At 43.9% G+C, this 72,089-nt stretch overlaps 3 protein-coding genes across 4 annotated transcripts; 1 reads left to right on the top strand and 2 right to left on the bottom strand.

The window, feature by feature from the left end:
* Positions 1–38,210: 38,210 nt before the first annotated feature.
* On the bottom strand, positions 38,211–43,370 carry LOC125536759 (peptide chain release factor PrfB1, chloroplastic). 2 transcript variants are annotated; one of them, XM_048700014.1, is made up of 7 exons: positions 43,014–43,370; positions 42,649–42,726; positions 42,317–42,537; positions 41,835–42,038; positions 39,607–39,822; positions 39,302–39,488; positions 38,211–38,902 (listed from the first exon to the last, which is right to left on the bottom strand). In XM_048700014.1, the coding sequence occupies exons 1-7, from the start codon at positions 43,147–43,149 to the stop codon at positions 38,598–38,600; spliced, it is 1,347 nt and encodes a 448-aa protein (XP_048555971.1). In that variant the 5' UTR covers positions 43,150–43,370; the 3' UTR covers positions 38,211–38,597. The 2 variants fall into 2 exon arrangements, with proteins under 2 accessions (XP_048555971.1, XP_048555970.1); XM_048700013.1 differs by having other exon boundaries at positions 42,649–42,742; positions 43,014–43,294.
* Positions 43,371–46,538: 3,168 nt separating this feature from the next.
* Positions 46,539–48,023, bottom strand: LOC125536757 (60S ribosomal protein L38). The gene is made up of 3 exons (XM_048700012.1): positions 47,884–48,023; positions 47,589–47,772; positions 46,539–46,774 (listed from the first exon to the last, which is right to left on the bottom strand). The coding sequence occupies exons 1-3, from the start codon at positions 47,884–47,886 to the stop codon at positions 46,752–46,754; spliced, it is 210 nt and encodes a 69-aa protein (XP_048555969.1). The 5' UTR covers positions 47,887–48,023; the 3' UTR covers positions 46,539–46,751.
* Positions 48,024–48,173: 150 nt separating this feature from the next.
* Positions 48,174–53,398, top strand: LOC125536756. Its single transcript, XM_048700011.1, has 3 exons — positions 48,174–48,485; positions 50,335–51,716; positions 53,016–53,398. The coding sequence occupies exons 1-2, from the start codon at positions 48,395–48,397 to the stop codon at positions 51,693–51,695; spliced, it is 1,452 nt and encodes a 483-aa protein (XP_048555968.1). The 5' UTR covers positions 48,174–48,394; the 3' UTR covers positions 51,696–51,716; positions 53,016–53,398.
* The last annotated feature ends 18,691 nt before the right edge of the window (positions 53,399–72,089 follow it).

Genomic DNA, 72,089 nt, shown 5'->3' with positions numbered 1-72,089 from the left:
CTCGTCAGCTCGCACCTGCCGCGGCCCGCACCGCTGCAGCCTCCCCTGCTGCCTCCGCCGCCCGCCGGCGCCCGCGGACAGCCGCACCCGGCCAACCCCGCGGTGCCCCGCCCGCGCGTGCTCGTCCTCTTGCAGCCTGCCGCTGCCTGTGCCCTGCCTCTGCCTCTGGCCCCGCGGGCCATCGACGCGCCGGCGGCCAACTACGGCGCCCACCCCGGGCTCTCCCCTTCCCGCTCACCGCTGGCGTTGTCGCGCCGCGCCCACCGCGCCTTGGTGGCCTCGCCTCGCCTCGCCTCCCCGGTCGGGTTCGGCCCCGCATGGGTGCGCCCGTAACCGCGCCACTGGCGGCCCGCACACCGCAATGGCCCTGGGCCACTGAACCGAATGGGCCCCGCCCCAAAATGATTTTTTTTAAGGATTAAGAAGATTAATTAAATAATTAACGAATTAATTAAATTAACTTAATTAATTTAACTTAATTAACCAGTGTTAGAATAATCTAATTAGCTAACTAATCTAACTAATCTGTTAGTTAGATAGGCAGTCAATGACGAACGGGTCCCACCTGCCAAGTTTGACCCAGTGAACCTTTGGTCCTGCTGACATCATGCTGATGTCACGCTGACATCATAATTGCAATTTCTAAATTAATTTAATTATGCTAATTTCTAGAAAATGATTTAAAATCTTTAAAAATTAATATAAAATAAACCGTAGCTCGGATGGAAAAACTTTGTACATGAAAGTTGCTCAGAACGACGAGACGAATTTGAATACGCGGCCCGTTTATCCGCCACGCATCCCTAGCATAGCGAACACGCAACTTTCCCCCTCCGGTTCGTCTGTCCGAAAACGCGAAACGCCGGGGATAATTTCCCGGATGTTTTCCCCCTTCACCGGTACCACCTCGTACCGCGTTAGGGCACACCTAGCATCACGCTTTATAATGTCATGCATCGTCATGCAATTGTTTGCATTATATTTATTGTTTCTTCCCCCTCTTCTCTCGCTAGACACCGAGACCGACGCCGCTGCTACCCAGTACGACTACATCGACGACCCCTCTCTCTTGCCAGAGCAACCAGGCAAGCCCCCCCTTTGATCACCAGATATCGCCTACTCTTCTCTATACTGCTTGCATTAGAGTAGTGTAGCATGTTACTGCTTTCCGTTATTCCTATCCTGATGCATAGCCTGTCCTTGCTACTACTGTTGTTACCATTACCTGCTATCCTACTGCTTAGTATAGGATGCTAGTGTTCCATCAGTGGCCCTACACTCTTGTCCGTCTGCCATGCTATACTACTGGGCCGTGATCACTTCGGGAGGTGATCACGGGCATATACAATATACTTTACACAGTTACTTACCTGTGATACTGTTCGGAGATGGGGGCTGAAGGGGCAGGTGGCTCCATCCCGGTAGAGGTGGGCCTGGGTTCCCGACGGCCCCCGACTGTTACTTTGAGGCGGAGCGACAGGGCAGGTTGAGACCACCTAGGAGAGAGGTGGGCCTGGCCCTGGTCGGCGTTCGCAGGATACTTAACACGTTTAACGAGATCTTGGTATTTGATCTGAGTCTGGCTACTGGCCTATACGCACTAACCATCTACGCGGGGACAGTTATGGGCACTCGACGTCGTGGTATCAGCCGAAGCCTTCGTGACGTCAGCAACGGAGCGCGCGCGCGCTGGATTGGACTGGAACGCCACTAGGCTAGGTCTGCTTCCGGCCGCCCACGCAACGTGCAGGTGTGCTAAGGGCGATGGGCCCAGACCCCTGGGCGCTTAGGTTTAGACCGGCGTGCTGACCTCTCTGTTGGTCTAGGTGGGGCTGCGACGTGTTGATCTTCCGAGGCCGGGCATGACCCAGAAAGTGTGTCCGGCCAAATGGGATCGAGCGTGTTGGGTTATGTGGTGCACCCCTGCAGGGAAGTTAATCTATTCGAATAGCCGTGATCTTCGGTAACAGGACGACTTGGAGTTGTACCTTGACCTTATGACAACTAGAACCGGATACTTAATAAAACACACCCTTCCAAGTGCCAGATACAACCGGTGATCGCTCTCTCACAGGGCGACGAGGGGAGGATCATCGGTTAGGATTATGCTACGATGATACTTGGAGGACTTCAGTCTACTCTCTTCTACATGCTGCAAGACGGAGGCTGCCAGAAGCGTAGTCTTCGAAAGGACTAGCTATCCCCCTCTTATTCCGGCATTCTGCAGTTTCAGACCACATATGATAGCCTTATTCCAGTTGATACCAATGCATACATATGTAGTGTAGCTCCTTGCTTGCGAGTACTTTGGATGAGTACTCACGGTTGCTTTCTCCCTCTTTTTCCCCCTATCCCTTCTACCTGGTTGTCGCAACCAGATATTGGAGCCCAGGAGCCAGACGCCACCTTCGACGACGACTCCTACTACACCGGAGGTGCCTACTACTACGTGATGCCCGCTGACGACGACCAGGAGTAGTTTAGGAGGATCCCAGGCAGGAGGCCTGCGCCTCTTTCGATCTGTATCCCAGTTTGTGCTAGCCATCTTATGGCAATGTGTTTAACTTATGTCTGTACTCAGATATTGTTGCTTCCGCTGACTCGTCTATGATCGAGCTCTTGTATTCGAGCCCTCGAGGCCCCTGGCTTGTAATATGATGCTTGTATGACTTATTTTATTTGTAGAGTTGTGTTGTGATATCTTCCCGTGAGTCCCTGATCTTGATCGTACACGTTTGCGTGTATGATTAGTGTACGATTAAATCGGGGGCGTCACACATCTAGAGTATTAAGTTCATAAGAACAGAGTAACACCTTAAGCAAGATGACATGATGTAGAGGGATAGACTCATGCAATATGATGTAAACCCCATCTTTTTATCCTCGATGGCAACAATACAATACGTGTCGTTTCCCTTTCTGTCACTGGGACCGAGCACCGCAAAATTGAACCCAAAGCTAAGCACTTCTCCCATTGCAAGCAAGATCAATCTAGTAGGCCAAACCAAACTGATAATTCGAAGAGACTTGCAAAGATAAACCAATCATACATAAAATAATTCATAGAAGATTCAAATATTGTTCATAGATAAACTTGATCATAAACCCACAATTCATCGGATCTCGACAAACACACTACAAAAGAAGAGTTGCATCAAATAGATCTCCAAGAGAATCGAGGAGAACTTTGTATTGAGATCCAAAGAGAGAGAAGAAGCCATCTAGCTACTAGCTATGGACCCGTAGGTCTGAAGTAAACTACTCACACATCATCGGAGAGGCCATGGAGGTGGGAAATCTCTTTCATACATCCATGGTGTTGATAACTAGGATATTAGTGTTTTGAACTAGGTCCTGATATCAGGAAAATCCTCCAATCTCAATCCTAGAATGGATGATGTAGAGGCCCTCCATGATCAATGCCCCCTCCGGTGGAGCTCTGGAAAAGGCCCCAAGATGGGATCTCTTGGGTATAGAAGGTTGTGGTGGTGGAAATAGGGTTTCATGGTGCTCCTGGATGTTTGCGGGGTATATGGATATATATGGGAGGAAGAAGTAGGTCGGTGGAGCAACGAGGGGCGCACGAGGGGGGAGGGCGCGCCCAGGGGGGTTGGCGCGCCCCCTGCCTCGTGGCCGCCTTGTTGATTGCTTGACGTCCACTCCAAGTCCCTTGGATTACGTTTGTTCCAAAAATCACGTTCCCGAAGGTTTCATTCCGTTTGCACTCCGTTTGATATTCCTTTTCTACGAAACACTGAAATAGGCAAAAAAAACAGCAATTTGGGCTAGGCCTCCGGTTAATAGGTTAGTCCCAAAAATAATATAAAAGTGTAAAATAAAGCCCATTAACATCCAAAATAGATAAGATAATAGCATGGAACAATAAAAAAATATAGATACGTTGGAGACGTATCAAGCATCCCCAAGCTTAATTCCTGCTCGTCCTCGAGTAGGTAAATGATAAAAACAGAATTTTTGATGTGGAATGCTTCCTAACATATTTCTCAATGTAATTTTTCTTTATTGTGGCATGAATGTTCAGATCCGAAAGATTCAAGATAAAAGTTTAATATTGACATAAAAATAATAATACTTCAAGCATACTAACTAAGCAATCATGTCTTCTCAAAATAACATGGCCAAAGAAAGTTCATCCCTACAAAATCATATAGTTTGGTCATGCTCCATTTTCGTCACACAAGAATGCTCTCATCGTGCACAACCTCGATGACAAGCCAAGCAATTGTTTCACACATTAGTAATCTAAAAAAAAATCAACTTTCACGCAATACATGAGCGTGATCCATGGATATAGCACTATGCGTGGAATAGAATATAATGAAGGGGGTTATGTGGAGAAGACAAAAAATGAGAAAGTCTCACATCGACATGGCTAATCAATGGGCTAGGGAGATGCCCATCAATTGATGTCAATGTAAGGAGTAGGGATTGCCATGCAACGGATGCACTAGAACTATAAATGTATGAAAGCTCAACAAAAGAAACTAAGTGGGTGTGCATCCAACTTGCTTGCTCACGAAGACCTAGGGCACATGAGGAGGCCCATTGTTGGAATATACAAGCCAAGTTATATAATGAAAAGTTCCCACTAGTATATGAAAATGACAAAACAAAAGACTCTCTATCATAAAGGTCATGGTGCTACTTTGAAGCACAAGTGTAGAAAAAGGATAGTAGCATTGTCCCTTCTTATTTTCTCTTCTTTTTGGGGGGCCTTTATTATTATTTTTTGGCACTTCTCTTTTTTATTTGGGACAATGATCTATTAATGATGATCATCACACTTCTATTTATTTACAACTCAATGATTACAACTCGATACTAGAACAAGATACGACTCTATATGAATGCCTCTGGCGGTGTACCGGGATGTGCAATGACTCATGAGTGACATGTATGGAAGAATTATGAACAGTGGCTTTGCCACAAATACGATGTCAACTACATGATCATGCAAGGCAATATGATAATGATAATGCGTGTCATAATAAACGGAACGGTGGAAAGTTGCATGGCAATATATCTCGGAATGGCTATGGAAATGCCATAATAGGTAGGTATGGTGGATGTTTTGAGAAAGATATAAGGAGGTTTATGTGTGATAGAGCGTATCGTATCACAGGGTTTGGATGCACCGGCGAAGTTTGCACCAACTCTCAATGTGAGAAAGTGCAATGCACGGTACCGAAGAGGCTAGCAATGATGGAAGGGTGAGAGTGTGTATAATCCATGGACTCAACATTAGTCATAAAGAACTCACATACTTATTGCAAAAGTCTACAAGTCATCAAAAAACCAAGTATTACACGCATGCTCCTAGGGGGATAGATTGGTAGGAAAGACCATCGCTCGTCCCCGACCGCCACTCATAAGGAAGGCAATCAAATAACACCTCATGTTTCAAATTTGTTACACACCGTTTACCATACGTGCATGCTACGGGACTTTCAAACTTCAACACAAGTATTTCTCAAATTCACAACTACTCAACTAGCACAACTTTGATATCACTATCTCCATATTTCAAAACAATCATCAAGTATCAAACTTCTCTTAGTATCCAATGCACTTATATGAAAGTTTTTATCATGCCTAAAAGAAAATTGCCATGCTGTTCTAAAGGACTCTCAAAATAATATAAGTGAAGCATGAGAGATCAATTATTTCTATAAAATAAAACCACCGTCGTCCTCTAAAAGATATAAGTGAAGCACTAGAGCAAAAACTATATAGCTCAAAAGATATAAGTGAAGCACATAGAGTATTCTAATAAATTCCAATTCATGTGTGTATCTCTAAAAAGGTGTGTACAGCAAGGATGATTGTGGTAAACTAAAAAGCAAAGACTCAAATCATACAAGACGCTCCAAGCAAAACACATATCATATGGAGAATAAAAATATAGCTCCAAGTAAAGTTACCGATGAACAAAGACGAAAGAGGGGATGCCTTCCGGGGCATCCCCAAGCTTAAGCTTTTTGGTGTCCTTGTATTTTACCTTGGGATGCCATGGGAATCCACAAGCTTAGGCTCTTTCCACTCCTTGTTCCATAATCCATCAAATCTTTACCCAAAACTTGAAAACTTCACAACACAAAACTTAAAAGAAAATCTTCGTGAGCTCCGTTAGTAAAAGAAAACAAACCACCACTTTAAGGTACTGTAATGAACTCATTCTTGATTTATATTGGTGTTAAACCTAATTTATTCCAACTTCTATATGGTTTATAAACTCTTTTACTAGCCATAGATTCATCAAAATAAGCAAACAACACACGAAAAACAGAATCTGTCAAAAACAGAACAGTCTGTAGTAATCTGTAGGTTTCAAATACTTATGGAACCCCAAAAATTCTAAACTAGATTGCTGGACGTGAGGAATTTATATATTAATCATATTAAAAAATAATTAACTAAATATCACTCTCCTGTAAAAAATGGCAGCAATTCTCGCGAGCGCTAAAGTTTCTGTTTTTTACAGCAAGATCAAAAAGACTTTCCCCAAGTCTTCCTAATGGTTCTACTTGGCACAAACACTAACTAAACACATAAAACCACATCTAAACAGAGGCTAGATAAATTATTTATTACTAAACAGGAGCAAAAATCAAGTAATAAAAATAAAATTGGGTTGCCTCCCAACAAGCGCTATCGTTTAACGCCCCTAGCTAGGCATAAAAGCGAAGATAGATCTAGGTATTGTCATCTTTGGTATGCAATCCATAAGTGGCTCTCATAATAGATTCATATGGTAATTTAATTTTCTTTCTAGGAAAGTTCTCCATGCCCTTCCTTAACAGAAATTGGAATCTAATATTCCCTTCCTTCATATCAATAATTGCACCAATCGTTAGGAAAGGTCTACCAAGAATAATAGGACATGAAGAATTGCAATCTATATTAAAAACAATGAAATCTATGGGCACATAGTTCCTATTTGCAAAAATAATAACATCATTAATATTTCCCATAGGTTTCTTAATGGTGGAATCCGCAAGGTGCAAGTTTAGAGAACAATCATCAAATTCACGGAAACCTAGCAAATCACACAAAGTTTTTGGAATCATGGAAACACTAGCACCCAAATCACACAAAGCATAGCATTCATGATCTTTAATTTTAATTTTAATTGTATGTTCCCACTCATCATAAAGTTTTCTAGGGATAGAAACTTCCAACTCAAGTTTTTCTTCACAAGATTGCATCAAAGCATCAACGATATGTTTGGTAAAAGCTTTATTTTGACTATAAGCATGAGGAGAATTTAGCACGGATTGCAACAAGCAAATACAATCTATCAAAGAGCAATTATCATAATTAAATTCCTTGAAATCCAAGATAGTGAGTTCGTTGCTATTTAAAGTTTTAACTTGTTCAATCCCACTTTTAACAATTTTTGCATCAAGATCTAAAAACTCCGAATTTTTGGGACGCATTCTAACTAAAGTTGACTCATCTACAGTCCCATCATTGTCAAGATTCATATTGCAAAAGAAAGATTTAATAGGGGACACATCAATCACTTCTAGATCTTCATCCTTATTATCATGAAAACTAGAAAAACACGCTTTCACAAAGCAATCTCTTTTTGCACGCATCTTAGCGGTTCTTTCTTTGCACTCACCAATGGAAATTCTCATGGCTTTGAGAGACTCATTGATATCATGCTTAGGTGGAATTGATCTAAGTTTCAAAGAATCAACATCAAGAGAAATTCTACCCACGTTCCTAGCCAACTAATCAATCTTAAGCATCTTCAATCAAGGCATTGAAACTCTTTTGCGAAGTTATAAATTCTTTAATACTTGATTCAAAATTATAGGACATCTTATTATAATTTCCAAAAGAATTGTTGTAGGAATTACCATAATTATTAGAGGAATTACTAGGAAATGGCCTAGGATTAAAATTACCTCTATACGCGTTGTTACCAAAATCGTTCCTACCAACAAAATTCACATCCATAGATTCATTATTATTCTCAATCAAAGTAGACAAAGGAATATCATTAGGATCAGTAGGAGAACTCTTATTAGCAAACAATTTCATAAGTTCATCCATCTTTCCACTCAAAACATTAATCTCTTCAATTGCATGAACTTTTTTACTAGTAGATCTTTCAGTGTGCCATTGAGAATAATTAACCATAATATTATCTAGGAGTTTGGTAGCTTCTCCTAAAGTGATTTCCATAAAAGTGCCTCCCACGGCCGAATCTAAAAGATTTCTAGAAGAAAAATTCAATCCAGCATAAATTTTTTGTATAATCATCCATAAATTCAATCCATGTCTAGGGAAATTAGGTATCATTAATTTCATCCTCTCCCAAGCTTGTGCAACATGTTCATGATCAAGTTGCTTAAAATTCATAATATCGTTTCTAAGACAGATGATCTTAGCGGGAGGAAAATACTTAGAGATAAAAGCATCTTTGCAGTTATTCCATGAATCAATACTATTTTTAGGCAAAGATGAAAACCAAGCTTTAGCACGATCTCTAAGCGAAAACGGAAATAGCTTCAGTTTAACAATATCATTGTCCACATCTTTCTTCTTTTGCATATCACACAAATCAACAAAGATGTTCAGATGGGTAGCGGCATCTTCACTAAGAAGGCCAGAAAATGGATCTCTCATGACAAGATTCAGCAAAGCAGTATTAATTTCACAAGATTCAGCATTGGTAAGAGGAGCAATCGGAGTGCTAATAAAATCATTATTGTTGGTATTGGCAAAGTCACACAATTTAGTATTATCTTGAGCCATCGTGACAAGCAAGCAATCCAACACACAAGCAAACAAGAAACAGGCAAAAAAGGCAAATAGAAAAGGAGAAGGGGAACAGAAAAGGAGGGCAAATGGAAAAGAGGGCGAATAAAATGGCAAGGGTGAAGTGGGGGAGAGGAAAACAAGAGGCAAATGGCAAATAATGTAATGCAAAGGATAAGAGTTGTGATGGGTACTTGGTATGTCTTGACTTGGCGTAGATCTCCCCGGCAACGGCGCCAGAAATGGCTAGTTGCTGGGAGATCAAATCTTGACTTGACTTGGTGTAAGACTCCCCGGCAACGGCGCCAGAAATCCTTCTTGCTACCTCTTGAGCATTGCATTGGTTTTCCCTTGAAGAGGAAAGGGTGATGCAGTAAAGCAGCGTAAGTATTTCCCTCGGTTTTTGAGAACCAAGGTATCAATCCAGTAGGAGACCACGCGCGAGTCACCTCGTACCTACACAAACAAATAAGAACCTCGCAACCAACGTGATAAAAGGGGTTGTTAATCCCTTCACAGCCACTTGCAAGAGTGAGATCTGATAGAGATGATAATAATAATAAGATAAGTATATTTGGTATTTTTATGATATAGATTGAAAGTAAAGATTGCAAAATAAAATAGATTGGAAACTTGTATGATGGAAAATAGACCCGGGGCCATAGGTTTCACTAGTGGCTTCTCTCAAGATAGCATAAGTATTATGGTGGGTCAACAAATTACTGTCGAGCAATTGATAGAAAAGTGAATAATTATGAGAATATCTAGGTATGATCATGTATATAGGCATCACGTCCGTGGCAAGTAGACCGACTCGTGCCTGCATCTACTACTGTTACTCCACACATCGACCGCTATCCAGCATGCATCTAGAGTATTAAGTTCATAAGAACATAGTAACGCCTTAAGCAAGATGACATGATGTAGAGGGATAGACTCATGCAGTATGATGTAAAGCCCATCTTTTTATCCTCGATGGCAACAATACAATATGTTTCATTTCCCTTTCTGTCACTGGGATCGAGCACCGCAAAATTGAACCCAAAGCTAAGCACTTCTCCCATTGCAAGAAAGATCAATCTAGTAGGCCAAACCAAACTGATAATTCAAAGAGACTTGCAAAGATAAACCAATCATACATAAAAGAATTCAGATAAGATTCAAATATTGTTCATAGATAAACTTGATCATAAACCCACAATTCATCGGATCTCGACAAACACGCCGCAAAAGAAGAGTTACATCGAATAGATCTCCAAGAGAATCGAGGAGAACTTTGTATTGAGATCCAAAGAGAGAGAAGAAGCCATCTAGCTACTAGCTATGGCCCCGTAGATCCGAAGTAAACTACTCACACATCATCGGAGAGGCCATGGAGTTGATGTAGAGGCCCTCCGTGATCAATGCCCCCTCCAGTAGAGCTCCAGAAAAGGCCCCAAGATGGGATCTCTTGGGTACAAAAGGTTGCGGCGGTGGAAATAGGGTTTCGTGGTGCTCCTGGATGTTTGCGGTGTATATGGATATATATATATATGAGGAAGAAGTAGGTCGGTGGAGCCACGAGGGGCCCACGAGAGGGGAGGGCGCGCTCAGGGGGTAGGCGTGCCCCCCTGCCTCATGGCTGCCTCGTTGATTGCTTGATGTCCACTCCAAGTCCTCTGGATCACATTTGTTCCAAAAATCACGTTCCCGAAGGTTTCATTCCGTTTGATATTCCGTTTCTATGAAACACTGAAATAGGCACAAAAACAACAATTTGGGTTGGGCCTCTGGTTAATAGGTTAGTCCCAAAAATAATATTAAAGTGTAAAATAAAGCCCATTAACATCCAAAACAGATAATATAATAGCATGGAACAATCAAAAATTATAGATACGTTGGAGACGTATCAACATCCTCAAGCTTAATTCCTGGTCGTCCTCGAGTAGGTAAATGATAAAAACAATTTTTTTGATGTGGAATGCTTTCTAGAATATTCTTCAATGTATTTTTCTCTATTGTGGCATGAATGTTCAGATCCGAAAGATTCTAGATAAAAGTTTATTGTTGACATAAAAATAGTAATACTCCAAGTATGCTAATCAAGTAATTATGTCTTATCAAAATACCATAGCCAAAGAAAACTTATCCCTATGAAGTCATATAGTTTGGCCATGCTTCATTTTTGTCACACAAAATGCTCTCATCATGCACAACCCCGATGACAAGCCAAGCAATTGTTTCATACTTAGCCTTTTCAAACTCTTTCAACTTTTACGCAATATATGAGCGCGTGCCATGGACATAGCACCATGGGTGGAATAGAATATGATGACTGAGGTTGTGTGATAAGACAAAAAGGGAGAAAGTCTCACATTGATGTGGCTAATCAATGGGCTATGGAGATGCCCACTGATTGATGTCAATGCAAGGAGTAGGGATTGCCATGCAACGGATGCACTAGAGCTATAAATATATGAAAGCTCATCAATGAAACTAAGTGGGTGTGCATCCAACTCGCTTGCTCACGAAGACCTAGGGCATTTGAGGAAGCCCATCATTGGAATATACAAGCCAAGTTCTACAATGAAAAATTCCCACTAGTATATTAAAGTGACAAAATAAGAGACTCTCTATCATGAAGATCATGGTGCTACTTTGAAGCACAAGTGTGGAAAAAGGATAGTAACATTGTCCCTTCTCTCTTTTCTCTCATTTATTTATTATTTTTCTCACTTTTTTTATTTGGGCCTTCTTTCTCTTTTTTCGTTTGGCCTCTTTTTTTCTTTTTTTTCTTCTCTTTTTTTCGTCCGGAGTCTCATCCCGACTTGTGGGGGAATCGTAGTCTCCATCATACTTTCCTCACATGGGACAATGCTCTAATGATGATCATCACACTATTAATTTCTTACAACTCAAGAATTACAACTCGATACTTAGAACAAAATATGACTCTATGTGAATGCCTCCGGCGGTGTACCGGGATTGCGATGAATCAAGAGTGACATGTATGAAAAAATTATGAACGATGGCTTTGCCACAAATACGATGTCAACTACATGATCATGCAAAGCAATATGACAATGATGATGTGTGTCATAATAAATGGAACGGTGGAAAGTTGCATGGCAATATATCTCGGAATGGCTATGGAAATGCCATAATAGGTAGGTATGGTGGCTGTTTTGAGGAACATATAAGGAGACTTATGTGTGATAGAGCGTATCATATCACGGGGTTTGGATGCACCAACGAAGTTTGCACCAACTCTCAAGGTGAGAAAGGGAAATGCACGGTACCGAAGAGGCTAGCAATGGTGGAAGGGTGAGAGTGCGTATAATCCATGAACTCAACATTAGTCATAAAGAACTCACATACTTATTGCCAAAATCTATAAGTCATCAAAACCAAGTGTTGGGGAACGTAGCAGAAATTCAAAATTTTCTACGCATCACCAAGATCAATCTATGGAGTAATCTAGCAACGAGGGGAAGGAGAGTGCATCTACATACCCTTGTAGATCGCTAAGCGGAAGCGTTCAAGTGAACGGGGTTAATGGAGTCGTACTCGACGTGATCCAAATCACCGATGATCCTAGTGCCGAACGGACGGCACCTCCGCGTTCAACACACGTACAGCCCGGTGACGTCTCCTACGCCTTGATCCAGCAAGGGGAGAAGGAGAGGTTGCGAAGACTCCATCCAGCAGCAGCACGACGGCGTGGTGGTGGTGGAGGAGCGCGGGACTCTAGCAGGGCTTCGCTAAGCACTACGAGAGACGAGGAGGGAGAGGGGTAGGGCTGCACCAACAGGGGAAGAATTCGTGTGTTGGGCTGCCCCTTTGCCTCCACTATGTATAGGGGGGGAGGGAGGGCTGCGCCCCCACCTAGGGTTTCCACCCTAGGGGTGGCGGCAGCCCCAATCCCATCTGGGGTGGCGGCCAAGTGGGGGGGAGAGGGAGGCGCACCAGGCATGGGCCTTAGGGCCCATCTGCCCTTAGGGTTTGCCCCCCTCTTCTCTCTAGGCGCATGGGCCTTGGTGGGGAGGCGCCCCAGCCCACCTAGGGGCTGGTCCCTTCTCACACTTGGCCCATGTATGCCTCCGGGGCCCGTGGCCCCTCCCGGTGGACCCCCGGACCCCTCCGGTGGTCCCGGTACACTACCGGTGATGCCCGGAACACTTCCGGTGGCCAAAACCATACTTCCTATATATCAATCTTTACCTTCGGACCATTCCGGAACTCCTCGTGACGTCCGGGATCTCATCCGGGACTCCGAACAACATTCGGTAACCGCGTACATACTTTCCCTATAACCCTAGCGTCATCGAACCTTAAGTGTGTAGACCCTACGGGCTCGGGAGTCATGCAGACATGGCCGAGACAATTCTCCGGTCAATAACCAACAGCGGGATATGGATACCCATGTTGGCTCCCACATGCTCCACGATGATCTCGTCGGATGAACCACGATGTCAAGGATTCAATCAATCCCGTATACAATTCCCTTTGTCTATCGGTACGATACTTGCCCGAGATTCGATCGTCGGTATCCCGATACCTTGTTCAATCTCGTTACCGGTAAGTCTCTTTACTCGTTCCGTAACACATCATCCCGTGATTCACTCCTTGATCACATTGTGCACATTATGATGATGTCCTACCGAGTGGGCCCAGAGATACCTCTCCGTTTACACGGAGTGACAAATCCCAGTCTCGATTCGTGCCAACCCAACAGACACTTTCGGAGATACCTGTAGTGAACCTTTATAGCCACCCAGTTATGTTGTGACGTTTGGTACACCCAAAGCATTCCTACGGTATCCGGGAGTTGCACAATCTCATGGTCTAAGGAAATGATACTTGACATTAGAAAAGCTTTAGCATACGAACTACACGATCTTTGTTCTAGGCTTAGGATTGGGCCTTGTCCATCACATCATTCTCCTAATGATGTGATCCCGTTATCAACGACATCCAATGCCCATGGTCAGGAAACCGTAACCATCTATTGATCAACGAGCTAGTCAACTAGAGGCTTACTAGGGACATGGTGTTGTCTATGTATCCACACATGTATCTGAGTTTCCTATCAATACAATTCTAGCATGGATAATAAACGATTATCATGAACAAGGAAATATAATAATAACCAATTTATTATTGCCTCTAGGGCATATTTCCAACAGTCTCCCACTTGCACTAGAGTTAATAATCTAGTTCACATCGCCATGTGATTAACACTCACAGGTCACATTGCCATGTGACCAACATCCAAGAGTATACTAGACTCAATGATCTAGTTCACATCACTATGTGATAAACACTCAAAGAGTTCTGGGTTTGATCATGTTATGCTTGTGAGAGAGGTTGTAGTCAACGGGTCTTGCCATATTCAGATCCCTATGTATTTCGCAAAACTTTATATCGTAGATGCTGCTACCACGTTCCACTTGGAGCTATTCCAAATTATTGCTTCATTATACGTATCCAGTATCTCTACTCAGAGCTATCCGGATAGGTGTTAAGCTTGCACGACGCAACTCTTTATGTCGAACTCTTTATCACCTCCATAACCGAGAAACATTTCCTTATTCCTCTAAGGATAATTTTGACCGCTATCTGGTGATCCACTCCTAGATCACCTTTGTACCCTCTTGCCACACATGTGGCAAGGCACACATCAAGTGCGGTACTCAGCATGGCATACCGTATAGAGCCTATGATAAAAGCATAAGGGGACGGCCTTCGTCCTTCCTCTTTCTTCTGCCGTGGTCAAGCTTTGAGTCTTACTCATCTTCACACCTTACAACTCAGGCAAGAACCCCTTCTTTGACTGATCTATTTTGAACTCCTTCAAAAACACGTCAAGGTGTGCGTTCTTTGAAAGTGTCATCAGGCGTCTTAATATATCTCTATAGATCTTGATGCCCAATATGTAAGCAGCTTTATCCAGGTCTTCCTTTGAAAAACACTCTTCAAACAACCGTTTATGCTTTCCAGAAATTCTACATTATTTCGGATCTACAATATGTCATCCACATATACTTATCAGAAATGTTGTAGTGCTCCCACTCACTTTCTTGTAAATAAAAGTTTCTAGCAAACATTGTATAAACCTAAAAGCTTTGATCACCCCATCAAAACATATATTCCGACTCCGAGATGCTTGCTCTAGTCCATAGAAGGATCGCTGGAGCCAGCATACCTTTTAGCACCCTTAGGATTGACAAAACTTTGATTGTATCACATACAACTCTTTCTTACGAAAACTGGTAAGAAAACTTGTTTTTGACATCCATCTGTCAGATTTCATAAACGAAAAATACAGCTAATGCTAACATGATTCCGATGGACTTAAGCATCACTACGGGTGAGAAATTCTCATCGTAGTCAACTCCTTGAACTTGTGAAAAACTCTTTTCCACAAGTCGAGCTTCATAGACGGTAACAATACCGCCCACGTCCATCTTCTTCTTAAAGATCCATTTGTCTCAATGGCTTGCCGATCAACGGGCAAGTCCACCAAAGTCCACACTTTGTTCTGATACATGGATCCTATCTCGGATTTCATGGCTTCTAACCATTTGTCGGAATACGGGCCCACCATCGCTTCTCCATAGCTCGTAGGTTCATTGTTGTCCAACAACATGATATCTGAGACAGGATTATCGTACCACTCAGGAGTAGTACATATCCTTGTCGACCCACGAGGTTCGATAGCAACTTGATCCGAAGCTTCATGATCACTATCATTAACTTCCTATTCAACAGATGTGGGCGCCACAGAAAACATCTTTCTGTGTCGCATCACTCTCTGGTTGAAGTAAAGGTTCGACAACCTCATCAAGTTCTATCTTCCTCCCACTCAATTCTTTCGAGAGAAACTCCTTCTCGAGAAAGGACCTGTTCTTAGTGACAAACAATTTGCCCTCGGATCTGAGATAGAAGGTATACCCTACTGTCACCTTTGGGTATCCTATGAAGATGTGTTTGTCCGCTTTGGGTTCGAGCTTCTTCGGCTGAAGCCTTAAGCATCGCAGCCCCAAACATTAAGAAACGACAACTTTGGTTTCTTGCCAAACCAATGTTCATACGACGTCGTCTCAATGGACTTAGATGGTGTCCTATCTAAAGTGAATGCAGCTTTCTCTAACGCATAACCTCAAAATGAAAACGGTAGATCGGTAAGAGACATCATAGATCGCACCATATCTAAGGTTCGATTACAACGTCCGGACACACCATAACCCAGTGGTGTTCCAGGTGGCTTCAACTGTGAAACAATTCCACAATGTCTTAAGTGTTTGCCAAACTCATAACTCAGATATTCTCATTGATCAGATCGTAGGAATTTGATCTTCTTGTTATGATGATTCTTAACTTCACTCTCAAATCGTTTGAACTTTTCAAACGTTTCAGACTTGTGCTTCATTAAGTAAATATACCTATATCTACTCAAATCGTCAGTGAAGATGAGAAAATAGCGATATCCACCGCATGCTTCAATTCTCATTGGATCACATGCATCAGCATGTATGATTTCCAACAAGTCACATGCCCGTTTCATTGTACCTGAAAGCGGGGTCTTAGTCATCCTGTCCATGAGGCATGGCTCACATGTGTCAAGCGATTCAAAATCAAGTGACTCTAAACATCCATCGACATGGAGTTTCTTCATGCATCTTACGCCAATATGACCTAAGCGGCAGTGCCACAAGAAAGTGGTACTATCATTAATAACTCTACATCTTTTGGCGTGAACATGTGTATTACCACGACCGAGATTCAATGAACCATTTACATAGGGTGCATGACCATCAAAGGTATTATTCATGTAAACAGAATAACCATTATTCTCTAATTTAAATGAATAACCGTATTGCAATGAAAATGATCTAATCATATTCATGCTCAACGTAGACACCTGATAACATTTATCTAGGTTCAATACTAATCCCAAAGGCAGATGGAGTGTGCGATGGTGATCTCATCAACTTTGGAAACACTTCCAACACACATCGTCACCTCGCCCTTAGCCAGTCTCCGTTTAGTCCGTAGCTTTTGTTTCAAGTCACCAATAATAGTAACTGAACCGGTATCCAATACCCAGGTGCTACCAGGAGTACTAGTGAGGTACACATTAATAACACGTATATACTTTGTTGAAGCTGCCAGCCTTCTTATCTACCATGCATTTGGGGTAATTCCGCTACCAGTGATCGTTCCCCTTACAATAGAAGCACTTAGTCTCAGGTTTGGGTTCAACCTTGGGTTCCTTCACTGGAGCGGCAACTGGTTTGCCATCCATGAAGTTTCCCTTCTAGCCCTTGCCCTTCTTAAAACCAGTGGTCTTGTTTAAACCATCAACACTTGATGCTCCTTCTTGATTTCTACCTTTTGCGGTCTTAAGCACCGCGAACAGCTCCGGGATCATCTCCATCCCTTGCATGGCATAGTTCATCACGAAGATCTAGTAGCTTAGTGATAGTGGCTAGAGAACTATATCAATCACTATCTTATCTGGAAGTTTAACTCCCACTTGATTCAAGTGATTGTAGCACCCAGACATTCTGAGCACATGCTTACTAGCTGAGCTATTCTCCTCCATCTTGTTGACAAAATAACTTGTCAGAGGTCTCACACCTCTCAACACGGGCATGAGCCTGAAATCCCAATTTCAGCTCTTGGAACATCTCATATGTTCTATGGCGTTCAAAACGTCATTGGAATCCCGATTCTAAGCCATAAAGTATGGTGCACTAAACTATTAAGTAGTCATCAGGATGTGTCTGTCAGGTGTTCACAACATCCACAGACGACGTTGTAGGGGTTTGCACATCAAGCGGTGCATCAAAGACGTAAGCCTTCTGTGTAGCAGTGAGGACACTCCTCGGACTACGGACCTAGTCCGCATCATTGCTTACAATATCTTTCAACTTAATCTTTCTCTAGGAATGTATTGAAACATGGAGCTACAACATGAGCTATTTATCTACAACATATTTGCAAAGACAATTTAGACTATGTTCATGATAATTGAGTTCATCTAATCAAATTATTTAATGAACTCCCACTCAGATAGACATCCCTCTAGTCATCTAAGTGAAACATGATCCGAGTCAACTAGGCCGTATCCGATCATCACGTGAGACGGACTAGTCAACATCGGTGAACATCTTCATGTTGATCATATCTTCTATGCGACTCTTGCTCGACCTTTTGGTCTTCCGTGTTCCGAGGCCATGTCTGTACATGCTAGGCTCGTCAAGTCAACCTAAGTGTATTGCGTGTGTAAATCTGGCTTACACCCATTGTATTCGAACGTTAGAATCTATCACACCCAATCATCACGTGGTGCTTCGAAACAACGAACCTTCGCAACGGTGCACAGTTAGGGGGAACACTTTCTTGAAATTATTACGAGGGATCATCTTATTTAAGCTACCGTCGTTCTAAGCAAATAAGATGTAAAACATGATAAACATCACATGCAATCAAATAGTGACATGATATGGCCAATATCATTTTGCTCCTTTTGATCTCCATCTTCGGGACTCCATGATCATCGTTGTCACCGGCATGACACCATGATATCCATCATCATGATCTCCATCATCGTGTCTTCTTGAAGTTGTCTCGTCATCTATTACTTCTACTACTATGGCTAACGCTTTAGCAATAAAGTAAAGTAATTACATGACGTTTATGTTGACACGCAGGTCATAGATAAATTAAGACAACCCCTATGGCTCTTGCCGGTTGTCATACTCATCGACATGCAAGTCGTGATTCCTATTACAAGAACATGATCAATCTCATACATCACATATATCATTCATCACATCCTTTTGGCCATATCACATCACAAGGCATATGCTGCAAAAACAAGTTAGACGTCCTCTAATTGTTGTTGCAAGTTTTTACGTGGCTGTTATAGGTTTCTAGCAAGAACGTTTCTTACCTACGCGAAAACCACAACGTGATATGCCAATTTATATTTACCCTTCATAAGGACCCTTTTCATCGAATCCGATCTGACTAAAGTGGGAGAGACAGACACCCGCTAGCCACCTTATGCAACCAGTGCATGTCAGTCGGTGGAACCAGTCTCACGTAAGAGTACGTGTAAGGTCGGTCCGGGCCGCTTCATCCCACGATGCCGCCGAATCAAGATAAGACTAGTAACGGCAAGCAAATTGACAAAATCGACGCCCACAACAACTTGTGTTCTACTCGTGCATAGAAACTACGCATAGACCTAGCTCATAATGCCACTGTTGGGGAACATAGCAGAAATTCAAAATTTTCTACGCATCACCAAGATCAATCTATGGAGTAATCTAGCAACTAGGGGAAGGAGAGTGCATCTACATACCCTTGTAGATCGCTAAGCGGAAGCATTCAAGTGAACGGGGTTGATGGAGTCATACTCGACGTGATCCAAATCACCGATGATCCTAGTGCCGAACGGACGGCACCTCCGCGTTCAACACACGTACAGCCCGGTGACGTCTCCTACGCCTTGATCCAGCAAGGGGAGAAGGAGAGGTTGGGAAGACTCCATCCAGCAGTAGCACGACGGCGTGGTGGTGGTGGAGGAGCGCGGGACTCCAGCAGGGCTTCGCTAAGCACTACGAGAGACGAGGAGGGAGAGGGGTAGGGCTGCACCAACAGGGGAAGAATTCGTGTGTTGGGCTCCCCCTTTGCCTCCACTATATATAGGGGGAGAGGGAGGGCTGCACCCCCACCTAGGGTTTCCACCCTAGGGGTGGCGGCCAAGTGGGGGGGAGAGGGAGGCGCACCAGGCATGGGCCTTAGGGCCCATCTGCCCTTAGGGTTTGCCCCCCTCTTCTCTCTAGGCGCATGGGCCTTGGTGGGGAGGTGCCCCAGCCCACCTAGGGGCTGGTCCCTTCTCACACTTGGCCCATGTATGCCTCCGGGGCCCGTGGCCCCTCCCGATGGACCCCCGGACCCCTCCGGTGGTCCCGGTACACTACCGGTGATGCCCGGAACACTTCTGGTGGCCAAAACCATACTTCCTATATATCAATCTTTACCTCCGGACCATTCCGGAACTCCTCGTGACGTCCGGGATCTCATCCGGGACTCCGAACAACATTCGGTAACCGCGTACATACTTTCCCTATAACCCTAGTGTCATCGAACCTTAAGTGTGTAGACCCTACGGGCTCGAGAGTCATGCAGACATGGCCGAGACAATTCTCCGGTCAATAACCAACAGCAGGATCTGGATACCCATGTTGGCTCCCACATGCTCCACGATGATCTCATCGGATGAACCACGATGTCAAGGATTCAATCAATCCCGTATATAATTCCCTTTGTCTATCGGTACGATACTTGCCCGAGATTCGATCGTCGGTATCCCGATACCTTGTTCAATCTCGTTACCGGTAAGTCTCTTTACTCGTTCCGTAACACATCATCCCATGATTAACTCCTTGATCACATTGTGCACATTATGATGATGTCCTACCGAGTGGGCCCAGAGATACCTCTCCGTTTACACGGAGTGACAAATCCCAGTCTCGATTCGTGCCAACCCAACAGACACTTTTGGAGATACCTGTAGTGAACCTTTATAGCCACCCAATTACGTTGTGACGTTTGGTACACCCAAAGCATTCCTACGGTATCCGGGAGTTGCGCAATCTCATGGTGTAAGGAAATGATACTTGACATTAGAAAAGCTTTAGCATACGAACTACACGATCTTTGTGCTAGGCTTAGGATTGGGCCTTGTCCATCACATCATTCTCCTAATGATGTGATCCCGTTATCAACGACATCCAATGCCCATGGTCAGGAAACCGTAACCATCTATTGATCAACGAGCTAGTCAACTAGAGGCTTACTAGGGACATGGTGTTGTCTATGTATCCACACATGTATCTGAGTTTCCTATCAATACAATTCTAGCATGGATAATAAACGATTATCATGAACAAGGAAATATAATAATAACCAATTTATTATTGCCTCTAGGGCATATTTCCAACACCAAGCACTACGCGCATGCTCCTAGGGGGGATAGATTGGTAGGAAAAGACCATTGCTCGTCCCCGACCTCCACTCATAAAGAAAGCAATCAAAGAACACCCCATGCTTCAAATTTGTCACATAACGTTCACCATACGTGCATGCTATGGGACTTGCCAACTTCAACACAAGTATTCATCAATTTCACAATTACTCAACTAGCACACTTCTAATATTACCACATTTATATCTCAAAACCATCTATCAAGCATCCAACTTCTCTTAGCATTTAAAATTTATAACCAAAGTGAATTACCATGCTGTTCTGAAGGACTCTCAAAATGATATAAGTGAAGCATGGGGGATCAATTATTTCTATAAAATAAAACCACCGCCGCGCTCTAAAAGATATAAGCAAAGCACTAGAGCAAAAACTATATTGCTCAAAAGATATAAGTGAAGCACATAGAGTATTCTAATAAATTCCAATTCATGTGTGTCTCTTCCAAAAGGTGTGTACAGCAAGGATGATTGTGGTAAAATATAAAGCAAAGACTCAAATCATACAAGACGCTCCAAGCAAAACACATATAATGTGGCGAATAAAAATATAGCTTCAAGTAAAGTTACCGATGGACGAAGACGAAAGAGGGGATGCCTTCCGGGGCATCCCCAAGCTTAAGCTTTTTGGTGTCCTTGTATTTTACCTTGGGATGCCATGGGAATCCACAAGCTTAGGCTCTTTCCACTCCTTGTTCCATAATCCATCAAATCCTTACCCAAAACTTGAAAACTTCACAACACAAAACTTAAAAGAAAATCTTCGTGAGCTCCGTTAGTAAAAGAAAACAAACCACCGCTTCAAGGTACTGTAATTAACTCATTATTGATTTATATTGGTGTTAAACCTACTTTACTCCAACTTCTCTATGGTTTATAAACTCTATTATTAGCCATAGATTCATCAAAATAAGCAAACAACACACGAAAAACAGAATCTGTCAAAAACAGAACAGTCTGTAGTAATCTGTAGGTTTCGAATACTTATGGAATCCCAAAAATTCTAAAATAAATTTCTGGAGGTGAGGAATTTATCTATTAATCATCTTCAAAAAGAATTAACTAAATATCACTCTCCATTAAAAAATGGCAGCAATTCTCGCGAGCGCTAAAGTTTCTGTTTTTTACAGCAAGATCAAAAAGACTTTCCCCAAGTCTTCCTAATGGTTCTACTTGGCACAGACACTAATTAAACACATAAAACCACATCTAAACAGAGGCTAGATGAATTATTTATTGAATAACATCAAGTAAAAATATTAGGTTGTCTTCCAACAAGCGCTTTTCTTTAAAGCCTTATAGCTAGGCATAAGATTTCAACGATGCTCACATGAAAGACAAGAATTGAAGCACAAAGAGAGCATCATAAAACACGTGACAAACACATCTAAGTCTAACATACTTCCTATGCATAGGCATCTTATAGGCAAACAAATTATCAAGGCAAGCAAAAACTAGCATATGCAAGGAAGCGGAAAGAAACAATAGCAATCTCAACATAACGAGAGGTAATTTAGTAACATGAAAATTTCTACCACCATATTTTCCCCTCTCATAATAATTACATGTAGGATCATAATCAAATTCAAAAATATAGCTATCACAAAACATATTCTTAACACGATCCACATGTATGCAAAGTTGGCACTCTTCCAAAATAGTGGGATTAACATTAACTAAAGTCATGACCTCTCCAAACCCACTTTTATCAGAAACTTCATAAGATTGAACATTCTCCAAATATGTGGGATCTAAAGTTGACACTCTTCCAAACCCACTTTAAATAATATTGCAAACACTATTATCAATCTCATATTCATCATGGGGCTTAAATAAATTTTCAAGATCAAAAGAAGAATCACCCCAATCATGATCATTGCAACAAGTAGTGGACATAGCAATGCTAGCATCCCCAAGCTTAGGATTTTGCATATTATAAGCACAATTGACATTAATAGAATTTATACTATCATCATTGCAATCATGCTTTTTATTCAAATATATATCGTGAATCACTTCATAAAGTACTTCATCGCAATTTTCAGATTCACGAATTTCAAGCAAAACTTCATAAAGATAATCTAGTGCACAAAACTCACTAGCAATTGGTTCATCATAATTGGATCTCTTAAAAAGATTAGCAAGCGGATGAGGATCCATAGATCTTAGATTCTCTGTTTAGCAATAAATAAACAATTATTCCAAACAAACGAGCAAACGAGCCAAGTAAGACATCAAAGCAAATTGAAAGACGAACAGAAGAAGGGCGAATAAAACGGAAAGGGTGAAGTGGGGGAGAGGAAAAAGAGAGGCAAATGGCAAATAATGTAATGCGAAGGATAAAAGTTGTGATGGGTATTTGGTATGTCTTGACTTGGCGTAGATCTCCCCGACAACGGCGCCAGAAATCCTTCTTGCTACCTCTTGAGCACTGCGTTGGTTTTCCCTTGAAGAGGAAAGGGTGGTGCAGTAAAGTAGCTTCAGTATTTCCCTTAGTTTTTGAGAACCAAGGTATCAATCCAGTAGGAGACCACGCGCGAGTCACCTCGTACCTACACAAACAAATAAGAACCTTGCAACCAACGTGATAAAGGGGTTGTCAATCCCTTCACGGCCACTTGCAAGAGTGAGGTCTGATTGAAATGATAATAATAATAATAATAATAATAATATAATTATTTTCGGTATTTTTATGATATAGATTGAAAGTAAAGACTGTAAAATAAAATAGATTGGAAAATTGTATGATGGAAAATAGACCTGGGGGCCATAGGTTTCACTAATGGCTTCTCTCAAGATAACATAAGTATTACGGTGGGTGAACAAATTACTGTCGAGCAATTGATAGAAAGCAAATGATTATGAGAATATCTAGGTATGATCATGTATATAGGCATCACGTCTGTGACAAGTAGACCGACTCCTGCCTGCATCTACTACTATTACTCCACACATCGACCGCTATCCAGCATGCATCTAGAGTATTAAGTGTTGGGGACGTAGCAGAAATTCAAAATTTTCCTACGTATCACCAAGATCTATCTATGGAGAGACTAGCAACGAGGGGAGGGAGAGTGCATCTACATACCCTTGTAGATCGCGCGCGGAAGCGTTCAAGTGAACGGGGTTGATGGAGTCGTACTCGTCGTGATTCAAATCACCGATGATCCTAGCGCCGAACGGACGGCACCTCCGCGTTCAACACACGTACGGAACGGAGACGTCTCCCATGCCTTGATCCAGCAAGGAGGAGGGAGAGGTTGATGGAGATCCAGCAGCACGACGGCGTGGTGGAAGTAGCGGGATTCCAACAGGGCTTCGCTAAGCGCTGCGGGAGGAAGAAGATGTGTCACGGGAGGGAGAGGGAGGCGCCAGGCCTTAGATTGGTTTGCTCCTCCTTTTCCCCACTATATATAGGGCCAAGAGAGAGGGGGAGGCGCAGCCCTTGCCCCTTCCTCCAAGGAAGGGTGCGGCCAAGGGTGGGGAGGAGTCCATCCTCCCCAAGGCACCTCGGAGGTGCCTTCCCCTTTTAGGACTCTCCCCTTTTTCCCATCTCTTGGCGCATGGGCCTCTTGGGGCTGGTGCCCTTGGCCCATATAGGCCAAGGCACAACCCCTACAGCCCATGTGGCCCCCCAGGGCAGGTGGCCCCACCCGGTGGACCCCCCGGGACCCTTCCAGTGGTCCCGGTACAATATCGATGACCCCGAAACTTGTCCCGATGGCCGAAATAGCACTTCCTATATATAATTATTTACCTCCGGACCATTCCGGAACTCCTCGTGATGTCCGGGATCTCATACGGGACTCCGAACAACATTCGGGTTACCGCATACTAATATCTCTACAACCCTAGCGTCACCGAACCTTAAGTGTGTAGACCCTACGGGTTCGGGAGACATGCAGACATGACCGAGACGTTCTCCGGTCAATAACCAACAGCGGGATCTGGATACCCATGATGGCTCCCACATGTTCCACGATGATCTCATCGGATGAACCACGATGTCAAGGACTTAATCAATCCCGTATACAATTCCCTTTGTCTATCGGTATGTTACTTGCCCGAGATTCGATCGTCGGTATCCAATACCTAGTTCAATCTCGTTACCGGCAAGTCTCTTTACTCGTTCCGTAACACATCATCCCGTGATCAACTCTTTGGTCACATTGCGCATATGATGATGTCCTACCGAGTGGGCCCAGAGATACCTCTCCGTTTACACGGAGTGACAAATCCCAGTCTCGATTCGTGCCAACCCAACAGACACTTTCGGAGATACCTGTAATGCACCTTTATAGTCACCCAGTTACGTTGTGACGTTTGATACACCCAAAGCACTCCTACGGTATCCGGGAGTTGCACAATCTCATGGTCTAAGGAAATGATACTTGACATTAGAAAAGCTATAGCATATGAACTACACGATCTAGTGCTATGCTTAGGATTGGGTCTTGTCCATCACATCATTCTCCTAATGATGTGATCCCGTTATCAACGACATCCAATGTCCATGGTTAGGAAACCGTAACCATCTATTGATCAACGAGCTAGTCAACTAGAGGCTTACTAGGGACATATTATGGTCTATGTATTCACACGTGTATTACGATTTCCGGATAATACAGTTATAGCATGAATAAAGACAATTATCATGAACAAGGAAATATAATAATAACTAATTTATTATTGCCTCTAGGGCATATTTCCAACATTAAGTTCATAAGAACAGAGTAACGCCTTAAGCAAGATGACATGATGTAGAGGGATAAACTCATGAAATATGATATAAACCCCTTTTTTTATCCTCGATGGCAACAATACAATACGTGTTGTTTCCCTTTCTTTCACTGGGATCGAGCACCGCAAGATTGAACCCAAAGCTAAGCACTTCTCCCATTGCAAGAAAGATCAATCTAGTAGGCCAAACCAAACTGATAATTCAAAGAGACTTGCAAAGATAAACAAATCATACATAAAAGAATTCAGAGAAGATTCAAATATTGTTCATAGATAATTTGGATCATAAACCCACAATTCATCGGATCTCGACAAACACACTGCAAAAAGAAGAGTTACATCGAATAGATCTCCAAGAGAATCAAGGAGAACTTTGTATTGAGATCCAAAGAGAGAGAAGAAGCCATCTAGCTAATAACTATGGACCCGAAGGTCAGAAGTAAACTACTCACACATCATCAGAGGGGCCATGGAGTTGATGTAGAGGCCCTTCGTGATCAATGCCCCCTCCGGCGGAGCTCCGGAAAAGGCCCCAAGATGGGATCTCTTGGGTACAGAAGGTTGCGGCGGTGGAAATAGGGTTTCGTGGTGCTCATCGATGGTTTGGGGGTACGTAGGTATATTTAGGAGGAAGAAGTAGGTCGGTGGAGCCACGAGGGGCCCACGAGGGGGGAGGGCGCGCCCAGGGGGGTAGGCGCGCCCCCTGACTCGTGGCCGCCTCGTTGATTGCTTGACGTCCACTCCAAGTCCTCTTGATCACGTTTGTTCCAAAAATCATGTTCCCGATGGTTTCATTCCGTTTGGACTCTGTTTGATATTCCTTTTCTATGAAACACTGAAATAGGCAAAAAAAACAGCAATTTGGGTTGGGCCTCCGATTAATAGGTTAGTCCCGAAAATAATATAAAAGTGTAAAATAAAGCCCATTAACTTCCAAAACAGATAATATAATAGCATGGAACAATCAAAAATTTATAGATACGTTGGAGACGTATCAAATTCTTATATGCATGATTTGATATTTTTGCAAGTCTCTTCGAATTATCGGTTTGGTTTGGCCAACTAGATTGGTTTTTCTTGCAATGGGTGAAGTGCTTAGCTTTGGGTTCAATCTTGCGGTGCTCGATCCTAGTGACAGAAGGGGAATCGACACATATTGTATTGTTTCCATCGAGGATAACAAGATGGGGTTTTCATCATATTGCTTGAGTTTATCCCGCTACATCATGTCATCTTACTTAACGCGCTACTCTGTCCTTATGAACTTAATACTCTAGATGCATGCAGGAGGCGGTCGATGTGTGGAGTAATAGTAGTAGATACAGAATCGTTTCGGTCTACTTGATACGGAGTGATGCCTATATTCATGATCATTGCCTTAGATATCGTCATAACTTTGCGCTTTTATATCAATTGCTCGGCAGTAATTTGTTCACCCATCGTAATATTTTCTATCTTGAGAGAAGCCTCTAGTGAAACCTATGGCCCCGAGTCTATTTTCCATCATATAAGTTTCTGATCTACACTTCTAGTTTCCTATTCGCTTTCTTTGCAATTTTTTACTTTCCAATCTATAAACCAAAAATATTACTTTACCGTTTATCCATCTATATCAGATCTCACTTTGCAAATAACCATGAAGGGATTGACAATCCCTTTGTCGCGTTGGGTGCAAGTTGGTATTTGTTTGTGCAGGTATTCGGTGGCTTCTACATTGTCTCCTACTGGTTTGATACCTTGGTTCTCAAAATCCGAGGGAAATACTTACTCTACTTTACTGCATCACCCTTTCCTCTTCAAGGGAAAAACCAACGCAAGCTCAAGAGGTAGCACTAACATCCTAGTAAGAACACCCACCACTAGATTAAAGAGAAGGGGCAAAAGGGGGTCCCCTATCTAAACCATTTTCCAGTACTGAAGAATCTACTCTCACAACCATTGTTTGACACCACCAGACCCCTTCCCCCCATGAGTAGTTTTGTGGATCCAAGTAGACCACTTACCACCAAAGCCTGTATAGTGTAACAATTCTCCAAAGAAATCTAGGTTGACAAAGTCCTTTGCATGGTCTAAACTTAAGCACCAGTCCTTGCTCTTTAGAAGAATGGACTGAATGCATCACGTCATGTGTAGTAACTACACTTTGCGAAATGAATCTACCTTTCGGAAAGGTGGATTGGTTACTAGTAGTCAGTCGTTGCAAAATGACACCAACCCCACGAGTTAAAAAAATTAGTGAATATTTTAAAGCTATAGTTAAACAAGCTAATTTATGTAAAATTCTTCATAGAAGTAACGTCGGCTTCCTAGGAATTAATGTAAAAATGGCAAAATTAAGCATGTATATGTCTAGAGTACCCTTATAAAACTTGTCAAATATGTTCTTAAGATCATCGTTAAGTAGATCCTAGAAGAAACTGGTGATAGAATAGAAAAGGAATTACACCAGGGCATGGCCTCCTTGAGAGTAAGAGTCATAAAAACTACCTTTTAACCTCTTCTTAAGAAAAAAAGGACCGCGGGAGGTCACTCTCTACATTCTGAACTTTCTCTTCTGAGTTAAAGACATCCTCGTTGAGACACATTTCCTACCTTCGGCCTTGAATAAGTGCATACTAGCTACCTTAAGGAGGTCCTCTATCTTAGTGACAGGACCATCAGGGCCATCCACATAATGGAATATTTTTCCTTCTTTTCTAGTACGCAACCGCATGGAAATATGCAATATTTCTATCTCCCTCTAGAATGCCTCTATCTTTAGACCTCTGCTTAGCTTTTGCTTCCTCTTTCAACCTGATGTTCTGCATTTCTAAATGGATTTATTGCATTCCATTCTGATCTTGAATAGAGATGTTAGTAGATTCGGCCTTAATATCTAGTGTATCATACCCATCCATCAAATTTCATCAAATATCATCTCATAGTTAGAAGAAATCATGTACAACCTTTTGATTTCTCCCTCCCCAATTTTATAAATTATGACATCAACATAAAAAAGTGATATATACTTTTAGTGTAGTAGCCTTGATTAGTGTGGGTCATGGCATGTTTTATTTCATTTTTGCGAGGAGGGTTGTTGCATGCTCAATGAAAGAATTGTCTAGGCATTGGCCTATCTTCGTGCCTATTAAGAGGAAACTGAGCTTTTAGCAAGCCTCCTTGCTTGCTTTGCCCAAGTTGCTGGTTTTGGCCAACAACTCGCAAAATAACATCATCGTATTGATAGAATGCACGCATCTTAACACCATGGACATATCGAGTAATTCTTTCCTCTCCACTATAGAGGCCTACCTCTCTATTTCCAACATCATGAAGACAGAAACAATGACAAGCTTTCCACGTGGGAAGTACAAAAAATCATCATCGGGGCATTGCACCTTACTTATTTGGGTTTTAAGTTGCATGCTAGCAATCTATCATCACACTCTTCTTGTCGTCCCATAAGAACAAGTATAGTCGCCATACTAGAAACCTCCGTATTCATAGGGAGTGTGCCTCATATCCATTATGGAGGTCCCCGGGGCAAAGAACAAAGCTAGAATAGCCATATTGATAGCCTTCATAACTGTGGGACTCACTCGTCAATGGGACATATTTTCCAACCTTCCTGCCATCCCATGTGGGGTGGGGGACACGTGAAATTTCCGTTGGGGCTCATGCAACTGTCACATGAAGTGTGCTACAAAAGACAACTCCGAGACATCAAATATGACGATTATGAGGCCATATATGGAGGTCCTTCCATAAATTATAGTGATTCAGAGGCATATGACAACTCTGTTGGAGTGCTATTTTTGCAAGAATCGTCGTATTGACGGTTATTATGGTGATTAGCCTGATATGACAACTTTGCTAGAGTTGCTTTAAGGGGTGAAGGATTTACTTCATGTGCTTGTGAGGGCTTTTGTATTAACAAGTACGTTAACAAGTACAGACAATGTGACTCGTGGTAGAAAAGCTAACAGACACTTATATGTAGAGCACAACAAATTGGTGGTCATGGAAATCTAGACCTTCACGGATTAAAACATGCATTGAGACTTCTTGAAGCAGGCTTTCACTCAGCTTTGTGTATAAAGCTCAAACGGTCAAATCAATACAAGATGGTGAAGAAATCCCCATACAAGCAAGTCAAAAGATAAAAACAATGGCCAAGGGAATGGCACAACCTGAAACCGAACATGAAAATATTAGGCGGCCTAGACTACCGAACCGGTATTGAACCGCGTCGCCTTGGAAACCATCGAACCTCGGCGCACAGAGCAAACCAAGCAATCGTTGGAGAGGGCAAACGCCTGCCCTATCGCTCCGGTATTCAACTTTTCTTCTTAACTACGTAATGAGAGAGACGAATCTTTACCTCTGTTCAAAAGCTGTGAACCAAACACATTTTGTTCTGATTTAAACTACGTGCATTGGCTATGAAATTGAACCAAAACGGAAGAATTTGAAGAACACTTGCCCGTTTTGAGCTAGGTGCTTCGTCTTTGAACTTGAACTAAAACGGGGAAAACAAGTCCAAATCACACGTAGGAGTACTTGGTATGCGGATTTACTTTTCTTTGGAGACAAAAACAATGCAGGGGTACGTACTAGTAGAACACGCTTTTGGTGCTGCTCAGGGGATCATCATGGGTTTGGGTTGGACATGCAGAGTGGCAGCAGGATGAAAGATGCTCGTCACCAAGTCATGACAAGCTTCCTTCCTTTCCCTGTACATCGCGCACAGGTCATCGGCACAATCACCACGGTCAAAAAGGCGCCGACCTTTACGGGTTCACGACCGGCCCATCCCTGCCTGCATGGACCTCTTCCACCATGGGCCACGGCTGCGCAGCGCAGACCGACAGCAGAGGCAGCCATGGTGGCCTGCCGGTACCATACCAGGTGGAGTGCCGCCATGATTTTGATTTCCCCCTCCGTCTCCGTGCACCACGGCGTGCCTCATGCGATCTCATGCTCCGTGCTGCTTGTCCCCCTTCAGCTCAGTTCGAGGGCGATCTTTTTTCCTTGTAATAAATGTGGCTTCTGCGTCGACTAGCACTCCGATCCCGCCGATCGACCTGAGCAACCAGAACGTACGCTCTACTGTAGCCGCCGCATCACTCGTACAAAATGCACGGACGCGATTGATTATTTCCAGCTAGATGCATCATGCATGCAGCCACCCACTGGGTTGGGCGGATTATACCAACCACCAACTCGCACCGATCATTTCCAAAGATTTTTGTGGGCATCGATCGTGCTCTCTCCTTCGCATCTGTGGCTTCTTGGGCCTGGACTCTGGAGAGATAGAGCACGTTGAGAGTAGCCCACGTCGCGTCGTATTGTTTTCTGCGGATTCTCAAAAAAAAAATAGTATTGTTTTCTGCGGAATGTAGCGTCGCAATACGGGCGGTCGGAGCGATCCAACTCATGCGTATGTATGTCCAAACTGGATACAAGCTGATGAATCAAACCTGATCTGCAACGACGACAGTGAGACGAGATGACCGCTCTCCTCAGATAAGCTGGTCGTTTGTTTGTACGCATACTGCGCGCGCCGTGGACCTGTCGCCGGTGTTCCTGTTCCTGTTCCTGTTCTAGTTGTAGTACATCCAACCCATGGACGTACTACGTATGTCCAAAGTCCGTTGGCCGACCTCGGTCGTGTACAAAAACCACGGCATGCACGAAAACAGAAACCAGCAGGTCGGCGAGTTCCGGAGCTGTGTAGCATTCAGTGCCCCGCTCCTCGGCCCATAATTCACGCTGCACGGGGCACTGTTCTGTTCATCCGGCGAGCCGGGCCGACGTGGCCCCTGACGGCCGCTGTTCCTGCTCACCACCGCGCCCGACGTGGTACGTTTGGCAGGGGCGGTGCACGATGGAGCGCGTACGTACGGCGATCGCCTGGATATACGGGATCACGGATCGCGCTGTTCCTGTCCGTGCATGCATGCATGGCTGGTCCGAGTGGGAGTAGTGGTACGTACCAAGCGGGGCACTGGAGCGCAACAGGCGAGCCCCCGCGTCCTGGTCGACCCACTGCCGCGCCCATCAGTGCACCGCACACTGACGCGAATGCCGCCATGCCGGAGTGGAGCCGTCGCTGGCTACGGGGCCCTCCATACCTAAACCCGGTGAAATCTGAAGACCTTTCCTTGCTCGATGAACACTTGAATTCTGGAACACCCCACGTTGTGTGATAGAGTAACCTAGCGCAGGGAGTGAGTAATTCCAAAACGTGGATACTGGGTGTACATACGGCACGGTCCCCTTGTCCCATTGACTTGTGCTTCGCCTCGCACACTTGCTCCAGGCACACACACATGGGGCATAGTAGATACAGATGAGACAAAGCAAAGGCAGCACAGTAGGTAGTCTCGTGGAGTAGTAGTAGATTTTCTTACTTGATCTACGACGATGGCTGTGAATAGCATACTCCTTCCCACGACACGAGACAAGAGAGGCGTGGCCTACTAGCTACTACGCCTACGTACTACTCACTCAGCGGCAGGAATCCCACTCACTCACTCACTCACTGACACTGAGCGATCTCCGTGTCGCGGAGTCCGACGCGTCCACGCGCGCGGATGGGCCGGCGTTTACGTCACTGCGACGGCGAGCGGCGTGAGAATCTCAAAGCCACTACACCAAGGAGCGCGGACCAACGCTGCTGCTGTTTGGCAGGAGGAGGAGGAGCGGCCCATGCTCGGGCCTTCCTTTCTGCAGCCGCTCGAGATCCAGAACCCCAGGCGAGGCAAAGGGTGGCACCAATGTTTTTTTGTTTGTTAAGCAACCATCCATTCAATCGGCCGCGGTTCCCAACCCATGCTGGTCTCTTCTCGGGTCCTTCAACTCAAGCTCGAGACCTGTCCTCCTGCGTGCCCCTGCCCCTAGGATGCTCCTATTCTCAGGCCAACTCGACCATGTGATCCATTCGTGACCCATTCGGACGTCTGTTTTTGTCCGTTTAGGATGCATTTTAGCGAACGTCCGAGGAACAGACAGACATATGTTTTTGTCCGTTTGGGATGCATTTTAGCGAAGGTCCGAGGAACAGACAAACATATGAGGCATCGATACCCAACACGCAGAAGGCCTCTTTTATCTCAAATTGTTCGTCCCGCTTCATCCCGAACTCGACATGCCGCGCCGCGCATAACCCGGAGCCCCGCCGCGAGCTCGCCATGCCACCCCGCGCGAACTCCCGCCTCGCCGCGAGCTCGCCGCCGTCCTACCTCGCCCCCGCTGCCCCAGCCTCGCCCTTACCGCGGCATGCAGCCCGCTCGCCGCCACGACGCCCATCGCCGCGCCCGCCCGCTCTCTTGCCCGCACGCCGCCGCGACCGCCCGCTCGCGCCACTTGCGCGCCGCCGCCTCGCCCGCCCGCGCCGCGCCTGCGCCTGCCTCGCCGCCGCCTGCGCCCCGCCCCGCCGCCCCGTCTGCGCTCGTCCAGCCTCGGCCGCGCCCTCGCCGCGGCGCCGCCCCGCCCGCGCACGCGCCCCAACCTCTCGGTCTCACTGATTTGTGGGCCAGAGGGCGAACAGGGGTGGACGGGAGCGGACGAGAGAGGCGAGGAGAGTGTCCGTTTTCTGTCCGTTCGGGAGCATTTTTGGACCAGGTTTGATTCAGATTTGGGGTTGGCGGAACAAATAAAAGTGTCCAAAAGACAACTCTGTCCGTTTGGGTATTATCGCTGGGTCGTATTTTACCTCAAACGGACAAAAACGGACCGGATGGGTCACGCGGTGGAGTTGGCCTCATAGAGTAGCGTAGCGGTGGAGTGGTGTAGTCACTCGCAAGCTAGGTCATGTTCGGAATACGTTCTTTAGCTCCTCGGCCTCCGCGGCAGGGAATCTTGCCATTTCAAAATGGGAACCTTCCATGCTCACCTCTTCTACACGCCCAGCGTTAGGTAGTACTACAGTATTCTTGTCTTGTCTAGTCGTATAGTACAATTATACATTTCTGAACAAGTTGATATGAGTACACCATTTTTTTTTCTGGGAATGCTGCTTCACATGCTGCCCATCTGCAGCCTGGCCAGTGACAGTTTTTCTTAGTTAGGGCTCACTCCAACATCTCAACTCCTTTATGCATTAATGAGAGAACATGCACGCATGCTCCTGACCAAAAACAGCACATTACGTGTAATAACCTTCTGCTCTGGATCTGTACATGATCCTTTTAGCTATAGATTTAGGAGAATCCTATACAGTGCGTGTCAGTCCCTGAAGCCGTGCAAGCTCTAGGCCGGCTTCATCCCTCAATTAACTAATCAGAAACCCATTGCCTGACACGAGTGCATGAGTAGTGTGTCCTAAGGGATCGCTCGCTCGCTCTTAATTACAGCCGCTGCTACTGACTTGATGATTTCTCTGATCCTTATCTGATCCGGGCCAAATCCAAGTCAACCCGCTAGTTTTTTTTTTTTGAAACTAGTCAACACGCTAGTTAATTAGGAGCGGCGGCACTAAGCCATCCATGCATGCACGATGCGTGGGGTTGTCGCCAACTTTTGCCCCATGCGCCTCCACGATGCATGCATGCATGCATTTTTCTTGGATTTTGCGGGTCGTGTGGTCGATTCCATCGATTAACCAAGGAAAGGAGGAGTGTAATCTAAGCGATTAGTACTACTGTGTTTCCGTAACATCTTAGCCTCGTGGATGCCTTTTGCACGTGCATCCGTGTGCTTGATCAGAGTTAAACAATTAACTAGTGGCTGTGGTCAAAGCTCGCAGCTCAACCGACCCGGATGATTTTGCTTTACGTGTACAGGTTACAACTCTGAGAAAAAGGGCCTGGCTTGGGCTTTGGGGTTCATGCAAGCATACGTCTGTTGTTTGGACTATATGATTCAAAGTGTTGTGGATCTACTAAGGTTACAATACAAGGCTGTCACATTTTGAGTTGCGTAATTTAGTAAGAATGTGACCACTGTTATTGTACTGCGTTGTAAAACGAGGACTCTCAATAGATGGATCCAGTAAGATCTAGGAGTATGTAATAAGGATCAACGTGATGATCCTATAGTTTTTGCCCGATCTTTCACCGCAAGACAATCAAATAGAAAACGGAAAAACTAAAATCCTGCCGACTGGCAGATTGCAACAGATCCACACGGACGCGTTGCCGTCAGATTTTTGTATCAAGGGCTGCATGCGTTTGCACCCTTTTTGCTAATCACACACATGACAGTTTTTTTTATCTAATCATGCGCATGTCGGTTTCTTTTTTCCTAATCACACGCGCATTTCACTTTCAGCCAAAGCATTCCGTATGCATGTTGCTTTCTCACTTACATGTATGCATGCATCCATGAAAAAAACAAAAATGATGATGTCATCAAAGATTCTTCCCAATGCAAAAAATTTAAAATTATATGTAGCCTAAACTGTAGGTCCGATTGAAAAACCGTTTTTACATAAAAGATTCGTCGCGACGAGACCTTCGAAACTAGATCCCATATTGATATGTTCCGACGACTCTTTTTTTTCAGTTCAAAATTTACCACGTATGTGTTACGTAAGTTATCACACTTGTGGTACATAAGTTACCATTTTGATATTACCGAGCCATAAAAATGGTCATCCAACCTTCTCCTCACATGCAAATAAACTAGAGGAACAAAAAAACCATGATAACTTTTGACCCAGAATTTTTTTTGAAAAATATACCACTTGAAAACATTTGTGTAAATAGCATGTTAACACACCCACATCAAAGCTGATAACCCACGTTCAAACACCGCGGTAACTTTTGACCGCAAACCTGATAACTTGTGTACCTCGGTGCTGATAACTTTAGCATAGTGTGTGTGCGTGGGGAGGGGGGTGATGAAAATATACCACCGTTAACTTTTATCTGAATATCATGGTAACTCACATATCGTAGACCTGCTAACTTGTGTACCTTGATCCTGATAACTTTGGCATGGGGGAGGGGTTGATGAAATATCAACTCGGTAACTTTTATGTGAATAGCATGGTAACTCATACATCTCATACCTGGTAACTTATGTGCCTCGGTCCTGATAACTTTGGTGTGGGAGTTGTTTAAAAACATATCCCCGATAACTTCCGTGTAATTTTTTTGATACTATACGCAACGTATACGTGATAACACATGCACAATCACCGCAATAATATTAACCCGAGCTAATAAGAAGGTTAGAAGATTTATGCCCCGGGAATATTTGTGTAAACGACACAGTAACATATGTAGCATGTGCGTGATAAATTGCTTAGCCCACAAGTGGTACTTTTGATCCGAATAAAAGTCGTCGGAACATATCAACATAGGATCTAGTTTCGAAGATCTCGCCGCGGCGTGTTTTTTATGTGAAAACGATTTTTTGATCGGACCGAAGGTTTGAGCTACAAAACATTTTTAAGTTTTAAAATAAGGAGGAAACAAGGATGACATCAACGTTTCAGTCTTCTAATTCATTTGCATATGGGAGAATTGGAGGACCACTTTTGATGCCTCGGTAATTTCTTTGTAAATGAGATGGTAACTTATGTATCATAGACGTGATAACTTACTTAGTCCGGGTCTGGTAATTTTTGACCTGAAAAAAAAAGTCGTCAAAATATACCAACATGGGACCTAGTTTCGAAGGTCTCGTCGTGACGAATCTTTTATGTGAAAACAATTTTTCGATCGGAGCGGTGGTTTGAGCTATAAAACATTTTGAATTTTTTTAGATGGAATCTTGATGACATCATCTTTTTTTTTTGTTTCTTCTACATGCAACTATTCTCTAACATGAGGGAGTTTATATATGCACGCGAGGGAGTTTGCACTACAAGTGTGATTAGTGAGATCGCAAGCTGCAGGAGCGAGGTGGGATTAGATCGTGCGGATCCGTTGCTAATTTCCTGCCGTCCGGACGTTAGTCGCGTCCAATAGAAAAACTTCTAATCACGGGAGTAATCCATGTAACCTGAAGATGAGGGAACAAATCCAGCAAGCAACGTGATGAAGATCACCACGCCTCAAACCAAAGCACGATAATCCTTGATGAACACAAGAACCTCCGCAGCAATCTTTATTAGATAAACAGCATCGCCGACCCCGGAGAGTTGCTTCACCGAAGAAACACAACTCGATAGTTTTAGACTAAAATTCTGAACCGCCTAAACCTAATGCACCCCAGCTCCTTATATGGAGGGGTGAGGCGCCCAGCCTAATGGGCCTCGACCTGACTTGGTTGGACAGGCCCAAAACCAAGCCAAAACTCACAATTATTACAAATCTAATTATTAAAAATAACAACGACACACCTAGCTTGGTGGAGTCGGGCTTCACCTTCTCTGTCGTGCCCGTATCAGTATGTGGGTATAGTAGCAGAAGTAAAGGTGCTGTACGCCGTGTGGTCCTTGATTCAGAAAAGCATTTGTGTGTTTGCCATGCTCCTAATCTCTGGCTAGCAATCATACAGGTTTGATGGTTCTGCATCGCTATTACTCCTAGCACTAGACATGGGCGGTCGGCATTTTGGCAAACACGGCGTCTCGCCCGCACCAAAACTCGACTTTTGTGAGCCGAGAGGGTCGGTTTTCGATCGCTTGGATCGGATGGTCCCTCATGGATGGATGATAATTTTTTTTCCTTGCCTGATCGGCGTGCCAACTCGACCGTGTGTGATGGGCAAAAATTGGGACAGATGGTTTCACGAGAATGGGCCATTGGGCGGAAGGCTGGATCTGGTACTGTTGTGGAATCTTTTGAGTGTTTAGGTTGACTAATGACTACACCAGGGGAGGGAGGGGTCGCCGTTTTGCGTCATCCCCGAAGCAAAGCAAAGCAAAGCAAAGCAGGATGGCCCTGCCTCCTTTCTGCTTTGAATCATGGTGTCGCCCTTAATTAACCTTTTCCCCTTTCTTCACTTTACGATTACTGCTCACGTGGTAGGGAGTAGTAATATTTCTTTCTTATAGGGAAACGTGGCAGCAGTACAAGAAGGATTACGTGGAAGTAAAGCACCCCCTGGTACTCTGGTTAGTGGGGTACTCCTACTGGGGTAGGCCAGGACGGGTGGTGTGCCACTTCTGACAGTGGCACAGCTTTTCTACAAAAAATAATCAAACTTCAAAGGAAAACGCAAAGATTTCAACTTCAGGGCTGCAACTTTCTAAACTCCTTAAATAAAACCAACTTTCAACTCCTTCCGGCTATATGGCTAGTAACTTTCTACTGTTCAACTCACACGGACTTTTCACAAGAAAAGTTAGCATCTATAAACAAGTATCTGCAGGTTTCGACTTATAATCCGAAGCTTTCAACTTGAACCCAAAATGAGATACATGACAACACAAAGTTTCAACATGGTATTAACATCGGAAGAATAAACTCATGCACACACACATGACCATGGGCCATGGGGGCCCGCTTTTCATTCCTAGAAGTCCAAACTCGCACATACGCGATACCAAGTTGGGCCTAATAGACTGTCGACTTTTCAGAACTGAGTTGCAGTCTAGCTAAAGAGGCAACTGATTGGCCTCAGAAGAAAAAGAAGAAGCGATCGATCATCAAAATTTTAAAACCTCCAGCAGAAAAATCCTACACACCTTCCAGCATACTTACTCCCCAGGTATCTATGCTCAATATTCCCGTGGACACAAATTCAACAGACAAACCACCGTCGACTTCAGTTTGTTACGGTTCAGCTTACTCAGGAATTCATCATTCGCAAAAATCAAATGGTGAAAGAAGCACCAGTAGTACAGTACAGAAGGCACCCTTCATGTGTTACGAGACCAATGCTTCAACCATCATGCCTTTGTGGCTTCTGGTTCCAACAGTTAAAAACTCTCATCGAGCTGTTTCACTAGTCACAACCTTCAACTCAATTTATCATTTGACTGTTTTTCATATCTAGAACCTTTAGAAGCACTGGACACAAAGACTACAAAAACTGCAAAAGCCTCTGTAAAACTGCATACCTTCACTAGGGCGGCTCAATCAGCCACAGCCAATGACGACGAACAGCACATCAAAATTCCATACCGCTACCTCGAATAGTCGATGTTAGCATCACTTGACGCTTTGCTCCTCGGCAGCAGCAGAGAGCTTGTACTGGAGGTAGGCCTTGATGAAGGGATCCAGCTCGCCATCCATCACACCGCTGATGTCTGATGTCTCGCACGCCGTACGGACGTCCTTGACGAGCTTGTAGGGGTGGAAGACATAGTTGCGTATCTGTTGCCCCCACTCCGCCTTCACCGCGTCACCACGGATCTGCCTGATCTCCGACGCACGCTGCTCCTCGGCGATCACCAGAAGCTTTGCCTTCAGCCGCCTTAGGGCCTTTATCTTGTTAGCCAGCTGACTTCTCTCCTCTGCAAAGTTAGATACGATAACCCAAATGTCAGCTTCATTCTGCACAAAACTCGGTTAACTCCGGTTCTTGATTCTAAAATATTTCCAGTGAAATTCTTAAATAGGTAGTACATGTAAGATCATAAATGACCTATTCTGTGACAAGCTGAACTTATCATTGGAAAAGCTGCAACTATGCCCGAACACCGGACCAGGAGGTTCAGCTAGTTTCAGGAGCGCATCATTCAGATTTTCACATCAAATTTCAATCACCACAAATGTATTCCTGCACTTGGTGTGCTTATTTGTCAACCTGAGATGAGTGAGATCCCATGTCTACCCATACATAACAGGTTGTGTAGTTGTTCAATATAGCAAGAATAATAGGTGTGATGCAAGCTGTTCTCAGTAATTAATACCTGCGCAACGAACGGCAATGCCAGTGGGGATATGGACCATGCGAACAGCCGTCTCCACTTTGTTCACGTTCTGGCCTCCTTTACCTCCAGCTCTCGTAAAACTTATGTCCAGATCCTCTTCAGGAATTTCTACATCCAAGGATTCCTCTGGTAAAAGAGGCATGACCTCAACACCAGCAAAGCTGGTCTGCAAAAATTAGCACATCACACAAACTTTTAGAAAGAACCTACTATACGTGTTTTACCTTCAGCTTGCAAGAATATGGATAACAAACAGAAAAGGAGGAATTGCAAAATGAAGATACCTGTCGAAGGCCTTTAGCGTTGAATGGAGACTGGCGGACGATCCTGTGTGTCCCTTTCTCTCCTGAGAGATACCCATAGGCATATCTTCCCTCTAATTCAACTGTTGCTGATTTTATTCCAGCCTCCTCACCAGGGGACTTCTCTACCACTCTTGACTTGTAGCGCTGCTTCTCTCCCCACCTAACATACATCCTGAGTAACATGTCAGCCCAATCCTGCAAAGATCAAGCCAAGTTTTAAAAGAATGGAGTCACATTCGTTTATCCATAGCATGTGCTTTCCGAGAGGAAATGCCAAGCATCAGTTTTTGTCATTCATAAGCCAGTTATGTACAATATGGATTATATACAAAAAAGGCCATCACCATGGATGAGGATTTTCAGCACTGGGGCTCGTTTGCTCTCTATAGATGAGTTGCGCAGGACGCCTTGTCATATGTGCCACTTTCCATTTTGTTGGATACAATCTAATCTAAATACATAGATGTTGGGCCCATACATGAAATAAAATTGCTACCCACCATCTCTCCTCGCAAGCTGTACCTCACCGACGGTCCAGCAGTGCCGGCATGGAGATCGCTGCCCCGCATTCTCCAACCTTCCCCGCCGCCATCCCGAGCATTCCTTGGCTGCTTGAGATCACGAGGGTGCAGCATTTGGCATGGGGGAGATCTGACAGCCTTTCTTCCACAACTCTGACGTAGCCATATCTAGCGGGCCATGAGAGTGGAGAATGATCCGGCAGCCTGAAGCCAGTAAACAAATAGTTCCAGCGAAATCTTCTTAATTCTACAACCATGGCGCCCTTCTTTCTGGGCAAGCTTGAACAGATAGATAAAGTACGAACAGGTGCACAAGGCAAAGTGAGGAGGCAGCGGCAATGTACTGAGGATGAGCAGGTGCCCGAGCAAAGGACAATGATGTGTGTGCATTGTGCTCGCACCTGGCCAGATAGTGCCTGCTCTTGTGACTCTGGAAGACACATTTGCGTCGACAAGGCCGCATCGGATGCTGAAACTCTAGGTCTACGCCCTTGCTTCTCAGCCGGCACGTGCGGGCATGACGAGTGCAGCTAGTGCGTGCCCGTGGCTTGCATAGCGCCATGCGTTCAACCAGCGACTTGAGATCTGTCGACATGTTTAACTTCTGTTTGATGTTTAGCATTGATTATTTTTTTCAATCTACTGTATGTGGTAATGAACGTTCTGACTAGTATGTTTTGTGAGATCTGTGCAATTGCAACAAGTCATGGAACTTCTGTGAGGACTCTACAAATTTGTGATATATCTTTAGTTCTCCCACAGTCCGCTTACAATAACCATGGGTACGATTTTTTGTTTGCAAGTGCACTTCTTGCAGTGGAGTTCATCCTTGATTTTGGAAATACATTACCTATAATGTTGTTGGTATTTGGGATATTTGCGTGGTCATGCTGTTAACTGTGCTCCTGATATTCCATTAGTGATACTAATCTTGAATGTGAATTGCTAATTGTACCATACATATTTTTCGAAAGTTAATTTATTTCACTTTAGTTGTGTGCTGCAAGCAGAAAAGAGAATGAGGATGAGGCAGTAAATGTAATGAAGAGAAGGTGGTAGTGGGACCTGTGCTTTAATAAAAAGCTTAACCTTTTGTTATTGAGTTGAGTAGCATAGATACAGAACATTCCCCGCAAAAAAAAAGAAGCATAGATACAGAACAAATACCATGCAGTATACATAACTGTGCGAATTTCAAAGCATTTGGCACTTGCATGGTTGAAATAAAGAGGCCAGCGAGCCCGAGCACAACTAGGAGTTATTGATCATCATATCATAGTCATAGTTTGCACAGTTCAGAGCAGCTAAACTTTCTGGATGAATAGTTTGACTAATTTGTTATTGTTCGTCTCAAGACCAGCCTCTTATGGTGAAACAATTCAAAAGCTCTTTTAGGTACTTGGAATAGTACATATAGTACATATATAGTAGCAAACTAATTTCGTTTTTTACCAGCTGGCAAAGTTTATTAGCAGAATTATAAGACAAATTTCTGATAAGCAGCAGGACCAAATGACGGAAACATAAGATCTGTGAAACCCAAATACCCAATCAACAGAAAAATAGTCGAAGCTTAAATAACAAGCACCATCATGCTCCCTACAGGAAGTAAATTAAACTCTAAAGTACAACTTCTGTTACTCTAAAGAGTTCAGATTAAAGCCTGAAACTGAAGTGAACACATACCTGGGCATCGGTTCCACCAGCGCCTGCAGAGATAGTAATCACAGCACCTTCCTTGTCATAAGGTCCAGAAAGAAGCCGTGTCATCTCAAAATTATCTAGTGCTTTATTCAATGCCTTTATAATCTTTGAGGCCTCCTCAAGAAGGCCTGTGTCTATGGAGTCCAACTCCTCTGTAAGCTGCACAATGGTATCTGCTTCTTCAACCTGAATATAGGAAAGACGGTAATGAAGAACTATTGCTGACGTCCACTTATTGTCATGCTTGTTCCACAAATTTATATCATCTATTTGGATATGTCAACAAAACGTGTATCCTTTTCCTTATATAACTATCATTACCATTATATAACGGTTATATTATACTCCCTCCGTTTAGTGATCTAAACGCTCTTATATTTCTTTACAGAGGTAGTACATGACTAAAGTTTTGCGAGCTATATCATTTAAGGTGCTGGATGCATAAGAATGTCATGGAGTCAAACCTGCGACTTGAAATCGTTAAGAAGCTTGACTTTCTCTTTGAGCTCTGTGAGAGCAACAAGCAACTCCTGTGCCTTGGAAGGATCATCCCACAAGGTGCTATCCCCAGACTTGTTCTCCAGCAAAGCGATTTCCTCCAGAAGCTGTTCCAGTCCAGCATCCTGCCTGACTTCATTGACACGCTCTACGGCCAACTCAACATCCTTGCGCAAAGCGTAGAAGTCTGTACCCAACTTCCAGTCATATGGATTACAATTACAACCCAGCGAGGAAAAAAACGCAGGCCTAACCATTTACCTACTGAATCAAATGGAGAAGTGAGCAAATGGATTACCCTGCATGGCCCATTCGACGGACTCCGGCTCATCCACGACGCTCGACTGGCTCCCCGCCCCAGAGGATGCAGATTGCACTGTGTTGATCCAAGTCTGTCAACGTTCCATCCACAGGATATATAAGAAAATTAAAGCATGAACACCCAGATTTTCTTCTCTAGCTAAACTAGGAGCATCAAGTTTAAGAATCTCGCGCCCGCATCGCGCACAATACAAACATATACACATCTTACACAGGAACAGTTTTATCTAAACAGATTTTCCTCTCTAGCTAAACTAGGAACATCAAGTTTAAGAGTCAGCAGTTGAATAGCTCACCCTCACGGATCCATACTTGCATAGGAGTATGAGAGGAGGAGCTCACCAGGGAAAGACGAAAGGCGGCTGCGGCATGAAAGGGAGAAGGGAGGGCACCCGGTGGTGAACCTCCGGCAAGCGGCGGACGAGGGGCCGGGGGCGGAGCTCGCGGCAGCAAGAAGCAGCCGCGGGCAGTCAATCATGGCCGTCGGCGAGGGGAATGCGAAGGCCAGCGGAGGCGACGCAGCCAGGGCCTCAGGGGCGGTGCTGGAGGCGCGAGAGGGAGGGGCAGGGGGGCAGGGCGCGGGCCAAGGGGATTGGGGAATAGAAGGTCGAAGGACGCGCGAGCTCAGTGTCGACGGCGAGTTCGGGATTGGCTTGGCTTCAGGGGTTCGTGAGTCGTGACGCTCAGCGGCATCGACTATTTTTTGGTAGTACCTTTTTTTAGCTTGATACACTTGTAGGAGGGCCTATTGCTGTTGGGCTTTAGCATAATGGTTAGGCTTAAAAGGCTGGACTGTCAAGGGTTGAGTGCCATAACCCCACTCAAATAGAAAATGGTTCCCCTAAAAAAACTCAAATAGAAAACGGTTGTCCCAAAAAAATAGAAAATGGAAATGATAATGAGCAAAAAATTCTTTGGGAATGGTTTTTGGAATGAAAGCCATGTGGCGTGTTCGTGCAAGTCTCAACACGTGATAGTGTGGCAATCTTCGTGGGGTCGTGGGGTACCGTTCGATCTGTCCACCTCCTAAGCGAAACGACGCAAAATGTTCGCTCCGTCCATGCCTCTGAGCGAATTATGCAAATCTTGCACAAGTAGCACTATTTATATAGAACATGATAATTTTTGTGTGTAGCATGATAGTTTTCTCTGATGTAACAAGGCAATTCCTAAAATATGTGTGGTAATTTCTCCTTTGTAGCATGGCATTTTCCTATGTTGCAGCATGACAGTTTCTCTCTATTGTAGCATGGCGATTCATAGACATGTGTGCCAATTTCCTCTACTGTAGAATGGCAACATGTAAATTCTTAAACATGCAAGCAATTTTCTATCATCTAGTATGAGAATTCTCAGTGTGGCAATTCTTTTTGTGTTTCGGTGTGGCAATCCCTAAACATGGCAGCATCTTCTTTTTTGCTAATAACATCGCCAGACATTGGCAATTCTCTTTGATGTTGCATGGCGAATCAATTTTTTAGAAGGAAAAATGTATTAAACTGTTACAATGACTGACTAAAACAGTCTTAGTCGATGCTATAACCATAAAATCTTACATTGAGATACGTGTAAAATTTTCTTTTTAGTTTTCTCTCTCTTCTGCATGTTATATCACTTGACTAAGACCTAATCACACACATGTTAATAGGAGGGGGTTAGTGGTGTGCAGGTAAGGGCTCTTCATGCATTGACGTGCACCTGCCTCCCAGCGCTGGCGGAGCATCTGTTTGCTCCCTATTTTTTCGAAACGGAGGCAAAAAATTTGCCCCATATATTAAATAAGGAGAAGATAGAGTTATTACAAGAGCCGAATACACGGCATGACAATTATTCTCGCAATATAATGTCCCCTAGCTTTATAGCACCCGCAGTGACCCAGAGCTTTGCCTTGTCGAGGACCATTTGAAGAAGGATGGTCGGTGGAGCACTCTTGTGGCGGAAGACTCTGGCATTCCTCTTGTTCCAAACGGGCCAGGAGACAAGCATAGTTAGAGAGGCCATTGCTCGTCTATTAGGATTGTGCAAGTCGGCTTGCTTCTCCCACCACTCCTTCACCGAGCCAGCAAGATGCCAAGTGGTGGTGTCCATGTGCACAAGTCCCAACTTGTCAATGAGCATCCTCCAAAGGCTAAGAGTGTAACGGCATTTGAAGAAAAGATGGGCGTCAGACTCTTGCTCCCTATTGCAAAGTTGGCAAAGGCCGCAGTTGGGCCAGCCGTGCCTGGCCAACCTGTCCGCAGTCCAAATCCGGTCTTGTAGAGCCAACCACGAGAAGAATTTAACTTTGGGTGAAGCCCAAGCTTTCCACACCATGAAATCCATAGGGGAGAGAATCAACCCAAGGAATTGAGCCTTGTAGGTAGAGAATGCTGAGTAAATCCCGTCGCTGGAGTGCTTCCAGGTGATATCATCCTCGGCATGCTCGTCAAGGTGGACCTCATTCACGAGCATCCAAAGGGAAAAGAACTCGTGAACGTGGGCAGCGGTGACGGCGTGTCAATCTTGACCTTTAGGATCCATGCATTCTTTTTAAGGGCCTCACTTACCTTTCAATTCTTTTTCGTGGAGGCACCGAAGATTAGCGGGGCGATGTCCTTGGGTTTGCGCCCAAGCAGCCAAGAAGAGTCCCAAAAAGGCGTTTTGGCACCATTTTCCAATAGTAATCGTGGTTGAGGCATAGAAAAAATCCAGGTCTTCCTCTGAGAATGGGTTACCAAGCCCCACCCAAAGCTTGCTGGGCTCCTTCCATTCAAACCATGGCCATCTCAGTCTCAAAGCACGGGCGAACTTGTCAGTGTTTAGTATCCCAAGGCCACCATACTCACGAGGACGACATACCACCTCCCAGTTGACCTTGCATTTGGCACCCGTCGTCTTATCCAAGCCAGACCACATAAACGCTCTCTCAATCTTGTTGAGGCTCCCTATTAGGGTCCATAAGAAACACCTACTACTCCTTTCAAAAAAAGAAAAACACCTACTACTACAGTCGAGTGATTATCCCATGCAGAGTTCACCCACATAGTAGTCTTACTGGCTACTCCCTCCATTTCTAAACATAAGTCTTGTAAAGATTCTACTATGAACTATGGAACAAAATGAGTCAATTTACACTTTAAAATGCACACACACACACACACACACACACACACACACATATATATATATATGTGCATCTATATACATTCATACGTGGGTTATAGTGAAATCTGGGTTATATATCCGTTTGCATCTATATACATTCATACGTGGGTTATAGTGAAATCTGGGTTATATATCCGTTTGCATCTATATACATTCATACGTGGGTCATAGTGAAATCTGAATTTAGAAACGAAGGGAGTATTATCAATGCATTGTTTCTCTCTGGCATACATAATAAAACCTGCCACCCATTCCACCCAGCCCAGAAGCAGACACGACAAAAGAAGTTGGTGTCGTAGAAGCTCTATGTAAATTGTTTCCAAGGGGTTGTCCGCCGCAAACACTCGCACTCTTGCAGCAATTTGCTGCCGTTGCAGCCGATCGATCTATCACTTCAGAAGTTGGATATACCATGTCCACCTTTGCACGAGTTTTACCTACTATCCTTTATCCTTTCTACTCCCTCCGTTCCTAAATACAAGTCTTTTTAGACATTTTAAATGGACAACAACATAAGAATATATGTAGACATATTTTAAAGTGTAGATTCACTCATTTTGCTTCATATATAATCACTTGTTGGAATCTCTACAAAGACTTACATTTGGGAACGGAGGGAGTAAATCTTATTGATTTGAGTTATGAAGATTAAGAGTGGCCAACCATGGGCCATGGCTGAAGAAAATGCAGAACATTCAGGAAAATAGTGAGATACTAAACCAATTTAGGATAAGATAATGGATCTCCTTCTCCAGCAAGTGAAAATAACACAAAAATCCTCACAGGTTCAACCACATAGCTCCCAACATTACATTCCAGTCTTGGGACATCAAAACTCTCTTAATGGGGGTAAACAAGGAGAGCCTGCTAACAGTTACTAAAGCAAGATGGATAGAACATTCCCGCTACTAGAAAAGGCATTGTCTGGCTTGATGCTTAAACCTCCTGGACGCTCAAACCTGCAAAGAGAACATGACATTTAGTAAGCATAACAATGGTTCCGAAATGGGCTACTGTATGCATAACAACGGATGTACCAGTTGAGCACATATTGGATACAAATCATAATGGCAGGATACAACCAAGGACAATGTAAACAATTCGAGCAGACATTCAAGTCATGGACAATCTGGCTCAGAACTTAGCAGTTCCTCAACATCAAATATTGTACTCGTGAGATTAACTTAGTTGTGTTCGCATTATGCAGTTATAATATCACTGGACCTAAGGGCAAATTATAACTAACAAGACAAGATAAAACATGACGAAGTGCTACACTGAATTGTGCAGTACTAAACTAGTGCAATGCCATTGCAGAGTAAGAGATAACTGATGGCGAACTGGCCACCACTGAGTGTCCAGCAGTAACATATGCAAACAGCCAAGATGCATCTATCTCAAACAATTGTGTAAAAGTAGCACATAAGCTGGAAAGTCAATAGCTTGCATCATATAGCAGGATGTCTATGATTATCCGAGAATTTTATTGCTCGCAGTGCAGATTATCGGAGATAAAATCAACACCTCCACAATGCCCTGTCACAAACAAATCGTTTCCACAAGCATATGTACTTACAGCATCTACACAGACCATTCAGGAACTTGCGTGCAGCAGTAACACTTCCTATGGGGAGCGTCAAATACGAATAATGGGATCTTTCACCAAACTATCTAGTGTAGCACCAGCAGGGGCGGTATGTAAGCAGCCAAACATCACAGATCAAACTTGTCGAGACCTAAAAAGGGGAGGATGTTGGGGCCACGAGGACGAACCTGGTGGGAGGGACTGCTTGAGCTTGTTGGCCTTGTCGGCGTCGAAGACGCAGAGCGTGTAGAGGTACCTGGAGCAGCGCACCTTGAACTTGACGGCGTCCTTCGTCCTCTTGATCCGCACCGACCGCGCGTCCTTCCGGCGCGCCGTCAGCAGGAAGTCCTTGATCTCGTGGATCTGCTTCGGCTGCGGAGCAACAACAAAGGACTCGTTACCACACCACGCAACTGCATCCGCTACGAAAGGAAGAGGCGTCCGCCGGAAACATCATCGTGGGGGGGGAGGAGAGAAGCTCACCATGGTGGACGACTGTGCGCACCCGAGGAGAAGGAGGAGGCGGCGGCGGGGGAAAGAGTAGGGGGAGGACGAGGAGACCCTGCTCGTCACATTTATACTGGAGGTGACCTAATAACCTCGGGCATCAGGCCCATGTACAGATGGGCCTGATGCCGGAAGTGAACGAGGCAAGAATGGATTTCGTTTTTTATCCTTTTCCATAACAGGCCGATATCAAACATAATCTCGTTGCGGGCCGAAACAAATTTCCGGGCTCTACCCCAACGCTGCGGCCTCCTTCCGCTCAGAAAGGGAAGAAAAAAAGACTCCGGAGCTTCCATCGCTCTTCAGTTCCGGCTTCCACCGCCGGCGCACGCGCACTGCACGACGCCGTGTGCTCTCCGTCCCCACCCCGACCCCCGATTCGCCGGTGAACCATAACCCTAGCCCCACCGCCCCTCTCGCCTTGCGCCCCCTCATCCCGCCGGGAGACCCTCACCGTCGCGCCGTGCCTAACCAGCTAGGTTGGTCCATGTCGGGGTCTCCTGTTGTTTCCCCTGTCGTTTCCCAAATTCCTTCCACCGACCAGTCGTCCCTTCTTCCTCCCGCCGTGCGCGAAGCAGGTATTTTGTTGTATTCTCATTATTATTCTCGCGGGATGCATATTTGTCCTTAATTTGGTCTCTCCGTTTAACTTTCTGCCATTGCTTCGTGCCGCAAAAATTGGCATTTTTAGATTACTGCATTGGTTGGGTTACTACTAAGTTAGCGTTCAATTACTTGCTGTCCTCACGAATCGGGGGATCGTTAGCTGCTGAATGCAGAACCTTGGGAATCCCCTGTTGGAAGCTTTGCGCCCATGTTTTTCTGAACTTCCACTGCTTCTCTTTCACTGAAACCTGACAAATTGGAGCATTATACCAGGTATTAAGTTTTAGCGTAGAGGGTGAGTGGACAATGATAAGGGGGTGTAAATACGGTAGCAAATCACCTGTAAAACGCAAGGGCATTCAGCAAGTCACCCATTCAGTAAAGGATATCTAGGCATTTCGAGATCAGTAGCCTAGGCCTACAGTACATAATCAACTGATTGCCCTCACCTTTCTAAGGATACCTAGGCATTCTGGATGATTGATGAAATTCAGGGACAGAGAGTGTAGTTGCCGAGTTGAAGAACTTTCTTGTCAGTAGCTTAGGTAGTTCTGTATTTTTGCTTGGGTGATGGTATTTAATAGTGCCTAGTGCAAGTAAAACCTAAGATGGAATAAGTGAAGCTTTCTCAATGAATATCTGATTTTATAATAACTTGTGTGGCCCATCAGTTGCATAAGCTCCTTGAAATGATTACTTTTCCTTCAACCTTTTTTTTTGATTCAGGTCCAGCGTTTTTTTGCCCTTGCTTGCATCTGGAACTGTCTTACATGTCCTGCAACTGTAGTCTAGCTTAGATTTGTTTGATCTTTTGATAAACCTTGACTTTTTGTGTGAGCTGTTATTGTTAGAGCATCTCCAAAGGTAAACTTGTTTGTCCTCTCTATTTTCCGCGTACACGTCTAGTCAAATAGGTAGGACACCATTGTACCATGGTATTCAACGGCCCTCCCTATTTGTCCACCCCCAATTTTTTTTCCAAATTTTCCAATTGCCTACACATACACTACACATCCATATTTCATCACATACGGCTAATTATACATAGTTCATCACGACATACACATACACTATTCGGCATTGAACAAATAACGACCACTAAAAGGAAACCATAGTTCAAGTGAATGGTGAAGTTTCTGAGGCGACTGCCGTCGTCGTTGTCGGTGCCTTCATCTTCATTGCCCCCAAGCTGGCCGTTGTTGTCTTCAAGGCCGAGGTTGTCATCATCGACATTGTCTGTGCCGGCGAGGGAAGCTTGCATTGCCTCCTCCATCTTCCTCTCTTCAATGGCGAGTCGCTTAGCTTCGTCCTCCTGCTCCGTGACCAAGGAGGCGGTTATGGCCACCGCGACTGCCAGATCCTCCTCCCCCTGGCCGGAGCGGTATTCCACTGTCTGCTGCTGAGGTGGCTGTCTGCCGGACGCCCCTACTTCTTCCCCAGTAGGGAAGAAATGGGGAGAAGTGGACACAATGGACAAATAAGGAGGAAGTGGGGGTCCTCATTGGAGAGTATTTCTATCCGCCCTGTCCGAAACGGACAAGTAGGGAAGAAGCAAGGCAACCTTTGGAGATGCCCTTACTATCTTCATTTTGCTATTTATGTTTAAGAGCTACCAGTTGTGCTGGCCCAGTGATAAACCTTGATACATATATTTGCAATGCATACAGTGTCAAGTTCATTTATGTCCTGGGTTTGTGCATTTTTATTTGTAGAAAACAAATGAATGTTGAAGCTTTTTTTTTGGTCATCTTCATCCCGGATTTACCATCAGCAAGTATTTCACATTCATGTTGAAGCATTACTCATTTCTCATCTTTGCAGATATGTCCCACCAATCAGACACATCATCCTGCTCGGATGATTCCGATGACAGCACTACCATTGACCCAACCGGCATATACACTATGGAAGATTTGATTTCTGAACAAAGCATCTTCCACAATTTGCTTGAGCAGATCAATGTGAAGATCCAGGCCAAAATTAAACCTCAGCAAGCTGGTGCATCTCGCCGCGGGAGTAGGAAGTACATAGTGAGAAATCGTGAAGAGGGCCATGAACAACTTGTGGCTGATTACTTCGCTGAGCATCCAACCTACACTGACGAACAGTTCCGTACAAGGTACAGGATGAGAAGGCCCCTCTTTCTACGTATAGTCCGTGCCTTGGGAGAGTGGTCTCCCTATTTCACAGAAAGGAGAGATGGCCTTAATCGTCAAGGACTCACACCTCTACAGAAGTGCACAGTAGCTATTCGCATATTAGCATTGGGTTCCCCCTCTGGCGTCACTGGCAAATACGTAGAAATTGGTTTCAGCACAGTAATGAACTGTTTGGAGCAGTTTGTGGATGGGGTGATCAACATGTTTGGTGAAGAATACTTGAGGAGCCCCACTAGTGTTGATATGCAGCGTCTTCTACAAATGGGTGAGACCCGTGGGTTCCCTGGTATGCTGGGAAGCATTGGCTGTATGCACTGGGAGTGGAAAAAATGCCCAGTTAAATGGGTGCGTCATCTTACTCACAGTGATCACGGTGTTGTTAATATCATTCTTGAAGCAGTTGCTTCACAAGACCTCTGGATATGGCACGCTTTCTTTGGTGTTGTTGGGTCTCACAGTGATATTACCATGCTGAATCAATCACATTTGTTCACCGATGTCTTGAAAGGTCAAGGTCCTCATGTGCAATTCTCCATCAACAGGAGGCAGTACAGTATGGGTTACTATCTTGCTGATGGTACATACCCAGAATGGCCTGTCTTCATTAAGGCGATGCCCCTCCCTCAAACTGAAAAGGATCAATTATTCGCACAATATCAAAAAGGAGCAAGGAATGATGTCCAACGAGCATTTAGACTCCTAGAATCACGTTTTCCCATCGTGCGTGGCCCAACAAAATTCTTCCAGAAGGCAACTCTAGGCAAAATCATGCAGGTTTGCATCATACTACATAACATGACACTTGAGGATGAGCAAGATAGGGCAAGTGCTTGTTTCGACTCGAATGAAATTTCAGAGAAACCGGTTGCTCCACTGTCAAACATTAAATATGGACCTACTGATCATTTTGCTGATTTACTTCGGAGAAATGCTAGTATTTGTGCAAACTCAACAGATAACCAACTCCGAAGAGATTTAATCGAGCATGTTTGGCAGCGATTTGGGCCATTTGGCGACACGTAAAACAACTAGTTCTAGTGTAAGGTGAGTTACATTGTCACGTAATTTTTTTGTACATGTAATTTTATGTTTCTCTTTTATAATTTCATTATCTTACTCCATTGGAAAATTAAATGTTTCAGTATCAGCACTTTGTTGAAATTCTAATAATATATTTTGTAATTGTGTGATATGTACCCAAATTTAGTTAAGTAGAGTTAATCATAACTTGCCATATTGAGTTCTTACCTCAGTTATTTTTGTTATGTGGCTAGGCAAACCTTTCCTGCTTACAATACAAAGTAATAAGTGACCCTTTTGAGTTACAGAAAAAAAAAATCAGTCAAAACATATGATATGGTGCTACCTTGATTTTCCTTTTTAACCATGTGTTACAGGAACCCAAAACGTTTAGTGGCACATGAGAGGTCTGTGTGCCATAAATTGTACCTGGCATCTATATAGGCAGATCTTCACAAAATCACAAGTAGAAGGGAAATCAGTGCCTCTTTACTCTTTAGTAATTGAATATCTATCAAAAAATAAGGTTTCACCATTTCAATATGTTAACATGAACACTATATATTATTTAATTATGGAAGAAATTCGTAAGCTTAGATGCAGTTGGCAATCATTTTGCCATCATTGTGTAATGAAGGCTGCAACGGATAGTAAGTCACTCTTCTGAAATATTTTGCCGTGAAGTTATACTCCCTCCGTTCCCAAATAATTGTCTTTCTAGCCATCTCAAATGGACTACAACATACGGATGTATGTAGACATGTTTTAGAGTGTAGATTCACTCATTTTGCTCCGTATGTAGTCACTTGTTGAAATCTCTAGAAAGACAATTATTTAGGAACGGAGGGAGTATTAAATATGGAGATCGCTGGAAGTTTTTGACTTACTTGCAGATCTGAAGGGTACCCCTCTGTAAAGAAATATAAGAGTGTTTAGATCACTACTTTAGTGATCTAAACGCTCTTATATTTCTTTAGGGTGGGAGTACATACTACTCCTGACTCCTGAAATTGTATGTTATGATAACCAAGAATTATTTTACTTTGCTTTGATCCTTTCATTATTGCAAAAATTGAATATTCTGCACTCCAAAGAATGGCATTGCCACCCATGTCACACAGATATTTAGGTCTTGGGGCCACATGTCGTTATGACATGGAGTGGGAAAGATCGAATTGCTATTATTTGGAGTGACAAAATATCCAGATTTCTCGTTAATCTGATCCAAAGGTTACAAGTTTAAAGAGGCACTTTCCTTGCACTTTCCATGCAAATGACACTAGTTGACGATTGTTATTCACTGCTACCGTCGCCACCTTGCAGGTGCCATAGCGCAGACTTGGACTTCCAGAATTGAAATATTTGTATCAGCTTAGAACAACGCAAGAATGAGTCATCTGCCAATAGTTTGCTGGAAGCCATCTTAGGCCCAGTTCTTTTGCAGAGAATCCCCAGATTCTGGCAAAAGAACTGGGCCTTAAGCTGCCATCCTTGAATGTGTTTTGCTTATCGTAGTTCTATACAAATTTGACTACAGGATTGACGTTGCAGCTGAATCAGCCGTTCCGGGGTAAGCTTGGTCCTGTTGACTACCGAGTGATTCTTATTCTCACGTGCAAGAAGCCAACAAGAGTTGAGTTTTATGTGTTTTATTCGGACTCTCAATTACTCCCTCCGTCCCACCCATAATATAAGAGCGTTTTTGACACTAGTAGTATCAAATACGCTCTTATATTATGGGACGGAGGGAGTAGATTCCATTTTGTATTGTCCTCTTCCATGTGAAAGCTCGCGTATACTCCTGACACATTTTGTCTCGTGTCAATCTTGCCTCAGACATCTTGATATCCCATGAAACCTAGAATTGCGATGGTGTATCTAGGGCACCGGGGCGTGTGGGGTATCTGTCCACCCAATCTTAGTAGCCTGATTGCATGTTTTGAAACTTTTTTTGAGTAAAATGTGGACACAAACACAACATCTATAGAACAATGTTGGGGATATCGCTTATCAGGAACTTATCGGTCGACCTACGATAAGGGGTAAATCGGCTAGTTTATCGGCATATCGCCCGGTTTATCGCCATATCGGTTGATTTATCGGCCGATTTATCTTATCGGTCAGATCACGATAAGCGATAAATCGGCCGATTTATCGGAATATCGGAAGATATCTTGAACGGTGCTATAGAACATGCTTACACACCTATTTGACCAATCTAAGCGACACATTTGAAGATAATTACACGAACACAGATGATAATTAGAGTGGCGGAAGTATTTGGCACATGACGATTCATGTCTGGTTTAGTTACAATACTTGCTTTGAACGACACTCATCAGGAAAATGACGCAAGCAAACACTGATTTGATCTCATTATACAAAAAATCGGATGGCAAAGTGTCAGTGTGCATAGTAGTGCTCGTGGTGCGGAACTAGGGTAGATTAACCTGAACCTATGGATAAAGTACAATAGGTGTTTTGTGCTCTACACTTCTACTGGGCAAGATCTTGCGAGGCGGCTAGATTCTTGATATGAGCTTCATGAATTGGCTACTATTTCATTGTCGTTTCCTTATTGTTTGCATGATACACCTCAAGAATCGCCACATCAAGCGCCAAGATGATGAGTACATGGTGATCGACAAGTTTAACTTCACCAAGGTCTTTGATCTACCTCCTTACTATGGACCATGGTGATACGGTTTAGCACCAAGGATGTCTCTTTTTCAAGTGTGGGGAGATGATGTGGGGCATCCTATGAACATCATCATAATAAGTGTCCCATCATTGAGTGACATGCGTACTATGAATACGAAGATAAATCTTCTCCTTTATGCGTGTCTACTTGCCACTTTTGAGGATGGTATGTTTTTTACAGCAAAACTTTCGATATGTTTATGGCAGTACAAAGAACATCAGATATAACAAAAATTACATCCAGATTCGTAGACCACCTATCGATAACTATAAGCACTGAAGCGAACCGAAGACACGCCGCTATCATCACCCCTGTTGTAGTAGATAGTTGGGAAGTCCGTGTGCTAAGGCCCCACAGGACAACACACAAGAATAGCAACCATTGCCGATGAAGAGAAAGCATAGATCAGAAGTATCCAACATGTAGACACACGAACGTAGCCGAACGAAGATCGGGTCCAAGTAGATCCACCGAAGACAAACGTCGATCAAATCCCGTGAGACCCACCGACGACACATCTTCACAACCCCTCCAACGACCCTAGACACACCACCGAGACTGTGGCTAGGCAGGAGAATCGTATTCCATCTTCATGGAGCCACCATAACCCCGCCTTCCTGAGCAGAACATAAACCCTAAATGGACACAAAAAGACACTAAAAAATGGAGCAGGAGTCCTCCGCCGGCAAGGGTCGAGATCCACCACGCCTCTAAGGCCTAAGGCCACATGAGACGAGGTAGACTTGTGGTGTCTCCGGAAGGATGCGAGGAACCCTAGTGGCCCTTGACTCTAGAGCACAAGCGAAGGGGCACCTTACTACTTGACACTCTTACCCTTTTGCACCTTCGGGTTTGAGTTGAATGTACAACGTAGGAGGTCAAGCACAAGAAAGTATCTACAACACCCGTGAGAGAATCATGGAAACAGAAGAAGAAGAAGCACGCACCGAAGAAGGCAAGGATGCGCCCTAGCCAGGCGCGCGGACATTCCAACCAGATTGACTCAGAGCCTCTAGGTCCAAGCCGAGAGCACCCTGGGGATCTCTTGGAGACTCCAATCTGCAAGCTTTAACATAGGCCATGCCAACTGGCTGGAGCCTTTGAACCTTTTCCCCAGGACACTCCTGCCCCTAGAGCAACATCTTCGCCCATCGACTGCGCTAAGTCGACTCGTGCTCAACCCAGCAGTCGGATCCTCCGAGTTAAATCACCAGGAGCCTCTAGGACACTACCTACACATAGCTTTCTGACCACTAGCCTATGTATCTTCCCTTCCCACTTACCCCTATACACTCCATCCCCACCTCCTTTCTAGGGGAACCTAAGATTAAAAACCGAAAACATAGAGCTTAGCTCAACTATCCCCTCCCCTTGTTGGATCTCCCTTGTGCAGAAGGATCCTCAATGCAAGGCCACCTCAATAAGTGAAGACTCCATTGGAGTTCAAGGCCACTTTGCGAGGTGAAGACTCTAATAAGTGCAAACACCTCCACTTGTGGAGAATATTCCTCTTTAGAATTCAAGCCCCAATCTCTTAGATTTGGAATGAACAATCTTTATCATTGTACCCTTTCGCTTTGGATGTTGTTGGATCTATAAGACGTATTGTATGGATTCTTGGTTATGAGATGTGTATGTTGGCTGTGTTCCATTCCCCTTTGCCCCCCCCCCCTGTTTGCCTTGTGCATTCCATTTAAGTCTTTCGCCCCATCCTCATTTCCCCATTCTTCCTTGGACACACCTCCAATTCATGAAGATAAGTCCACCCCCACGGTTCGCCCCTATCGGAGGTCCTCTTGATTTACCCTTTGGAGGGTATTTGCACAACGACGTTATGGAACCGCCATATTATCCTCAGATCTTTCAGAGTTACGTATCTCAAAGAATCAATAAATGGTGTAGGGGTTAGATTTAAGCATCCAGAAAGGGCTCTGAAAGATTGTGGATGTCGCCTAGAGGGGGGGGGGGTGAATAGGCGTTTTAAAATAATTTACAATTTAGGCTTGAACAAATGCGGAATAAACCTAGCGGTTAATTTGTCAAGCACAAAACCTAAAACAAATAGGCTCACCTATGTGCACCAACAACTTATGCTAAGAAAGATAAGCAACTATGTGATAGCAAGATATATGACAAGAAACAATATGGCTATCACAAAGTAAAGTGCATAAGTAAAGAGCTCGGGTAAGAGATAACCGAGGCACGCGGAGACGAGAAGTATCCCGAAGTTCACACCCTTGCGGATGCTAATCTCCGTTTGGAGCGGTGTGGAGGCACAATGCTCCCCAAGAAGCCACTTGGGCCACCGTAATCTCCTCACGCCCTCGCACAATGCAAGATGCCGTGATTCCACTAAGGGACCCTTGAGGGCGGTCACCGAACCCGTACAAATGGCAACCGTTGGGGCGGTCACCGAACCCGTACACTTTGGAAACCCTTGGGGGCGGTCACCGGTACCCGTCAAATTGCTCGGGGCGATCTCCACAACCTAATTGGAGACCCCGACGCTTGCCCGGAGCTTTACACCATAATGATTGAGCTTCGAACACCACCAACCGTCTAGGGCGCCCAAGCACCCAGGAGGAACAAGCTCAAGGGTACCAAGCACCCAAGAGTAATAAGCTTCTCAACTTGTAACTTCCACGTATCACCGTGGAGAACTCAAACCGATGCACCAAATGCAATGGCAAGGGCACACGGAGTGCCCAAGTCCTTCTCTCTCAAATCCCACCGAAGCAACTAATGCTAGGGAGGAAAATGAGAGGAAGAACAAGAAGGAGAACACCAAGAACTCCAAGATCTAGATCCAAGGGGTTCCCCTCACATAGAGGAGAAAGTGATTGGTGGAAATGTGGATCTAGATCTCCTCTCTCTTTTCCCTCAAAAACTAGCAAGAATCCATGGAGGGATTGAGAGTTAGCAAGCTCAAAGAAGGTCAACAATGGGGGCAAAAACGAGTTCAAGAGATAGGGAACCATTGGGGAAGAAGACCCCCTTAAATAGGTCCCCACGAATCTGCCCGTTATGTACAGAATAACATAGGAGCGGTACAACCTCTATGAGCACCGGTACAACCGGTAACAGGCAATAAGCGGTACAACCGGCCCACAACCGCCCAACAACCGCACCACAACAGAGACCAGTCCGGTGGTAGAGCGGTACATGACCGGTACAACCTCCGGACCAATTCTGGAGCGGTACAACCGCTCCAAACACCGGTTGTACCGGTCAAGCGGTACAACCTCTCCATGGGGCGGTACAACCTCTCTGTGTAAAACAGGCAATATCAAAACAGCCACAACTTTCGCATACGAGCTCCGAATTCAACGAAACCAAGTTTGTTGGAAAGCTAACGACAAGGGCTAACACAATCTTGAGAGAAATAACAATAAGAAGCAAATGAGAAAAGGACCATAATAAAATGGTGAGAACCCTTCCTCGGAAAGACCGGTAAAACCTCCAACACCGAAAACATCATAGAAGATGCATGCGAACTCCGTTTTCGATGAACTCAAGCTTGTCATCAAGATGACCATAAGCTCTAAGACTCACAAATGGAACCAAACAAGAACCAAGAAAGATGATGCAAGGATGCAATGGTTTGAGCTCTCGACTAATGATACGATCAAGCTACTCCCTAGAGAGCCCCCCTTGATAGTACGACATCGATCCTACAACCCGGTCTCCCAACTACCACTATGAGACCGGTAAAATAGAAAACCTATCAAGGGCAAACCTTTGCCTTGCACATAGTCCACTTGAGCTAGATGATGACGATCTTGACTTCCTCAAGTTGGACCACCTTTCTTGATTGTGTTGGCTCGATGAAGACTAGTTGATTGCTCCCCCATACTCCACTATGGGTGAGCCACTCTTTGGCACATCTTCACAATTCCATTGACACCACAATGGACAGGCAAGCTTCAAGCTTGATTGCTCCCCCATACTCCATTATGGGTGAGCCACTCTTCGAGTTGCTCCACTTGAACTTGCACACTGCAAACTTGATGACGATCACCACTTGATGTCATCCTCCATGGGTTGTATGAGATCTTCCTCTTGACGCAGGACCATGGAAACATACCTAACCCCACAAAGAACTCTCACGTAGACCATGGGTTAGTACACAAAGCGTAATGGACAATGCTTACCATACCATGGGATCACTTGATCCCTCTCGATACTTCTTCTACGCTTTGTGAGTTGATCAACTTGATTCACTCTTGACTTAGTCTTGATCAACATTGAATCTTTCCAAATCTCTTCATGTGGATGATGTATTGAAGGTAAACATGAATGATCACACAATCTTCTTCTTCAAGACATGCTTGCAATAAGCTCAACTCACACATGACCAATCTTTGGATAATTCCTTGAAAAGCACTTTGGCCATCTCATAAACTCCTTGAAACCAACACATGGCCTTCAAGACAATCCTATGGACAAATCCTTCAAATATAACTCAAGGCAACCGTTAGTCCATAGAGATTGTCATCAATTACCAAAACCACACATGGGGGCATCGCATGTCCTTTCAATCTCCCCCATTTTGGTAATTGATGACAATCACTTTCAAGAGAGTTTATATAAGGAATTATTTATCACCATGCAATGCAACAACCAATAATGCATGTGTATGAGATGCAAATGCTTAGGTACAAAACCAAAGCAAGAAGAAAAAAAACTCTCTAAACTTATCCACAAAACTCTCTGAAACTTCTCCCCCATTGGCATCGATTGCCAAAATGGGTGAAAAGCTTAGAAGGCCAATATAAATTGTGGTCCTCCATAAATTGTGTATTTCTCAACAAGTGAGTGAAATGCAACACACATGTCCAACGGTAAATACTTGGAGGAAGACAAACTATATTGAGGCCCAAAGATTGCAAAAGGAAGATATGCCACAAAGACATAATCAAAGAGAGAAACAAGCAATCAAGCAATCAAAAGATACCAATTGAACCAACTAGGACAATGATCCTACGAGCCACATGAATAAAGGATATTATGATAAGAGCGGAGCAGTGTTCTTAAAGAAACTAGAGAAGCTCCCCATGATTTGTGCACATCAAGAATTTTTGTATTTGGATACAAAGTGCACAAAATAGGATCATAGCTCCCCCAAAATCAATAGAAACTTACAACAAGTGCAAGAGAGCATATAGGAAACTAAGCCTAGTACTTGCAACAAACACATGGTTGAGCAACAAGTAAGAGAGGCAACTTAAGAGTGGGCTCAACCAAAAATATGTGTGTGAGTCAAAGCAATGCACTTGAGAAGACTAATGTACAGAAGGGCATTAAGCATCAATAAAGTCTTCAAAGAATGAGGCACACGGTGCAAGGCCTATCATTCCCACACACAACTAGCAAATGGGTTCACAAGCTTACTAATAAGCAAATAGAGAACCTATGCTTGTGACAACCCGCGGTGAAGATAGAAGATGAAAGGCGCATCAAGATGAGGGATGCCAATTAAGATGGCAAAAACCTCGTAAATATAAGAATGAGGAAAATAATCTTCACCACACAAGAGCGCATCAAGATGCAACGAGATACGACACACACTCAAGGCAAAAGCTTTCACGGAGCCACCAAAGAAATAACAAAAGAGAGACAAGGTGGACATGAAAGAAAGGATATCATCTAGATGTAATTTCTCTCAAGTGTATAAGGTTCTAGGTAGACGAAATCATGATGATATATATCTACAAAGAAGGATGTACACCCGAAATAGTTACAACATGAAGGAACAAGGTATCCAAAAGGAAGTCATACGTATACCAACAAGATATTTGCTTGAGAGCATAACACAAGGCTAGATATGGTCTTATTGCATATAAATGAATTCCAACCACACGAACATCAAAGACATCACAACTAGCAACAAGACATCAATGTTGGGATGCTTTGAGAAAGGAAACAAGTATCACAAGAGAGAATGGATAACATGCCATGATACAACCTACGAAAGGTTGATGCAAGAAATGTGTGCATGAAGTAGATTATGATACTTGTTACCGAGATACCATTGGATGGATGTAGTAGATACCAATTAAAGGTAGATAGTAGTTCATTAATCATCATAGCTTGATTCCAATAAGCACATGGTGACACCACCTTCCTTGTGAGTGAGCCGAGCATCCAATGCATCTCCACTTGTTCCTAGAACAATAACACAAACAAAATGGTACCCAAACTCATTGGGACCAAAGAGTTAGAAAACCAACAACACATAGGACAAACTCCACATAAATATGTGCATATAGATATGAAAATGAATTTCATGCACATCTCATCCAATTTGAGACTTGGTGGAGTTCCCCCTATATATTGGGTCAAAGAAAGAAAGCATGCCAAAGAAACTACAAGAAGTAAATATGCATGCTCAAGACTTTCAAGAACCGAGACCAAAAGACAAAGAAATACCAAGCGAAGAAAAGATACCAAATGAATAAATCATCACTTGGAGGATATCCAAAAAGATACATCAAGGAATGAGATATCCATTGATACACTCAAAAAGAAAGATGTCAAACTCCCAAAATAGAGGATGGTTCCAAACAAACCAAGTGCTCTACAAAGTTTCATGATGGCAGAAAGTACCAAAAAGAAACGGTTTGCATTCCACCAACACACACTTGATAAGGATCACAAGGTGAGCATTCTAAGAAGAATAGGATAGCCCCCCCAAGCATTGTGCATTATAGAGAACTTGCATTTGAATACAAAAAGCACAAGATGGGATCACCACTTTCACTATATCTATACAAACACTAGACAAGCTCAAGTAAATAACAAGATCCACATGGAATACAATGGGAGTTGACACAATCCTAGGCAAGCGATAAAGCAAATAAAAGCAAAGGCCAATGTAAAGATGATCAATAATTTCTACCACACATAAGTGAGTACCAATTGTCAAAAGACAAGAAGTATTTGGAAATAATTCCTGGTGGTAGATAGCAAGGATATCCGACATCATCTTCACACCAAATAAAAAGCAAATTGCAACTTGTAGAGCTCACATGCCACCTAGGAACAAGATAATTTACAATATCAATTCTAGGTGATAATATCTCGAATGTACACATTTTCTAGGCTAGTAATGTACACATAGCATATTACTCCCCCATAATGTGATACCAATAAAAGATAAACAAGAGGTAAAAAAACGATCCAATAAGAGATAATTAATGGACAATTTAGAATTTGAATTTGTCATGAGAAGACATACCACATAGCGACTAGATAAGCTTGCAATATCAATTCTAAGTGGTATTCCCCATGTACCCACCTTTATAGGATTATGAAGTGCACAAAGCACATAATTCCCCCATAATGGGATATTCCATTAATCTCTCACAAGAGCCAACTAAGAAATAAACAAGATGCAAAAGGCTCAACGCATGACACACACGTACATGATGTGCAAACCAACACACACATACTTGATTGCTCAAGATAATCAAGTTGGAAGCACAACATATACAAACACATGCAAGGAACAAAGCCAAACATGCAAAGGTGCAAGTAACTTTCAATGTAAACAATTTAAGCACGACTTACCGCAAGGAGGAACATTGGATATAAGATAGAAACTTGATAATCTGAATGACTTGGCTTGAGACAATAAGAATGATGAAGTCCCCTTAATTCTTCATAATGTAGCCAAGTCTCCAATGACCTCCAACATCACCTATTGATCAAGTTTGAGCTTGTTGGTCCCCAACCAAGTTGGGTCCTAAGAGGTTAGTCACAATAGGCTTGGCTACCCAAATGGTTCTTTGCTTCAAACCACTTTGAGTACCAACAAACTTGGCAACCACATTGCCAACCTTATCCTTCCCAAGAGAATAGACATCATCAATAATAATTGGGTTGGATAAGTTACCACTGGTGCATGAAGAAGCGAGGTGACCTTTCTCGCGACATAGGTAGCAACATCTACTCTTCACTTTCTTCTCACTTGATTTCTCAACTTGAGAAGCATAAGCTTGAGTCTTCTTGGGAAGAGGCTTTTCTTCAACTTGAGGTTGAGAATGAGAGTGAACTTGTGGCCGCTTTCCTTGTTGCTTGTCACTAATGGGCTTCTTCTTCAATGGGCAAGATCTAACATGATGCCCTTCTACTTTGCACTTGAAGCAAACAATCTTGGCCGAATTCTTGACTTGTTCTTGGCCCTTCTTTTTGTTCACCTTGGACTTCTTCTTCTTGTTGGAGTTGAATCCAAGTCCACCTTTGTCATTGTGGGATTTTTGCACACTCAAGATATTGTTGAGTGTGAATTTCCCTTCATGACTCTTTTCCAAGTCTTTCTTCAAAGAAGTGACTTGGGCCTTGAGCTCTTTGATTTCCTCTACATGGTTAGTCTCAACACAAGTACTAGAGGAAGTATAAGCTTCATCCTTAGAGCAACAAGGCAAGGAAAGCAATTCATCACAAGATGTACCAACATTGTGAGTAGATGAATTACTAGGACTAGCACATGGCAACATAGCATTTTGACTAGAAGTAGTGCTAGTATCCACATGAGGCTCACTAGATGTTACCTTAGCAAGCATGGCCTCATGAGCTATCTTTAGCACATTATGGGATACTATAAGATCATCATGAGAGCTTGAGATCTTTTCATGGCTTTCTTCCAATTTCCCATAATTGATAGATAGCAACTCAAGTTGAGCCCATAGCTCAACGTTCTCCTTCAAAATGGATGCTTCACAAGTAATAGAGTTAGTAGCACAAGCATCATCATTAACAACAATAGGAGAGGACAACTTGGCAAGCTCTTTTAAATAAGAAGCTTCAAGTTGATCATGAGACTCGGTGAGTTTGATGAGCTCACCCTTGATGACCCTTGAGCCATTTTCAAGGTGCTCAAAATCCTCAAGGAGTCTAGCATGAGCAACTTCAAGCTTAGCATTTTTAGTTTCAAAAACATTGGCCACCTCAAGAGCTCTATCACGAGATTCCTTCACTCTAGATAATTCTAGAGCAAAAGTCTCCTCAAGAGATTCCTTGGTGGTTTGTTCAAGTTCAAGAGCTTGAGAGAGGTCCGCAATCTCATTAGCGTAATCACGCTCATGACCTTCCATTTTATCAATGGTGACCTCATGCTCCTCAAGATGAGATTCCAACTCATCAATATATTTCTTGCCCTCAATTGCAATAGACATGATTTCCATGAAGTTGGAACGAGCAATTTTATTCTTAAGAAGAGCTTTAAAAATCATTTCCCCCTTAATTTTTAAGGAGGCAACATCATCATTCTCTTCATCATAATCAACATCATCATCACTCTTGCCATCATCAATATCATCACAAGATATATTGGGATTCAAAGTGGGAGATACCTTTGAAGCCTTGGCCATAAGGCAGAATGCAATAGATGGTGATGTAGGATCCCTTGAAGCACCATTCAAGACCACATCTTGTTCCATGGAGTGTTGTGTTTCCTCTACATTGTTAGCATAACAATTCGAGGAAATATATGCATTTTTATTATGGCAACAAGACATAGTAAACATATCATCATAAGATTTAGTCAAGCAACTTCTACATGATATGCAAGAACTATCAACACAAGCATGTGAAACATTTGGAGTGCTCGGTGTGCTAAAGTCCAAAGATGAAGCATTGCAATAAGAAAGTGATGAAGGATTATTAACAATAAGCCCACTATCATCATTGCAATGTACACCACTACTCACCATGTCATTACCTTGTGGCAACCCACATGTAGGTGAAGTAGAAGAAGTTGAGAAGGCAACATGGACAGAGGTGGAGGGAGAACAATCATCCCCACAAATCTTGGACACACCATATTTATCTTGAAGCTTTGTCCACAACTCATGAGCATCCTGGAACGGCATGAGTTGAAATATAACTACATTGCTCAAAGCATCGAAAAGCACATTAGAAGCTTGAGCATTGAGATAAGAGTTTTTCTCATCCTCTAAAGATAATCTTTGGGGATCCTTTGGAGGAGAAAACCCCATATCTACAATTCGCTCTAAATTTGGGTCCATGACCCTGAAGAGATTAAGCATGCGAATTACCCAAACATTAAAATTTGTGCCGTCGAAACTAAGAGTGTCAGAGAATCCTAATCCCCTAGTCGACATCTTTACTATCTAGGCGGTTAAGCCTTACAAAGAGAGACGAGGCTCTGATACGAATTGAAAGATTGTGGATGTCGCCTAGAGGGGGGGTGAATAGACGTTTTAAAATAATGAACAAATGCGGAATAAACCTAGTGGTTAATTTGTCAAGCACAAAACCTAAAACAACTAGGCTCACCTATGTGCACCAACAACTTATGCTAAGCAAGATAAGCAACTATGTGATAGCAAGATATATGACAAGAAACAATATGGCTATCACAAAGTAAAGTGCATGAGTAAAGGGGCTCGGGTAAGAGATAACCAAGGCACGCAGAGACGACGATGTATCCCGAAGTTCACACCCTTGCAGATGCTAATCTCCGTTTGGAGCGGTGTGGAGGCACAATGCTCCCCAAGAAGCCACTAGGGCCACCGTAATCTCCTCACGCCCTCGCACAATGCAAGATGCCGTGATTCCACTAAGGGACCCTTGAGGGCGGTCACCGAACCCGTACAAATGGCAACCCTTGGGGGCGGTCACCGAACCCGTACACTTTGGCAACCCTTGGGGGCGGTCACCGGAACCCGTCAAATTGCTCGGGGCGATCTCCACAACCTAATTGGAGACCCCGACGCTTGCCTGGAGCTTTACACCACAATGATTGAGCTCCAAACAACACCAACCGTCTAGGGCGCCAAGGCACCCAAGAGGAACAAGCTCTAGGGTGCCCAAACACCCAAGAGTAATAAGCTTCTCAAACTTCACTTCCACGTATCACCGTGGAGAACTCAAACCGATGCACCAAAGCAATGGCAAGGGCACACGGAGTGCCCAAGTCCTTCTCTCTCAAATCACACCGGAGCAACTAATGCTAGGGAGGAAAATGAGAGGAAGAACAAGAAGGAGAACACCAAGAACTCCAAGATCAAGATCCAAGGGGTTCCCCTCACATAGAGGAGAAAGTGATTGGTGGAAATGTGGATCTAGATCTCCTCTCTCTTTTCCCTCAAAAACTAGCAAGAATCCATGGAGGGGTTGAGAGTTAGCAAGCTCAAAGAAGGTCAACAATGGGGGAAAAAACGAGCTCAAGAGATGGGGAACCATTGGGAAGAAGACCCCCTTAAATAGGTCCCAACGAATCTGCCCGTTATGTACAGAATAACATAGGAGCGGTACAACCTCTATGAGCACCGGTACAACCGGTAACAGGCAATAAGCGGTACAACCGGCCCACAACCGCCCAACAACCGCACCACAACAGAGACCAGTCCGGTGGTAGAGCGGTACATGACCGGTACAACCTCCGGACCAATTCTGGAGCGGTACAACCGCTCCAAACACCGGTTGTACCGGTCAAGCGGTACAACCTCTCCATGGGGCGGTACAACCTCTCTGTGTAAAACAGGCAATATCAAAACAGCCACAACTTTTGCATACGAGCTCCGAATTCAACGAAACCAAGTTTGTTGGAAAGCTAACGACAAGGGCTAACACAATATTGAGAGAAATAACAATAAGAAGCAAATGAGAAAAGGACCATAATAAAATGGTGAGAACCCATCCTCGGAAAAGACCGGTAAAACCTCCAACACCGAAAACATCATAGAAGATGCATGCGAACTCCGTTTTCGATGAACTCAAGCTTGTCATCAAGATGACCATAAGCTCTAAGACTCACAAATGGAACAAAACAAGAACCAAGAAAGATGATGCAATGATGCAATGGTTTGAGCTCTCGGCTAATGATACGATCAAGCTACTCCCTAGAGAGCCCCCCTTGATAGTACGACCATCGATCCTACAACCCGGTCTCCCAACTACCACTATGAGACCGGTAAAATAGAAAACCTATCAAGGGCAAACCTTTGCCTTGCACATAGTCCACTTGAGCTAGATGATGACGATCTTGACTTCCTCAAGTTGGACCATCTTTCTTGATTGTGTTGGCTCGATGAAGACTAGTTGATTGCTCCCCCATACTCCACTATGGGTGAGCCACTATTTGGCACATCTTCACAATTCCATTGACACCACAATGGACAGGAAGCTTCAAGCTTGATTGCTCCCCCATACTCCATTATGGGTGAGCCACTCTTCGAGTTGCTCCACTTGAACTTGCACACTGCAAACTTGATGACGATCACCACTTGATGTCATCCTCCATGGGTTGTATGAGATCTTCCTCTTGACGCAGGACCATGGAAACATACCTAACCCCACAAAGAACTCTCACGTAGACCATGGGTTAGTACACAAAGCGTAATGGACAATGCTTACCATACCATGGGATCACTTGATCCCTCTCGGTACTTCTTCTATGCTTTGTGAGTTGATCAACTTGATTCACTCTTGACTTAGTCTTGATCAACATTGAATCTTTCCAACTCTCTTCATGTGGATGATGTATTGAAGGTAAACATGAATGATCACACAATCTTCTTCTTCAAGACATGCTTGCAATAAGCTCAACTCACACATGACCAATCTTTGGATAATTCCTTGAAAAGCACTTTGGCCATCTCATAAACTCCTTGAAACCAACACATGGCCTTCAAGACAATCCTATGGACAAATCCTTCAAATATAACTCAAGGCAACCGTTAGTCCATAGAGATTGTCATCAATTACCAAAACCACACATGGGGGCACCGCATGTCCTTTCAATCTCCCCCATTTTGGTAATTGATGACAATCACTTTCAAGAGAGTTTATATAAGGAATTATTTATCACCATGCAATGCAACAACCAATAATGCATGTGTATGAGATGCAAATGCTTAGGTACAAAACCAAAGCAAGAAGAAAAAAAACTCTCTAAACTTATCCACAAAACTCTCTGAAACTTCTCCCCCATTGGCATCGATTGCCAAAATGGGTGAAAAGCTTAGAAGGCCAATATAAATTGTGGTCCTCCATAAATTGTGTATTTCTCAACAAGTGAGTGAAATGCAACACACATGTCCAACGATAAATACTTGGAGGAAGACAAACTATATTAAGGCCCAAAGATTGCAAAAGGAAGATATGCCACAAAGACATAATCAAAGAGAGAAACAAGCAATCAAAAGATACCAATTGAACCAACTAGGACAATGATCCTACGAGCCACATGAATAAAGGATATTATGATAAGAGCGGAGCAGTGTTCTAAAGAAACTAGAGAAGCTCCCCATGATTTGTGCACATCAAGAATTTTTGTGTTTGGATACAAAGTGCACAAAATAGGATCATAGCTCCCCCAAAATCAATAGAAACTTACAACAAGTGCAAGAGAGCATATAGGAAACTAAGCCTAGTCTTCGAGTTGCTCCACTTGAACTTGCACACTGCAAACTTGATGACGATCACCACTTGATGTCATCCTCCATGGGTTGTATGAGATCTTCCTCTTGACGCAAGACCATGGAAACATACCTAACCCCACAAAGAACTCTCACGTAGACCATGGGTTAGTACACAAAGCGTAATGGACAATGCTTACCATACCATGGGATCACTTGATCCCTCTCGGTACTTCTTCTATGCTTTGTGAGTTGATCAACTTGATTCACTCTTGACTTAGTCTTGATCAACATTGAATCTTTCCAACTCTCTTCATTTGGATGATGTCTTGAAGGTAAACATGAATGATCACACAATCTTCTTCTTCAAGACATGCTTGCAATAAGCTCAACTCACACATGACCAATCTTTGGATAATTCCTTGAAAAGCACTTTGGCCATCTCATAAACTCCTTGAAACCAACACATGGCCTTCAAGACAATCCTATGGACAAATCCTTCAAATATAACTCAAGGCAACCGTTAGTCCATAGAGATTGTCATCAATTACCAAAACCACACATGGGGGCACCGCATGTCCTTTCAGCTCCCCTAAGTCTAGATCCATTGGGGGGTCTATCATTCTCCACGATCCATAGCCATGAAATTTTTAGGGAAAACACATCTTGTTAGTAGAGGAGAGGACCAAGGAAGAAGAAGAAGGAAGGGCCCCTCCCCTCTCTCTTTAGACGGTGCCGGAACATTGTAGAGGACACCACCATCGCCTCCATCACCTTAGCAACCATCTTGTAAGTGCATCTAGTGCCCCTTAGTGATTTTGGTGTATTGAAGGCTTATAGGTTAAGGGACTAATGTGTTTATGAGTGTACACAAGTCTATAAGTCTATGAGGAGTTTGATATTTACAGAGAAAGTCGACCCCTAAAAATGAATGTCTTCGACTGAAGACTTTGGGTTTCTGAAGACTTTTTGAAGACTTTGAAAGTGAAGAAATTGGTGTGACCTTGAAGACTTGGTATTCATTCGAGGAACATAAAGCATGAAGACTTTTGTTTTCGTAGTTTCATTTTCTCTTTATTGAGTCATAGGAAACACTGTACTGTTAAAGGAGGTCAAGGAAATACTAAGGAAAAATTTCCACGTGATGCTCAACTCAAAATCCTACACCTATCAATCCCTTCGATTGAAGCCATTGGAAATCTCATACAGCTCAGTCAATTTCTTCAGTGACAAAGACGAAGTTCTTCTGGTCTCTGAGGAATTTGTTCTGACTAAGGAGTTAGGAATTCGCGAGTGCGAATTGCCTACACAGTGAGAAACATGATAGCCCTGAGGAATTTGATACTCAAAATTCCGACCGTTGCTGTGCTACGCGCCAGCTGTCCCAAAATATCTACCCACCTAACGGTCATATCATTGAAGGGCATTTATGTCTTATCATGTCGGGCTGCTCCCTAGGCTATAAATAGCCGCCCCCTACAACCATTAGCTAGTTGGATGCTCCGAGAGAAACTGACACTTGCCATTTAAGAGCATCCCATCCTCCGAGGACTTTGAGTGAAAATCATCAAGTGAGGAAACCCAAACCCAAACACCTACAAACCCAAAGTGATTGAGCATCACTGAAGAGATTGATCTTGCGTAGATCCGACGCTTGTTGCCTTTGAAGACTGTGCATCTTCCAGACGGTTAGGCATCATGGTCTAGAGCATCCAAGAGGAAATTGTGGATCGCTGAGTGGTCGAGTTTGTGAAGGTTTGGAAGTCACCTGAAAACTTACCACGAGTGATTGGGCGAGGTCTGTATGACCTTAGCTCAAGGAGAATACGGTGAGGACTGTGTGTCCTCAGGTTTAAATACCTAGCCACTCCAACCAGACATACAACTGTCACAGCAGTTGGAACTGGTCTACTAAATCATTGTCTTCACCAAGCTTACTGGTTCTATTTCCTCAACTCTTTCATTTCCTCATTTACTGTGTTGTGTGCTTGTTAATATCTATTTGAAGATTTTGACTGAAGACTTTCTCAATTTCCTCAGTTCAATTTCTTCAGTCTGTTTGTCTTCATCCTGTGTTATCTAGTGTTTACGCTTTCTGTACTCTGAGCTTGTCTTCATTTCATCATGATGACCATGCTTATGTTCTGTTATGTTTACATCCGAGTACTTATTCCGCTGCAAGTATTTCTTCGCTTAGAAATTTCCTCACCCTGAAATTCATCAGTGAAGAATTCATAAAAATCGCCTATTCACCCCACTCTAGTCGATATAACGCACTTTCAATTGGTATCAGAGCAAGGTACTCTCGTGTTTTGTGTGATTTTGGTTTAACCGCCTGAAGTTTTAGTTATGTCGACCGCATGTATGGTCAAGGTCTCTGTTGGGTGTCCTACCTTTGATGGGACGGACTACCCCTACTGGAAGAATAAGATGCGAATGCATCTTGAGGCAATTGATAACGATCTCTGGTATGTTGTGGAAAATGGTGTTCCCTCATTCACACCTTCTCTGAATGCTGCTGATGTGAAGAGATTCAAGCAAATCGATTCTCAAGCGAAGAACATCATATGTGGCCATCTGAGCGAAGGGCAGTATGGAAGAGTGAGTGCTTTGGCAACTGCTAAGCTTATGTGGGATAGGCTGTCCAAAGTCAATGAAGGAGTCTCAACTCAGCGTGACTCTCGACTTGACGTTCTTCGCAATCTCTTCAACCGCTTCCAAAGACTCGACAATGAAAATGTTCAACAAACCTTCGATCGCCTCACTGATATCTCAAATGAGCTTCAAGCACTCAGTGCCACTGACATCACCGGCCATGAGGTGGTGAAGAAATTGCTGATATCGCTTGATTCCTCATTTGATACTTTGTCACTGATGATACAAGAATGTGGAGATTACAAGTCACTTGATCCCGCTAATATCCTCGAGAGGCTAAACAGTCATGAGTTCCAGCTTGCTAAGAAGAGATATCTCTATGGTTCGAGCTATGGCAGATCACGTGCCTTGAAGGCCAAAGTAGTTTCTGAATCTGAAGATGAAGATTTTGGTAGTAGCCTTGGTGATCCTGAAGAACTGAGCCAGGAGCTAGCACTGCTCGTGAAGAAATTTCAGAAGCTCTCAAGACGTGGTCGCTTTGGAAAATCCTCAAGGAGTAATGATTCCTCATCCAGTGACTATAAGAAGATTCTATGCCACAAATGCAAGAAACCTGTTCACTACATTCAAGATTGTCCTCAGTGGGAAAAGGAATCAAAGAAGAAGAAATACAAGGATTACAGTTCTGATGATGCGAAGAAGACGAAGAAGAAGAAATCTTCAAAGTCTTCATCATCAAAATCCTCAAAGTCTTCATCTCACAAGAAGAGCAACTCCAAGAAGGCTCGGGCATTCATTGACAAGGAAATGGACTCTGAGGCTGAATCTGAGGAACATGAGGAAGAGGAGGCATCTGAGGAGTCCGAGTCTGGTGTGGCGAGCCTAGCTCTCGCTACTGCATTCGTCAGCAAGTCCATCTTCAACTCTGAAGAAAATGGCTTCACCAACAAGGCTGATGAAGGCAATGATGACTACGCTCCCACCTATTGCTTCATGGAAAAGGGTGTTGGGGAACGTAGCAATAATTCAAAATTTTCCTACGTGTCACCAAGATCAATCTATGGAGTCATCTAGCAACGAGGGAGGAGTGGATCTACATACCCTTGTAGATCGCGCGCGGAAGCATTCAAGAGAACGGGGTTGATGGAGTCGTACTCGTCGTGATTCAAATCACCGATGATCCTAGCGCCGAACGGACAGCACCTCCGCGTTCAACACACGTACGGAGCAGCGACGTCTCCTCCTTCTTGATCCAGCAAGGGGGGAGGAGAGGTTGATGGAGATCCAGCAGCACGACGACGTGGTGGTGGAAGTAGCGGGATTCCAACAGGGCTTCGCCAAGCGCTGCGGAAGGAGGGAGATGTGTCATGGGAGGGAGAGGGAGGCGCCAGGGCTTAGTTATAGTTGCCCTCCCTTTCCCCCACTATATATAGGGCCAAGGGAGAGGGCGAGGGCGCAGCCTTGCCCCTTCCTCCAAGGAAGGGTGCGGCCAAGGGGGGAGGAGTCCATCCTCCCCAAGGCACCTCGAAGGTGCCTTCCCCCTTTAGGACTCTCCCCTCCTCTTGTCCCTTTGGCGCATGGGCCTCTAGGGGCTGGTGCCCTTGGCCCATATAGGCCAAGGCGCACCCCCTACAGCCCATGTGGCCCCCCGGGGCAGGTGGCCCCACCCGGGGGACCCCCGGGACCCTTCCGGTGGTCCCGGTACAATACCGGTGA

This window comes from Triticum urartu, chromosome 2 (genome assembly GCF_003073215.2).
Source record: "Triticum urartu cultivar G1812 chromosome 2, Tu2.1, whole genome shotgun sequence".
NCBI lineage: Eukaryota > Viridiplantae > Streptophyta > Magnoliopsida > Poales > Poaceae > Triticum > Triticum urartu.
This window is presented reverse-complemented; position numbering and strand designations above follow the sequence as displayed.

Bases quoted from the DNA above. Each gene is read 5' to 3' on its own strand.
- LOC125536759 (XM_048700014.1), bottom strand. From the start codon at position 43,149: ATGATTGACTGCCCGCGGCTGCTTCTTGCTGCCGCGAGCTCCGCCCCC. The intron at 42,727-43,013 runs GTGAGCTCCTCC...GGATCAACACAG, and splicing joins CCGCCTTTCGTCTTTCCCTG to TGCAATCTGCATCCTCTGGG. The intron at 39,489-39,606 runs GTATCTTCATTT...TAATTTTTGCAG, and splicing joins ACGCTAAAGGCCTTCGACAG to ACCAGCTTTGCTGGTGTTGA.
- LOC125536757 (XM_048700012.1), bottom strand. The intron at 46,775-47,588 runs GTTCGTCCTCGT...TTCTCTTTGCAG, and splicing joins CAAGCAGTCCCTCCCACCAG to GTTTGAGCGTCCAGGAGGTT.
- LOC125536756 (XM_048700011.1), top strand. From the start codon at position 48,395: ATGTCGGGGTCTCCTGTTGTTTCCCCTGTCGTTTCCCAAATTCCTTCC. The intron at 48,486-50,334 runs GTATTTTGTTGT...TCATCTTTGCAG, and splicing joins TCCCGCCGTGCGCGAAGCAG to ATATGTCCCACCAATCAGAC.